Consider the following 72,089-nt stretch of genomic DNA (forward strand, 5'->3'; position numbering starts at 1 on the left):
TGATGAAACGTAAAATTTGAAATGTATGATGTAAGTTATTTATAATATGGAATGAGCAATGAATTAAGTTGAAAAGTATATGAATAAGAATAAGGATTATTAGGTTGTGATATGACATGTGATGTGTTGTAAACATGATTATTTCTAAGGAAAGAATACTCTCTTGATATATTTATGTTGTGTATTGAATTTGAAAATTTGTATGAGATATTTTGGTTCTACTTATATTGGGCTCACATAAAGGAAAATGTCAGGTGCGGCTTTGCGCTTAAACGCATTTGTAAAAAACGCGGTGACATTTTTGAAATTAAATTGTTTTACAAATGCGGTTCTAGAGTAAGACCGCATTTGTAAATCAATTCAAATGATTTACAAATGCGGCCTTTACTATGACCGCATTTGTAAATCAATTCAGAATGATTTACAAATGCGGTCTTTACTATGACCGCATTTGTAATTAATTCACATTGATTTACAAATGCGGTCATATTAAAAACCGCATTTGTAAATCATTTGAATTGATTTACAAATGCGGTCTTACTCTAGAACCGCATTTGTAAAACAATTTTACCCTAAAAAATTGAAGCGCGCCACTAGTTTCACTTTCACTTTCCTCTTCTCAGCTCTTCGTTTCAACGTTTTGCGCTCAATTCAGTTTCTTCTCTCTGCATTTTGTAAGTTTTAGTTTCAGTTTCACTTATTCGTTTTCGTTTTCGTTTTCGCATCATTCATTATTCACTTCGTTGGCATTGTCATTTTCGTTTCCTGATCCTGCTTGTTGACCAAAACGCTGGAGCTTTGCCTCGTCAAACTTGGATCGACTTCTGCACCGTGTTAATCTCCGTCCTTCACCGCGATTCCACCTCAAGAACCTGCAAAAGACGAAACGGCGCCGCTGCGGCCGATCACGCTCCGACGCCCAAGTCAGCGACTTAACCACCAATTACTTAAGAGTAAAACTCAAGAACTCTAAGGAACCGTGACCAGTTCTCTCTCAGTGTACTCAAGACTCGCAAGCGTAAAGAAATAATCTGAACGTGCGTACCTCAGAAGTTCGTTGGGAACTCTTATATACCTGGGCACTTTCTCTCTCCTGGCAGTTACACATCTGGACACGTGGCTCGCATCCAGCTGTACACGTGCCTTCATCTGGAGCATCCTTGACTTGGGCGCTACTTCTGACTCTTCTTTGGCTAAGTTACTTATGCATGATACTACTCAGTGCATAGTTGCCTTGGAGCGTGATCTCTTCTGGATGGCGAGTTCGGGTGCCTTCGTACACACCTTCCCTGTGGTCTCGTCTGCCGCCTTCATGATCTGCACCACCTGTTTCACCGTATACACTCAAGTAAGCTGTCCCCCGACCTCATCCTCTGGCCAGCTGGGAAGTGTCTATCTGCCTTCATCTTCGGCGATGTCCTTGTTTCGGCGATCTCTAATCACTTGGTCGCCTAGGTTCACATCTGGCGACTTCATCTTCACTTGACCGTCGGTTTAGGTATGATGGAGATCGGAGCACGCCAACTTAATAACGGGCGACTACGCGAACCCCCCCGACTTCCTCCCCTTCTGCCAGCCAGGTGCCCCATCCAACACGCCTATATAATAGCTTGACACCACGTCATTACTCCCAACTACCAGGGCGGTACACAAGCCCCCCAGTCTTAAGCGAAGACTTGTCCAGCGAAAAGACTAAAGGAGTCACGTCACTACCGATCTACGTGGCGCTGGCGCAGAATTCCAAACGTTTGTACTTTCTGCTTTCCTGACGCTCCACCAAACACTCCTCCAATCGCTCGACACGTGGCTTCATCAACGGTTACCTTTAATTGTCGTTTGCGCTTCCAAAACCCATTCGAAAAACCCTTAAACCCATTTCACTTCTACTGTTCCATCACCTCTTTGCTTTCTCAAACGCTCTGAGTTTCTTCTGCGAAAACCCACGACGCTCTTCAACCTTCTGGATTCTCAACTTCCTTCATCGTTCTTCCGATCATAGAAAGGTACTCCCTTTACTTCTTCTGCTGAGTTTTCCTGCATTTTAACCGATTCGCATCATCCATTAACTGTCTGGTGCATACGTTGTGGGCTGTTTCTTCTGTTTCTCCCTTCTCGTAACTTAGGGCTTCGTCTCCATTACAACGAACCTTCGTTCGTTCGTTTTTTCATCCTTCTTTCACGATCGAGTCAGCCTCTGCAAACCCTGCTCACCTTTCCCTTTCTTTTTCCTTTGCAGCTTCCGCGATGGCTCGCTCAAAAATCACCCCAAATCCTCCTCCCTCGTCACGAAACCCTTCATCTCAAGCTCACCACCCACCACGAGCACCTGGTGCTTCTTCTTCCCAGGCTGAGAGGCCTGCAACCTCTCGCCCTGACCTGGCTCAGGCTACTCCACCGGTCGCCGGAGGAGCTCCCGTCCCCACTCCAGATTATAAAAAACTATACCCATGGGCCACCCCGACTTTGTTGAAGGAAACTTCCTCAGTAAATTCTGCTGGGACAGTTCTTCGATTGAAGAAAGGGGACGAGCCCCACCTGTCGTTCCACAAGGAGCACGACGACAAGATGATGGTGCTACCTTGCCCCCCCGATGTGCCAGTTTGTGCAGACGACAAAGGGAATAACGGCGAGCTGTTTTGCTTCATATACACCACCTTATTCAAGAAGGTGAAACTTAGGTTTCCCTTCACTCGTTTCGAAAGGGAGCTACTCACCGAGCTTGACATCGCCGCCGCCCAGCTCCATCCCAACAGCTGGGCATTCGTGCGGGCGTTTCAAATCATGTGCGCACATCTGGGACTGCCAGCGTCAGTGGACGTTTTCCTTTTCCTGTTTGAAGCTAAGCATCTAGGAGATCGCCTCTGGGTGAGTCTGAACGGGATTGCTGGGAGGTCGATCTTCTCTATCTTCCAGCAATCCTACAAGGATTGGAAAGGCAAATTTGTCCAAGTGCGCCCAAACGACCAAGACGCCTCGCTGCTCGACGGTTTTCCCTTGTATTGGGTAAACAAGGGAAATAAAGAATCCAAGGGAAGCTTCAGGAGGCCAAGGAGCCCCGACAACATGGGAGCCTTGGACAAAGATCTATGCCTCTTCTGGAAGAGCGTGGCAGACACCAACATCACTTTCCTCACCACTGCGCTCATCTCCTTCGAGTTCTTCGAAGATCAACTCGAGGCTCGCATAGGTTAGTGTTTCAACGTTTAAGTCTTTGCCCTGTGTTGTTCCTCTGTTAACTGCTGTTGGGCGTCTTGTCGGTTGTGCACAAGACTTGGGTTTTATTTTCTGCATCATTTATCTGCTTTCTTGCATACTGACTTATGTGTTTATCTTTCTCTCTGAGCTGACCCATGTACCTTTGCATTATGCAGATCTCATGTTGGGCAAGGGAAAACTGGCTGAGTTGAGGGCGCTCGCCCGAGCCCATGGGTTGGCGTCGGGTTCCCAGACCGTGCCAAATTCAGTGGTGGAGATCGTTGCTGCCCAGGGCAGATCGCCCCCGAAAGGCCCAGCTCCTTCAGAGGCCCAGCCCGCCCAACAACGCAAAAAACTCGTCCTCAGGAAACCAAAGAGGAAAACCCCTCAAGTGGTTCATGAGGACGAAGAAGAAGACGATGAGGCGACTGAGGATGGCCTTATCACCAAGAGGAAGAGGGTGGCGCCTTCTTCACCACCTGTTCCACCTCCTCTTCCAACGTCAACCCCACCTTCCACGCCGACTCCACCTCCGACACTGCTTCCTCCCCCAGCTCCCACCTCGCCAGTCCAAGCAATTCCCTTGGCGGTTGCATTTCCTGTGGTTGAGGCTGTCGAGCCCAACTTTATGGAGAACCCCCCGAGCGCCTCCACGCCCTATGTATCAGCTGGAGGGGGTCCTCCTTCAAACGCCTCAACCGCAGAAGCCGCACCAGGCGGGGATGAAGGTGTTCACAACTTGCCTATCATCATCACCGAATCCCCGTCGTCGCCACCACGCCAAGAAGCTCCCACTCAACAGCCAGCTCAAGAAGGTGGTGGCGAGAACCAACAACAGGCTCCCCTGGTGCCTCCACGAGCAAACCTCTCCCTTGAGGTAAAAAGGGTGTGGGAACCCTTCTCAGCGAAACTCAAGATGATGGCGGAGGATTTTCCTTCCATCATATCCAAAGCTGTGGAGAGTTCCAGCAAGAAGCTCTAGGATGACATCTCCGTGCTCCAAGAGGAGAATCGCCTAATCAAGATCGAGGCGGAGAAGTTATCCTGCAATCTCATGCTCGCGGAGATCGATCACTCCCGGGTGGAGGATGCTATGAGCACCGAGCTTCGGGTGGCACGCAAGGAGGCCACCGATCTACGCCATAAGGTGCAGCTCTTAGTTCAAGAGAAGATCGAGCTGGAGAGCAAGCTGGTCCCTTATCGCGTCAAGGTGGCTGACCTGGAGGCGTCGATCAAAGCAGATGCCGCCAAGGTAAAAAACCTTGAGAAGAGGTCAGCAGATCGGGAGGTCTTCTTGGGGAAAGTTGAAAAGGAGAGAGACGACACCATGGCCAAACTCGCCGAGGCCAAAGAGGAAAATGGGAAGATCACCACAAAGCTGGCCCAGGCGCAGGCGGAATCCAAGAAGGTTACTGAAGACCTTCTTCAAGCTCGGGAGGGGGCTGAAGAACTGAAGCAGCAGAACGAGGGGCTCAAGAAGCAGATTGAAGAACTTGAGTTGAGCTCCGCCCAAATTCTCGCTGCTGGGTTCGACGCCGCCTTGGAGCAGTTCGCCTGCCAATATCCTTATCTGGACCTCTCCATGGTGTCTCTCAACAACGAAGTGGTGGACGGGAAGATTGTTCCTTCTGAAGACTAGCTGCTTCCCTCCATCCACGATTCCTATGCTTTCTCCTTTAGATATACTTACTTGTAATAAACTTTCCCTTTTTCTGTACATGTATTCTGAACTGGTGTTACTATGTTATGACATTTCCCGCTCCTTTATATAATCTCTCTTGTCAACTTTAACTTTCTCGCATGAATCTCTTAGACAAATTAATTTAGTAACTCCGCGAGCGCAATTGTATTCTAACCGCTTCGAACCATCAGCTTTCGAACGATAACATTCTAACAACTTGTAACCTCAAGGTAATGAACCTTACCGCGAAATCGCTCTTCAAATAACGAGCTTCAACCCAACTAATGGCTTAAGACACAGCCCACCTGATCTGCCTTATCAAAACGGGCCTTAGCTTTCTCGCCATTGCTTGAATTTCTCCTAGTCGCCAAAGACTCTTGGCGATACCAGCTTCCTCTTGCCTTCACAACTTGGCCATTGTTCCTTTATCTGGGGGTAGAGGCGCCTCTCGGATCCTTCTCCACCTCCCCGAGCTTCAGAACAAAGAACCGGGTGGCTGGGCGTTCTCTTCGAACCTACCTTAGCCACCCTCCGAACTTTTTCCACCCTTTACACCATACCTGAACTCGTTCGAGACGAGAAGGATTTTATCTTGCCTGAACTCGCTCATCGGCGAGAAGGTCTTTAACTCGTGCCTCTACATTGTCCCATGGGTTACATCTTCTCTCCCCCAGAAACACTGAGGACTTTTTGCTGGTGCCTCTACATTGCTCCAGAGGCTACATCTTCTCTCCTCTGGGAGCACTGAGGACTTTTTACTGGTGCCTCTACATTGTCCCAGAGGCTACATCTTCTCTCCTCTGGAAGCACTGAGGACTTTTTACTCTTCCTCGCCTGCACTCGCTCGACGGCGAGGAGGTCTTTATCTCGCCTCAGGACGCGCGAGGGCGTTGAGGTCTTTTAACTGGTGCCTCCGATCGCCGAAAGACGATGAAGACTTTAACTTTAACTGATGCCGCCAATCGCCGAAAGACGATGGGAACTTAGAAACTTTTTAGAAAGCATGCAACATAACTTCAACTTGCCTTAAATCACATATAAGTGACAAGGTCTTTCTTCAAAACTTTCGGAAAACAACAAGCATGCAATCTAAAACACTTTAAACTTTGAAAACTCTTCTTTATTGGGCGGCCTCATTAAAAACCCTCCTTAGGGAAAAAAGAGTGCCCCCTCCAAACTGTTTTAACAGAAACATTGTAAAGCTCTTCGTGTTTGTTTTTACTTACAAAGTTCTTAACTGTAATATAACTTGAGGTGCGTGGCGTTCCAAGTGCGAGGAATCGCCCCTCCTTCCAATGTTTCTAAGCGGTAGGCGCCGTTCCCGAGCGCCTCGGTTATTCTGAACGGTCCCGTCCACTTAGGCGACAGCTTATTCTCCATCTCGTACTGGTGGGCCTTCCTCATCACCAGGTCGCCTTCTCTGAACTGTCTTGGCATCACCTTCGAGTTATATCTTCGTTCAATCCTTCTTTTCACCGTCTCAGCTTTCAATCTCGCCTCCTCCCTGACCTCATCCAGCAAATCCAGATTCAGCCTTCTTTCCTCATTCGAGTCTTCCGCTACAAAGTTCTGGAATCTCGGCGAGCTCTCTTGGATTTCCACTGGAATCATTGCGTCACATCCATAGACCAGGCTGAACGGGGTCTCATGGGTTCCTGACTGCTCGGTGGTGTGGTACGCCCAGACTATACGGGGTACCTCCTCAGCCCAACTTCCTTTGGCTTTCTCTAGCCTTCTCTTCAAACCTCTTAGCAACACCCGATTGGCTGACTCTACTTGGCCATTCGTCTGAGGGTGCTCGACGGATGCAAATACTTGTTGAATTCCCACCCCTTCGCACAGCTTCTTCAACAGGTGACTTGCAAACTGAGTCCCATTGTCCGACACCAGGCGCTTGGGCACACCAAACCGGCACACAATGTTCTTCCACACGAAACCCTCGATCTTGTGTGCGGTGATCTGGGCCACTGGTTCTGCTTCGATCCACTTGGTGAAATATTCAATCGCCACCACCAAGTACTTCATCTGCCTGATCGCCAGCGGGAATGGTCTCAGGATGTCGATTCCCCATGTATGAAACGGCCAAGGGCTGTAAATCGACTTCAACTCCTCGGGAGGCGCCTTGTGCCAATCGGCGTGCTGCTGGCATTGCTTGCAGCACTGCGCATACTTCTTGCAGTCTTCTCTCATTGTTGGCCAGTAGTAACCTGCACGGAGAGTCCTTGCGGCCAGAGCTCGATCCCCGACGTGGCTTCCGCATATCCCTTCATGGAGCTCTGCCATAATTCTTGTACATTTCTCGCCATGCACACATTCCAGGAGTGGGTGAGTGAACCCAAACCTATACAGCTCGCCATCAATCATTGTGAACTTGCTAGAATTCTTCTTTATCTTCCTAGCCTCTGTCGGATCCAGCGGGAGAAGGCCATCCGCCAGGCATCGCTTGTACTGCGTCACCCAGGTGTCTGGCTCATGGGTCGTGCAGACTTGCGTCATGTTCACTTTTCCTCCCCGACATGCTCTTATTCTTGGCGACCTCAAGGTCTCTTGAGTCAAGGATCTGTGACTCCTCGCCGCTTTCTCCGTCGACTTGCTTATCTGAAGAACCAGGTGATCTGCCACAAATGCTCTAGGCGTCTTCAGAGTTTCTTGAATCACCGTCCTCTGCCTACCCCCCTTGCCCGAACTGGCGAGCTTAGCTAGCAAGTCAGCTCGGGCATTCTGCTCCCTGGGCACATGCACCACTTCAAAGGAGACAAAGGAACTCTTCAATTCCTGCACATACTCCAGGTAAGCCGCCATTTGTGGATCTTTAGCCTGGAACTCGCCTGTTACTTGTCCCGTGACTAACAGCGAGTCACTCTTAGCCATCAGCACCCTGGCTCCCATCTCCTTAGCCAGCAAGATACCGGCAATCAGCGCCTCATATTCTGCTTGATTGTTGTTGGCCTTGAAGGCAAACCTCAAAGATTGTTCAATCAGCACGCCGTTGGGTCCCTCCAAGATGACTCCAGCACCGCTACCCTGCTGGTTCGACGATCTGACCACTGAAAGCACCTAACGGAAGTCATTCCCTTCAACTCGTGTCGCTCCAGACGAGAGCTCGACCACGAAGTCTGCGAAGATCTGCCCCTTGATCGGACCCCGGGGCTCATACTTGATGTCGAACTCTGACAGCTCCACCGCCCACTTCACCATCCTCCCAGCAACGTCGGGCTTCTTCAAGACCTTCTGAATGGGCAAGTCGGTCATTACCAGTATCGTGAAGCTATGGAAATAGTGGCGTAACCTCCTTGCCGAAAAGACTACTGCCAGAGCAGCCTTCTCCAGGGCCTGATATCTTACTTCAGGGCCTTGCAGCACCTTACTAACAAAATAAATGGGCTTTTGAGCCTGATCTTGGTCCTGGGCGAGCACCGCACTAACCGCCCTCTCAGTTACAGCAAAATACAACCTGAGAGGGGTCCCCACCAGCGGTTTGCACAAAACCAGCGGTCTCGCCAGATACTCCTTAAGCTTGACGAAGGCTTCTTCGCACTCCTTCGTCCAGGAAAACTTGTTATTCCGCCTTAAACACTGGAAATATGGATGGCCCTTCTCTCCGCTAGCCGACACGAAGCGAGACAGGGCGGTCATCCGATCTGTAAGCTGTTGTACTTCCTTCACGGTGGTCGGGCTCCTCATCGCCAAGATGGCGGCACACTTATCAGGATTGACTTCTATTCCTCTCTCAGTCAAGAGGAAACCCAAGAACTTCCCAGCCTCCACGCCAAAGATGCACTTCTTTGGATTCAGTTTTAACCTGAACTTGGCGATCGTGGTGAACAACTCCTCCAAGTCCTCCACGTGCTTGCTCTTCTCCGGCGAGGTCACGACCATGTCATCTACGTAGGCTTGCACATTCCTTCCCAACATTGGTGCAAGTACCCGATCCATCAACCTCTGGTACGTGGCCCCCGCGTTCTTCAGCCCAAATGGCATCACCTTGTAGCAGTAGCACGATCTCTCGGTCATGAAGGCAGTCTTCTCTTCATCCATGGGATGCATCTTGATCTGGTTATAACCCGAGAAGGCATCCAGGAAACTCAACAACTTACACCCTGCAGCGCTGTCCACCAGGGCGTCTATGCTTGGCAAAGGATACGAATCCTTTGGGCAAGCCTTGTTCAGATCAGTGAAGTCGACGCACATGCGCCACTTCCCATTGCTCTTCTTCACCAGCACGACATTGGCCAGCCACTCAGGGTACTGCACCTCCCTAATATGGCCTGCAGCGAGGAGCTTCTGGGTTTCGTCTCTAATCGCTTGCCTCCTCTCTTCGTTGAACTTCCTTCTCCTCTTCCGTACCGGTCTGACCTGATTGTCCATCGCCAAATGATGGCACAAGAAGTCGGGATCGATCCCGGGCATGTCCGAAGCGGACCATGCAAACGCATCCAGATGCCGCTCTATCACCTTGGTGATCTGGTCCTGGAGCTCAACTTCCAGAGATCTTCGCAGCTTGAAGATCTTTCCTCCGATTTCCCTCTCGAGCCACTACTCAACGGGTTTTGGTCTGGTTTCTCTGGCGATCACCGCCCTGGCGATTCCCAGCTCCCTCGCTTCCTCAGGGCGATTCCTCGCCTCTTCTTCCTCTAGACTGGCGTTCCCCTCCCCCAGCTCAGCATCCACCATCACCACGTCACTTCCAGCGGTCTCTTCTAGTACCGTCGGCCTGGGCTTCACACCAGGAGGCAGGGTGGTTGTCACGTAACTCACCGACCTCTTGTTCTTTAGGCTATTCTCATAGCACTTCTTCGCCTCTTTCTGGTCGGATTTGATGGTGATCACCACCCCCTCCATAGACGGCAGCTTCACCTTCATGTGCCGGGTCGACGGTATAGCGCCTATTCTGTTGAGCGTGGGTCTTCCCAGCAGAATGTTGTATGCTGAAGGAGCATTCACGACAAGGTACTTGATTTTCTCTGTTCTTGAACCCGCCTCGTCTGTAAACGTAGTCCTCAACTCGATGTACCCCCTGACCTCCACCTGGTCACCAGCGAAACCATACAAACACCCTCCATAGGGCCTCAGCTGGTCAAGGGGTAGCTCTAATTGCGTGAAAGTCGGCTAGAACATCACGTCTGCCGAGCTTCCTTGGTCCACCAGAACCCTGTGGACTTTCCTTTCTGCTATGATCAGCGAGATGACTATGGGGTCGTTGTCATAAGGCACAACGTCCCGAAGATCTTGCTTTGTGAACGTAATGTCCACATCCGGCGAGTGGTCCTCAAACATATCCACCGTCATCACAGACCTCGCATACTTCTTCCTCTGTGACGCGGTGCATCCACCACCCGAGAAGCCTCCTGCAATGGTGTGGATTTCTCCGTGGGTAGGCATCTCGTGCTGCTGAGCCTCACCACCTGCTGGATGGGAGCTCGAGGCGCCCCCTGCCCTTCTATCCAGCAAATAATCATTCAGGAACCCGCTCTTGACCAGGTCGTCGAGCTGGTATCCTAAGGCCAAACATGAGTCGATAGTGTGGCCAAAACCCTGGTGGAACTCACACCAGGCGTCTGGCTTTGGTCCCAACACCTTATCGCCCACCTTCTCGGGCGCCTTCAGCCTAGCTGATATATTGGGAATGGCGATCAAGTCCGCCAATCCCATGACAAACTTGTGCTTTGGCGGGCGATTGTACTCCCGGCGTGCTGGTTGAGAGCGGCCTGGGCCCCTGCCTTTGTTCTTCCTTGGATCGTAAGGATGGCGAGTCCTTTGATCCCTCTTGGCCGCCGCTGTCTCCAGCACCCTCTGTGGCTGGATCCTGGTCTGGGCACGTGGCCTAGCGGGAGCCACGCTTCCCCTCTTCTCGGCGACCTCACTTTCATCGGCGATGTGGGCCACCGCAAGTCGCCTAACCTCAGCAAATGTGACGGGATGAGCCCTGATCAACGCCTCGCAGAAGGGTCCCGGCAGCACGCCCTTCTTGAACGCGTAGACCAACATCTCTTCGTCTTTGGCTGGCGAGCGAACCATCTGCGCCCCTAAACGATTCAAGTAGTCCCTGAGGGACTCTCCCTGATACTGCCTTATGTCGAACAAATCATAAGACACCCTGGGCGGTGCCTTGTTCACTATGTACTGCTCGACGAAGATCTTCGAAAACTGTTGGAAATTGGTTATGTGACCTGTAGGCAGGCTCACAAACCATTCCAACGTCGTTCCCTGGAGTGTGCTCACAAACATCTTGCAGTACACGGCGTCTGATCCTCCTGACAGCATCATCTGCGTATGGAACGTGGTGAGATGTGCCTCAGGATCCTCCACGCCGGTAAAAACAGCTTTCACAGGCACCACACTCGTAGGGATAGGCGTGTTTGTAATCGCCTGAGCGAAAAGCATGGGAAAAACGCGGCGGCGTGGACGGCGCGACCTCTTCAGCGACTGGGCGCCCTCGCTGCTCCTGAAGAGCTTGGCGCAGTTCTTCAGTCACTCTGCTAAGCTCATCATTCCTGGCCCGAGAGGCGACCAGGTCCTCGTGCATTCTTGCCTGCTCTATGCGCGAGGCTTCCACATTCGCCTGCAGCGAACGCATGATTTCCACCATCTGTGCCATAGTCATGGCGCCTTCAACAGCAACGGGCGCAACTGGACTTGAACGGTTGTTTCTCATTTTTCTCATGAAAACTTGACAAATCACAGAGAGCGATGAACAACACCTTCTTCAGCGACGATCGATTCAGCGATCAATCGGTCAGAACTTCGCGAAACTTCGAAGAACCTCAAGAACACAGCAAACCCTCACAGAAACTCGCAACTCTACCAGAAACCAACGCTTCTTCCACAAGAATTCAAACGAGCAACAGAACTCAGATCTTACCGATTAAAAATTGCGCAAGCAGCAAAAAACCTCACCTCACCGAACGAAAACCCAAACGAACGGTGGAAAACGCGAAATTACCGAACAAAACCTAGATGAACAGCGGACAATGGTTGCACCAGCACACAACCACACAGAAACTGCAGAAACCTCCAAGAACTCACGCTGTGGATGAGAACAGGTTTTACACGGCCCCACGGTGGGCGCCTGATGATCCTGTCTGTTGACCAAAACGCTGGAGCTTTGCCTCGTCAAACTTGGATCGACTTCTGCACCGTGTTAACCTCCGTCCTTCACCGCGATTCCACCTCAAGAACCTGCAAAAGACGAAACGGCGCCACTGCGGCCGATCACGCTCCGACGCCCAAGTCAGCGACTGAACCACCAATTACTTAAGAGTAAAACTCAAGAACTCTAAGGAACCGTGACCAGTTCTCTCTCAGTGTACTCAAGACTCGCAAGCGTAAAGAAATAATCTGAACGTGCGTACCTCAGAAGTTCGTTGGGAACTCTTATATACCTGGGCACTTTCTCTCTCCTGGCAGTTACACATCTGGACACGTGGCTAGCATCCAGCTGTACACGTGCCTTCATCTGGAGCATCCTTGACTTGGGCGCTACTTCTGACTCTTCTTTGGCTAAGTTACTTATGCATGATACTACTCAGTGCATAGTTGCCTTGGAGCGTGATCTCTTCTGGATGGCGAGTTTGGGTGCCTTCGTACACACCTTCCCTGTGGTCTCGCCGGCCGCCTTCATGATCTGCACCACCTGTTTCACCGTATACACTCAAGTAAGTTGTCCCCCGACCTCATCCTCTGGCCAGCTGGGAAGTGTCTATCTGCCTTCATCTTCGGCGATGTCCTTGTTTCGGCGATCTCTAATCACTTGGTCGCCTAGGTTCACATCTGGCGACTTCATCTTCACTTGGCCGCCGGTTTAGGTATGATGGAGATCGGAGCACGCCAACTTAATAACGGGCGACTACGCGAACCCCCCCGACTTCCTCCCCTTCTGCCAGCTAGGTGCCCCATCCAACACGCCTATATAATAGCTTGACGCCACGTCATTACTCCCGACTACCAGGGCAGTACATATATGTTTAAGAATTATAAAAATGATTTAACATATCATGTTATTACCTCTTTCCAACCAGTTTTAACACCTAGTCTTATAATGGTAATCATCCATTGCATAATGTTGTACCGACCCGTCCCCGGGCGTTGACCGTAGTCAAAGTCAAACATATGGTGGGACCCACCAAGGAGGAAAGTCTGCGTTGACCGGTTCAGGTGTCGATGGTGTTAAAACTGGTTGGAAAGAGGTAATAACATGATATGTTAAATCATTTTTATAATTCAGTTTCTTCTCTCTGCATTTTGTAAGTTTTAGTTTCAGTTTCACTAATTCGTTTTCGTTTTCGTTTTCGTTTTCGTTTTCGTTTTCGCATCATTCATTATTCACTTCGTTGGCATTGTCATTTTCGTTTCCTAACTTCGTTTGTGGCATTTAGGTTACTGTTCCATTGGTGTTCGCTGGTGTTTTCCTGCTCCGCCACCGCCACAGCTTCCGCCGCCGCCTTCGCCTTTGTCTTGTGTCTCTGCCACTCCGATCACCATCAAGCTTGTTCACGACGGAAAGGTTGGTGTTGTATTTAATATTTATTTAATATTTTGAATTTTTATTTTTCTGTATTATAATATATATTTAATTAATAACTAATACAACTTGGAATTTATAACTAATAACTAATAATTTATATATTTGTGTGTATTTTAAATTTTTTTTATTATAATTTATATATAATTTAATAAATTAGTTATAGACACAATTAATTTATAAATTATTATATATAAATTTGTATTATATAATTTGTATTTTCTTAAATTTATATTATATATTTAGTTAGTAGTTAATTACATTTTAATAAAAGTTTTATGTTATGTTAGTTATTGTTACTTTTAGAATAGAATTATCGTGTTTGGATTGAGTCCGGGGGTGTTCGACCCTCAGCAAATGTGTGAGATAGAATAGAATACTAATTATTAGAAAATCCTAACTATTCCAGAATATATAATGGATCGAGGTTGGATTAATGTTGTTCGTATAAGTGATGAGTACGAAAGGGGAGTAGAGGAATTTATACAATTTGTGCAGCGTAACGCGATTATTAGTGGTCATGATGTAGCAAATATCAGGTGTCCGCGCGTTAACTGTTTGAATGGAAGGATACTGGATGTGAATATCATGAGGGAACACCTGCTATGTGATGGGTTTCTTCGATCTTATACAACTTGGACATGGCATGGTGAATTACTAAATTTACCACGTGTTTCCGTAACTGAAGAATATGTGGGTTCTACCATGGATGAAGCAGTACACGATGATGGAGATGATGATCGATTGGAGGACATGATTTGTGATGTGGAAGCTGAGTGTTTTGCAAAAGCGCATGGATATGGAAGTATGTCAAAAGATGCAGAGACTCCTTTGTATCCTGGATCAACTAACTTCACACGGTTATCGGCGGTGTTAAGATTGATGAATTTGAAGGTAATAAACGGATGGACTGATAAAAGCTTCACGGAATTGCTCCAGCTGTTGAAGGATATGCTTCCAGAGGGAAATAGTCTACCTAATCGTAATTACAAGGCCAAAAAGATTCTTTGTCCAATGGGTATGGAGTACAAAAAGATACATGCATGTCCTAATGATTGTATATTATACCAGAAAGATTTTGAATTGTTGAAAAGTTGTCCAAGGTGTGGGTTATCACGTTATAAGTTGAAACAAAAAGATGATGATTCTATTGATGACATGGAAAAGCATGGACCCCCAATGAATCCGTTTGGTAATATGAGTACAAATCACAGTTCATGGCCTGTATTACTAGTTATTTACAACTTACCTCCTGGATTGTGCATGAAGCGAAAATACATGATGTTGTCTATGATGATATCCGGTCCGAAACAACCAGGGAATGATATTGATGTTTATCTAAGTCCCCTAATTGAAGATTTGAAGTTAATGTGGGACCAGGGTGTTGAAGTATTTGACGGATTTGCTAATGAAACTTTCAAGCTTCATGCCATGTTATTTTGCACCATCAATGACTTTCCGGCATATGGTAACTTATCAGGTTATAGTGTTAAGGGTCACAAAGCGTGTCCAATATGCGAAGAAGATACTGCTTCTCAACAATTGAAACATGGAAGGAAAACAGTATATCTTCGGCATCGGAGGTTTCTTAGAAGTCATCATCCTTACCGGAGGTCGAAAAAAGCCTTTAATGGACACCAAGAGGGTAGTGGTCCACCAACTCCATTAACCGGTGTTGAGGTTTATGAAAAGGTAAATAACATAGACCACACCTTCGGTAAGTCAAAAAAAAGTCATCTGCGACAAATATTTGGAAGAAGAAATCAATCTTCTTTGATCTTCCGTACTGGTCGAGGTTAGAAGTCAGACATTGTATAGATGTAATGCATGTTGAGAAGAATGTGTGTAATAGCTTAATTGGTACACTTCTTAACATTAACGGGAAGACGAAGGATGGTCTAAATGCTCGTTTAGATTTGATTGAGATGAACATACGCGACGAGTTGGCACCCATAGAAATGGGTAAGCGTACATATTTGACCCCAGCCTGTTACACAATGTCAAAAGATGAAAAAATTAGTTTTTGTCAATGTCTAAAAGGTGTGAAAGTGCCACAAGGACATTCCTCAAATGTGAAGAGCCTAGTGTCAATGCAAGATTTGAAGTTAATTGGGTTGAAGTCTCATGATTGTCACATCTTGATGCAACAGTTGTTGCCAGTAGCTATCCGTGGGATCTTACCAAAAAATTTTAGACATACCATAACCCGTTTGTGCTCATTCTTCTCTTCCATCTGTTGTAAAGTCATTGATCCCTCAAAACTAGATGAACTTCAAAATGAAATTGTTGTTATCTTGTGTGAATTGGAGATGTTTTTTCCTCCGTCTTTTTTTGACATCATGGTTCATCTAGTTGTGCATCTGGTAAGAGAGGTTAGATTGTGTGGACCAGTATACTTAAGATGGATGTATCCTGTTGAGCGGTATATGAAAATTTTGAAAGGTTATGTGAAAAATCATTATCGTCCAGAGGCTTCAATGATTGAAAGGTACATAGCTGAAGAAAGTATTGAATTTTGTTCAAAGTACATGACAAAAGCAAATCCAATAGGTGTTCCTGCTAATTCATGGCACCACAGGCGTTCTACAAGTAAATGTTTACGTGGTGTGAATATTGTAAGCAAATCTCGATCAGAAGTCTTGCAAGCACATTTGTACATATTGAATAACACGGATGAAGTTGTACCATACATAGAAGCTCATAAAGCCATTGTAAAGGCAAATAACCCAAGACAAGCAGAGAAATGGGTCTTGATGGAACATAATAGAACTTTAATGCATTGGTTTAAAGACGAGGTGTTCAAGGATTCAACGGCATCAGAGACCTTGACCTGGTTGGCTACTGGATTGAAGTTTGATGTCATCTCATGTACAGCATACGAAGTGAATAATTGTATATTTTACACGAAGTCCATGGATGAAAAGAGTACAATTCAAAATTCTGGTGTTACTCTTGAAGCCGAGTCAATGCAGTTTTCGACTTCGAAAGATACAAATCCAGTACTTGGATCAATGGCATACTATGGGTTTATAGAAGAGATATGGGAGATTGACTACACTAAGTTTTCCGTTCCAGTTTTCAAGTGTAAATGGGTTGACAATAAAAGTGGGGTTAAAATTGATGATTCAGGATTCACACTAGTGGACTTTTGAAAGATAGGGTATCGAGATGAGCCATTTATAATGGTTCAACAAGCATCTCAAGTTTTCTACGTGAAAGATCCTATGTTAGAACATTGGTATGTCGTTTTACACGGCAAAAAAAAAGGGGAGACCATAGATGATATTGAAAATGGTGACCCTTGTTCATTCACACCAAAGATAATTAATAAAGATGATGTACATATAACCCGTAAAGACCACAGTGAAGGAATTTACATATGAACTTTCAACCTCCATGCAACCTGTAAATAAGCATTTTTTATTTACATTTTTATGTATTATTTTTATAAGATTTTAATTCGATGCAGATTAACTAATGTTTGTTACCTAATTTTTTTAACAGAGACATGGATGACGATCAGACCCCACTCAAACCTCGATCCGGACGAGGCAGCAGAGGACCTACTAGATTGAAGCGTCTCGCATTGAGACGTTCTGCTGGTGAGAAGACACGTGTTGACATTGACGTCAACACTGGAGTGGCTTTTGGTCCTAAGGCAGATGAGTTTATGAGCTATCTTGGAGTTGTTTCTCCTGAGAGGCTCTCCATTCTGATTAATTCATGGGATGAGGTGTCAGAGGTCGACCGTAACATGATCTGGGAGGATGTTCTGGTAAGCTTTACATTTTGATATAATGCTTTTTAATATTCATTGATTAATTTTAATTTGCTGATGTTATTTTGCAGGCAAACTTTGAAATTTCTGATGTGGAACCGCTTCGATCAAAGATTATATCCAATATCGGACTCAAATTTCGTACCTTTAAGTCAAGACTGACTTCGAGATACATTTTTGGCGACCTTAAAGACAAAAATCCATGTTTAAAGTACCAACATATTGATGAAAAGACATGGCGTCTTTTTAGAGAAAGCTGTGAAAATGAGGCTTGGATGGTAAGTGAAGTAACTTTTTTGTTTATATAACATTAATAAGTTTATCTTATTTACTTCAGTTTGTTTATTTCAATTATGACAGGATCGTCGGAAGAAAGCTCAAGAGATAGCTTTGAAGAATCTTACCCCGCACGTTATGTCTCGTTCGGGGTATCGAAAACTTGAGCAAACACTGATGGTGGAAAAAGAGAAATCTCAACAGGGGACGTTGTCTGAGAATGTGGAAACAGGGGTCACTTCTCCTCCATCACCACCTTTTCGCCATGTAAAATGGAAGAGGGCCCGAATTAAAAAGTCGGGTGCACCAAGTTCTGAGCAATCTGGGGTTATCATCGAAAAAATTGTAAGTTATTTTTGTTATTTTCATTTATTTTAAAGCATTAATTATATTAATGATTGAAAATATGATTTTTGTGTACTCTTGCAGGATTCCTTGGAATCCGACGGTAAATTTGTTGCTGAAGGTCGTCACGATATCCTGGTTGAAGCAATTGGACGACCTGAGCACTCTGGTCGTGTTCGTGCAGCTGGACAAGGGGTCGGAATTAAACTATATTTTGGAGTTTCAGAATGACAGTCATCCTCCTCCTCCAAAGAGAACGAAACTCAAATGAAGACTAAGATACGTGAAGAATTAATGGAGGAGATGAGAAAGGAGACTGATTTGATGTGGCTAGAGATGAAAAAGGAGAATGATCGAATGCGACAAGAGTTTCTATCGCAACAACTTTGTGCTGAGCCAATTGAACCCCTTGTTAGTCCCACTCCCAAGAGCACAAAGGGGAGTTGTGCGGCTCCTCCAACATCAGGGGATGATATCAATGGGCAGACGGAGGATTGTGAGCTACTGGTAGTGGGCGGAAAACTTCCTCGGGTGGTGGCACTTGGAAAAGTCTATAAAAACGCCACCACCTTACATAACGTTCCTCTCTCCCCTGATGTGACGAAGGTAACAGTTGAAAAAGTACGATTTCCTGATGCTCGTGTTCTACCACCTTCAGATGAGGTAACCACTGTGGCCGATGCATTTCAGACATTCGTTGCCTGGCCCAGAGAGCTCATTCGATCTATGCCCGAACCTCATGTAATAATTTCATTTCATTATATTATTTTTTATTTATATTTATATATTACATATAATTTAATACAAATGTTGTTTATCTTGTAGAAACCTTTTCAGCCACCAAGTCCGGAAAAGAAGCATGAGGTTCCAGTTGACGATCCTATAGCTTCCCTACGTCTCATTGTTAGTCAGATTGGCAATGAACCTTTTCCAGTTCCGTGGGATAATACATTTTTTCAAATAAACACTGAACTGCCACTGATGATTTACAACACATATTTATCAGAATTTATATCTGGGAAACAGGAGCTCAATATAAGTATAATTCAATTTTTTATGATGTAAGTATCTTTACCTATTATTCAATTTACTTTATGTTAAATTATTATTGATTATGCTTTAACTAAAAACTTGTAGGTTTTTGCATAGAGTCTGTATCACTGAGGGGAAGGAAAATATGTATGGATTCTTAGATCCTGCATATACTAATCCCGTTGGACCAAACTCATATGAGACTCAAGCATACATCACTAACACCCTGGAAAAAGAGGGAAAACAAATTTATTTATGCCCTTATATTAATGAGTAAGTTTAATTATATGTCATCAATTATTATTATTTCATGTTTTAAATATTTACTAACTCTTTTCATTGATGATATAGGCATCATTGGCAGTTACTTGTCTTATCAATGGTTGATAAGACTGCTGTGTGGTTCTGTTCCCTACACAAGAAGATTCCCACAAAATTTAAGGATATCATTGATACGTAAGTACATTATAAACTGAACTTTGTATATGTTACTAATTAACCATCTACTAACGAGGTTTTTTGTATTAACCAGTTCATGGCGTGGATATAACATCCTAAAAGGTCGATCAAGTTCAAATAATTTGAACTGGATAAGAATTAAGGTTTGTAATTTTTTTCTTTCTCTATTATCATTGTTTATCAATATACTAACATATTACTTTTTATTGAATTATAGTGTAATAAACAACCAGGAAGCTATGAGTGTGGCTATTACATTATGCAATGGATGATTACCATTATAAGACTAGGTGTTAAAACTGGTTGGAAAGAGGTACTATATATGTTAAATCATTTTTATAATTCTTGAACATATATATATATATCTAAAAACTAATTTATGTCAACTTTGCAATGCAGTTATTCACAGAAGAAACACCAATGAATGAGGAAGGCATTTCATATGTTAGAGATTCTTGGTCCACATATTTCATAAATTTTTATAACTCTAGCATAGGTAAATAATAGTGGTTTTATTATATGTAATTTGATTACTTGTAAATGTACATTTTGATGATTTCAATTGATTACTATATTTCTGTATTTGTCTGGCTGGGTTTGATCATTATGCAGGTTATTAAATTATATGGTTTATGCACAATACAAACTGCACTTTAAAAAAAAAACACTATTTACAAATGCGGTCATTTACCAAGACCGCATTTGTAAATGTGATTTATGAATGCGGTTCTTACCAAGACCGCATTCGTAAATCCTAAACCCCTAACCCTCATCCCTCATTCAGAATAATATACAAAAGCGGTTATTTTAAGTAACCGCATTTGTAAATCTAATTTATAAATGCGGTCCTATGACCGCATTTGTAAATGCCCGATTTACGAATGCGTGCTGATCAAATGCGGTTCTATGACCGCATTTGTAAATGTAAAATAGCCGCATTTGTTTTACATTTCTGCACTAGTGTTATTTATAATATGAAATGAGCAATGAATTAAGTTGAAAAGTATATGAATAAGAATAAGGATTATTAGGTTGTGATATGACATATGATGTGTTGTAAACATGATTATTTCTAAGGAAAGAATACTCTTTTGATATATTTATGTTGTGTATTGAATTTGAAAATTTGTATGAGATATTTTGGCTCTACTTATATTGGGCTCACATAAAGGAAAATGTCAGGTGATAAGAATTAAATGATATTCTTATACCTGATATGCAATATGAAAGAAACTGTGTCAGATATGTCATATGAATTCATCATGTAACATGAATAGATGTGTTCTTATTATGTAACTTTGTTGTTGTGACAGTTAATGAAAATAGTTTAACAAATATAAATATTTGAATCTAATTCAATGCATGTATCTTCCAAAAGTTATAAAAAGTGAACGTTAAACCTTGTAAAACATGCTTTATAATGTTGAGTTAAACATAAAATTCACTTCATAATATGGTATCAGAGCCATTTATAAAGTTGAGCTAGACTTAAAGTCAATTTCTTAATATGGTATCAAAGCCATTTAGAGTCTATCCTAGTGAGAGTTTGTTAGGTTTATTAGGTCACCCACTATCGGACCACCCATAATATATAGTTACACGCACGAGTTGGAGGATCTCAGCGTGAGGGGATGGGTTGGAGATCCTACATCGACTAGAGATAAGGACATTTTATAGTATATAAGTGGGTGCAAACCTTATCTTATAAATCAGTTTTATAATGTTAAGTTAGGTTTAAAGTCCATTTCTTAATATGGTATCAAAGTCATTTAAAGTCTATTCTAGCGAGAATTTGTTGGGCTTATCAGACCACTCGTTATCGAGCCCCTATCAGACCATCTGTAAATATATAGTCACACGTACAAATTAGAGGATCTTGGTGTGTGAGGGTGTTGGAGATCTCAAATCAACTAAGGACATTTCATAATATTTAAGTAAGTGCAAACTACACTTTATAAGTCGATTTTACAAGGTTGAGTGATGTTTAAATTCAGCTTCTTATTCAAAGTAAAGTCAAATGTTTATGTTTATGTTGATGATGTTATAATGATTGATAATAGAGATCTAGCCAGCAGACTAAGAGTTAGACAATTGACTCAAATATATAATTAATGAATAAATTGACTCTAATATATGTTTAATGAATAAATTGAATATGCATGACAAGATATGAATAAAATCTGAATGTAATTTATCAAGATATATATATATATATGATTTTGATATATGCATGTAAAATTGGAAAACACTAGCTTACCATTTATGTTATTGTTTGCCTTCTCATCTTGTTATAACAATCATGTTCTTATATAAGAACAAATATTATGACATGTAAAAGGTTTTATATATTTTAAAATAATAGATAGACACAAAAACTAATATTAAATATCTTATTTAATTAATTATACTTTTAGGATAAGATAAATATTTTAAATTTAGTCAAAATTTATTAAGTTAATTAAACATATTCAGTTTAAAATCAACATTATAGAGTGTTAATATATCTTTAAATATAATAAACTCCAAAATTCAAAATCAGATTATATATATCTTTTCTCGAATATTTTTTTTGATATTTTTCTTAAATAAATATTAATAATGGTTCTATTATTTTGATTTTTTTCCGATTTATAACAAAGAGTATAGGGTGTTTATATAACATTTTAATTCAATATTTTATTAAAATATTACTCAAACCAATAAGAAAAGTGTGGAGTATGATTTGGTTTAATTGAAATTATTTTCATAAATAGAATAGAATCAAACCAGAATTTTGTAATTTGAGTTAATTCAATTTATGTGTTTTAAAACAGTTTCCTATAAATTATTTGTTTAATAACGCTTTAACTTAAACATTACCAAATAATTAATGCCAAACAAATCATTACATATATTATTTGATGTATGTAAAGTTACAATTATAAATTTACAGTAAAATAAAAGTTATTTGGAAAAGTCAATTTATTTATATTATATTAGTTAATAAATCTAGAAACTTAAGGGTGTGTTTGAATTTGGAAGAACATTTGAAGAAGTGAATTTGTAGTGATTTAAGAGGAAAGTGTAAAAAAAAAGTTGTTTGGATTAAGGTATGTTAGTGTGAATTTGTGAGAAAAATTTATTGAAGTTTGTGAATGATATGATAATTATAAAGAAATTTTTTATTTTTTTTAAAATGTGTAAAATTTACAAATTTACCCATATTTTTAAAAATATTTGAATAATAAAATATGAGATGTTTTTTTATAAATTTAAATTAAAATTTTATTCAAAATACTGTTAAATAATCATTTTTAAACAAATTACAAATTACTTAACATATGAAAAATTATCATAAAAGTAAATTTTCAGTTATAAAGTTAGGAGTGTAATAAATTTAAAAAACTTTCATTTCAACTTTAAATAATTTTTATGTAAAAAACATAGTTTTATTTTTATTTTTACTATAAATACATATACAAAATATTAAATCAAATCAAATAAAAAATTATTATTATTGTGATATATAAAATGCTATTTATTTGTGTATAAAAAAGTTAAGGGTAATTTTAACTTTTTGATAATATTATATAACTTTTGACAGATTTGTTTGCTTTTCTTCTCTTCACACAGGGAAGTAATTTTGTTGCTCATCAACAATTCATTACTTTTCTATCTTAACAATTGAATGGATACAAACATGAAGAATTCTTTTTTTCTATCCGAGTGAACACGAATCAAAGAAACTATAAATCATCAACATAACACTAGATCTCGTCAGAACAATAATTTTAATTGACAATATTAACTTCTACATCCACAATAAATTAAATTGCAGTTAAATTCAAACAACTTACTAAATATAATAACTAAATATAATGTACTTTGCTGCTTTTTATGTGTGAATAAGTTTTCAGCCTCAAACCATTAATGGAATGTAACTATGTAGTTTGAAAACAAAAATCAAACACAATTTGACAAAAATATAATTTTTTGTGATTTTTTTTTTGTTTTCTCTAATATAATTAATATATAATGTTTTGTTCTTATACGTTCCATAATCTTACGTATTTAGGAGATAAAGGCAATATATATATATATATATATATATATATATATATATTCTTAATATTTAAAATCTTTTACAAAAATAAAATTGTAACAAAATTTCGAGTTTTATACATTAATTTGAACAACTTGAGAGGTGGGAATATGTGCAATATTATGTTGTATTCCATTAAAAAAACAAAAAAAAGTGTGATCTATGAATTTAGGGTACATTACTAAACAATTGCACTAGTGTGAAAGAAGAAGAAGAACAAATAGAAACTTATTAAAAGGTAGAGATTCTAAGGTTCTAAAGTTTTATGTTTCTTTTTCGCATTATGCTTTTGTGCATTATGTTAACTTCTGAACGATGACTTCACCATGAGATGTGACTGGTTCTTGCTATTTTTCACAGCTCAATCAATGCTTTAACTTTCCTTTACGTCTCATCTTGTAGCATCCATGTGCCGACAAGCTACAGCCACAGTAAAGAGTTCTTCTTCATTGACCAATCTCGCACAATTTTTCAGTCCAAGAAGAGCCATTCCTCCATGCAGAAATCACTATCTTTATTTAATATTTACTTTAACTTAGAAGAAAAAACACTTTTTCTCCCAGTGGGGGACAGACACATGGACATAATCAACATGGCATTTTCTAATTGTCTCCACCAAATCCAAATCACCATTATTGTTTGCTTTGATCACCATTCCCATCTTAACCAGATATGATCATCATGCTGCCACTCATATTTCTGCCTTAACATTATCTATAGCAGTAATTTCCACAAATAGAGAACTAAGAAGGGTTCGTTCAATAGATTTTTTTAATGAAATTGCAGTAAAAAAATATAATTAAAGCTCTTATATTTCTTATTAATGAGTTCAGAATCTTCAAATTTTAGAAAACATATAAATTTCATCTCCATAATCTTAATATACATGATAATTTTTTTAAAGATAAAAATTTAAATCCAACTATTTTTAGTCCAATTTATCAATATGAAAAATGTTAACAAACATTAGAGACTAAAATTACATTATTATTGTTATTAATTTTTGAACCGTGAAAAGTATTAGCATAATTATCAATCCATGACTAAATTAAAAATTACAAATATTTAGAGTTTGGTTAATTTATATTTTTGTATTTTATTTTTATGCTTATTATTGGTTCATAAGCTAGCCAATTTAGCAGTAGAACCGAGCAGATAAATAAAACAGTTTTTTTTATGTTTGCAAATTCAGACGACTTGGTTTACCTGCTATTTATATATTTATATATACACAGATACCGTCACTGACACGATACAAATATAGACACGTATAATCTTTAAAATGTAGAACAGGAACACAGATCTATATATTATATAATTATAAATTATATAAATTGATAATAAATATTTATGTACACAAGTATGTTTCATATTTTTTTGGAGCATAAAAAATGTTTTTCATGACTAATTCAAAAGAATTTGTTCCTTATTTTTATAATCATAATAAAAATTTATACAATAAATTGAGTTTTTAAAAAATTATTGTATTTATCCTTTTTAAAATTGTGTTAGAACTGTGTTAGAATTTTCAGAAATCCAACAAATATTTTTTTGAATTAAACACTTCACCGATAAATGTCCTACAAGTGTCGTCACCGATACTGTGTCTGACACGAACATGCCATTTAAAATAAGTGTCTGAACCTCATAGTTTATCTGTGCTTATTTTTTAGTCAAATAATTACTTTTTTGTTTTTTAATAAGAAAATTATATTTACTTTTTAATGAAGTACTTTTTTTTGTAAAATTATAATTTACAAACACTTATTTTAAATTTAACTTCCTAGACAATTAATTTACTAGCCAATAAAGATGGGATTTGACCACAGACAACTTTGGTAAATAGTGTTATTCTCTTACTCTAGTAAAATAATATAACTATTTTTGTGTGCGTTTGGAAATCATAATTATCTTTCACAGTTCCCTTTTTTGAATCATGAAGTTTATAACATGATGAGATTAACCTTTTCCAAATATATTCAGTGGAAGCCAGTTTGATTTGAATCATGAATATCCATAGCATAATGAAGTTAACCTTTTTTACTAATATTTTTTCAGACATATGATTAAAAATGTATTACTTCAAGAAGAATATCTTACTCAAGAAGAATTAACTGTTGTTTAATTATAAATGTTGATTAATTGCGAAAATAAAGCCACAAAGCAGTGAAAAATTTGTGTAACTGAAGAGAACCATTTGTTTTTTCTGTCGCTCTTTTCGTGATCAATTTAGGAGCAAAAAACGTGTTCTATAACTTGTAATTCAAAAACAAGTAATGGGATTGCTTCCTGGACTTAACAACCCACACTAAATAGGGGATTTCTTTGCACCCATGCTTTCTTTCTACATCCAACAAATGTTAAAATTCTAGTTATGCCCTTATAATAATAAGGCTTAACTGGATAGTGTTATTGTCTTTATCAATGGAGGGAAGATTGGTCAACAATTTACAGAATTTACTTCTACATGAAACCTAACATGACTTTTTCTAATGCTAAAAGATTGCTGAAAAACATTTTAAACAATTGTATAATTCATAAGTTATTTGGAAGTATTTTTTTATATTCGAAAGTATATTCTGAATGGCGTCATCTTAATGTTAATCTTCAAAGCGATATCTCTCACACTCTATAATTTTAAAATCATTCATGGATTCTATAATTCTATAACCTGTGAAATTTTTAAATCACATAATCTAGAGTATCTGCAAAATTCAGAAAAATAAAGTAAACATAAAATCTTACACCTTTCTATTCAATGATAACTTAGTTTACAAAATTGATATTGTTCGTACTCATGTTGGAAGGTGTTTTTCTCCTCTTAAGTGCGATTGTCGTCCATTCTAAGATCTCAGATTTTTAATTGGGATGCTAGAAGAATATATGTAAAAGATTCTTCTACGATTAAGTTAATACTCAGTCTTAGATAGTTGAGTGTAATAAATATTTAATAAAATGCATTTCTTGGTATGGTGTCGGTAAACTTATTTATAAGAATGAGTTTAACCCTTACTTACGTTCATGGGTCTGTATTAACACGATTTTCATAATTAACCTTCTGATATTATGTATGATTTTGCTTTTAATCTTCTTTTTGATCTTGCTATAGAGTGCTAGAGTTAGATTTAATCAATGTAGTTATTTGTGATTGAGGAAATCTCAAACACAAATGATACAAATACAAAATTGAGAAAAACAAAATTATCATAACTTATACCTTTTACACCAATGACAACTCAATCGAAATAATTGACGGTGGGCAAATAGGGTAGGATTGACAACGAATCTGCAGAACAAGAGAGAACAACCAAGATAGGAAGAAAGGAGAGAAGAAATACAACTAGAGATTTTCCGGGGTTAATTTTATCTTTACATACCTCCTGGAGTGCTGGAGGAAACCATAGGGGTGCAATAAGAATCCTCTAACAAATAACTTAGTACAAATTGAGCTTTTACAACCTAGGCCCAATTATATAAAAAAAATGTTTGGCAGTTTCTTCCTGCACCCCACAATGTTGTGCAAAGACAAAACCATCCCTATATAAAAACTGTACATTTTTTTTTATAAATTACAAAATTCGGTAAATTTTTGAATTGACGCTTTCGGTAAAATTTTGGATTGGTGCGTCTGATAACCTCCCAGATTGGTGCTTCTAGTAGTACATGAATGACAGTGTTAATCAATAGAAAAATGCAGAACATACATAATTAAAAAAATCATTACAGATCCGCCAATATGTAATTCAAAATATGTATTGTGGATTCAGAAATCTATAATTGAAAAAAATTATTTCAGAGATCCACCACAATCCGTAATAAAAATTAGGCTTCCGGATTCAGCAATCCAGAAATCAACAATTTATGCAAACTTTGTTTCTGGAACACCTCCTCATCCAGAAAGCAACATGATTTACTTCTGGATTGATGAATCCATAGCACATTTCCAGATCCCGATTTCAAATAAAAGGTGAAGGTCAGGATTTACAAAATTGTGGAGTGCAGGAAGAAAAATGTAGGGGTGCAGAAAGAATCTGCCAAAACGTTTTCAACATCTGAATGTGCCACGTAAGCTGACAAAAGCACTTGCTTAAATCAAACATTGCAGCTACCAGCATGAGCGGTCGCCGCCTCCGCCATGCTCAGCAAAATCCCAAACTGAATCTCGCCGATGAAGAAAATGAATAACGCTCACACGATGCGCGTGACTTTCACCGTGGCCACAGTAGCCGTTGCAGCTGCTATGATATCCATTTTCTTCTACGCGCGAAGGCGCAAGAAGCGCGACTCTTCTTCTAGTTCGTGCTATTTGCATTCCGAACGGAAACCACAGAGTGCATTCAAGCGCGTTTTATCGGATAATTCCTACACTCCGTTCAAGCACCTCAGCAACGACGGTATATTCCACACTCCGCACACTCTTTTCTGTGTTTGGTTGCATTTAACCGAAGGGACACGTGAAAGTTCAAGTACTCGAACGTGATGCTTAGTTGTAGTAACCATAAGAAATACGCAATAGCTGTTGTTTCCGCAGTTGTAATGCGTGCGATAATTCGAGGACTTTTCTGTTTGTTTTTGTTCGTGCGATTTTTTGCGCGAGGTTTAGAATTTGAAGAGCTTAGTGGAGTTTGGCGATATTTTCCGGAAATTTTGAGCTATGAAATGAAGTGAGTTTGAGGAAGGTTGAATATGGTGACGAGTTATCGTAAATTCATAATCGAGATTTTTCTATCAAAGTTAGCACATAATACAGAATACATAAAGCTAGAAATTCGTTGTTTTAATTTTCTTTTGGATTCTTCGTCTGCGTTGAGTTGTGTATGAAGGTTGTGAACATGAAATTGAGTTTAGTTGTTTTCTTGCAGAGAATGCTTCGAATTCGCATCCGTTTGAGGCGGAGATTACAGCATTGTTGAAAACTCCTCAGCCTGAAATTGAATTTGGAACTGAGATAGTGGACATGGAAATGAAGGATTCATATGTTTGGGTTCACACCGAGACGCAGTTAAAGGAATTAGTTGATGTGTTGAGCGAAGAGAGGTTTTTTGCTGTGGATACAGAGCAACATAGCTTACGATCTTTTCTAGGCTTTACGGCATTAGTTCAGGTAATTTTGAGCATTTTTAACAACTTGTCTCTGATTGCTTATCCCAGGAATCTGTTTGATAAATTTGTTGATGCATTTGTCTTTTTATCTCATTAATCAGATTTCTACGCGGGAGAAAGATTATTTGGTTGACGCAATTGCCCTGCATGATTTTATGGGCATTCTTCGCCCTGTTTTCGCCAATCCTTCAATTTGTAAAGTATGTAAGTTATCGGTATCATATTCTAAAATAAATAAGATTTAGAAATTTTGGGAGAGGGGTTTACTTTTAAAAAAAATGTAAAATATAGTTGGAATAATTCAGATTGTTTACCCGTTTAATTATACTTTTGATCTTTCAGGTATTGTAATGTGGGATTTTGGTCTCTTATTTGTCATGCCATCATCTAGTGTTCCATCCGAAAAATCTATTTAGTCTTTAATGGAACATATAAAGGGACCAAAATTGCTCATTTGCATTGCAATACCTAGAGGACCTAATTTGACAATTGGAATTTTGGGAGACTAAAATCGTACAATTCTGATATTTAGGAACTAGAAGTACATAAGTAGATAGATAGGTATTGCATTAAAAGCATATTGTCTATGGAAGAATATTTTGTTGAGTTGTTTGTCTGTATTTTTTCCATCCAAGTCTATTTATTACAGTTTTTTTCCCTCAATGGAAAATTTGTGGATAGGTGTTCCATGGTGCTGACAATGATATAGTCTGGCTACAGAGGGACTTCCACATATATGTTGTTAACCTATTTGATACTTCAAAGGTGAGTTGCCTTTACATGTTGCCATTATCATACCATACAGAATCTTGTCCTCATGCATAACAGAACTGGAGAAATTTGCATTTTACAATTGACAGGCGGTAACCTTTTTCTTTAAATCGGTGTGTTGTTCATTTACTGTAGGCATGCGAGGTGCTGTCAAAACCACATAAATCACTTGCTTATTTGCTTGAAACTTACTGTGGTGTGACAACAAATAAATTATTACAGGTTTGACCTACTGTTGTTAATCCTTCATTGAATGAATTTATTAATTAGCCTGGATAACTAATACTTAGTAAAATGCAATACCTAAAGTTTTCATTTGTTCATTTTCCGAGTTCAGCCTACAATGAGTTTGAGCATTATAAAAGAAATTATAAAGTTATGCCATTCTATTAGCTTTTCCCAATGAATGGTAGACTTCTGGAGTCTTATATAGAATGGGAGAATTACTCTTCCATTCAGGGAACTATTTCTCTTTTATAAAGTTTTTATAACATTCTTTGTAATTATTCTTTCACTTGTTTGTTGGGTAAACCTCAATTATAAATTTCTTTTGTACATAGGATTACAGTTGAAACATTTGAAGGAGTTTGACCCGTAGCGGTTGAGATTAAGACTAAAATTTATTGTGATGAAATGGCAAACCGTTACAAATGTATTGGGATAAGATAATAATTGAATATTGCTTGAATGGTGAATTTATACTAACTTTATTGAACAAAAACAGAAAAATTTAGACAGGCATGCTAAAATACAATAGTTGATTGTAGCACGGAACTTTAATTGTGAATTCATTTTCACAATCATGAGGAGGGCAGATGGTGTAATAACGCATCTATTCTGACTTTTTAGTTGTCACAATTTAAATTGAATTTGAGATTGCTCCTGCAAGTTAGAAGAGATTTCTGAATTATACATTTGAACAGCTCCCTTTTCTACTTTTCAGAAGTAGCCATCTGAACAATGAATTATATTGTGCCCACAATTGCATTGGAATTGAATCGTTATGTCCTGTTACATTGGTTATTTATTAATGATGCAGGCAACTAGATATTTAATGAGGTATATCAAAGAATAGAACTTGGTTTCTTATTAAGAAATTGGGTTAAGAAACCCCAATTATGAGGACACTGCAAAACTTTGAGTGTCTGTGCCTCTCAATGCCCAGAGGCCCCAATTCTCTCACAAAAAATTACAAGATGATCTCATTTTCTACCTCTCCTCGAATATATATAGGCCACATGCCCTCTTCAACTATATTACCTAACTAGCCTAATGTACTTAACTACTAATGAGGCTATCGAACAAACCTTTTCGTATTTCATGTATTAAAATGTTTAGGAAAAGACACAATGCTATTGTTCTGTGTTTGGGATGTTTTTAGTTAGTGCTCAGAATTGATTTATTTTATATGCTTAATTGTAGCGTGAAGATTGGCGACAACGCCCTCTCTCAGCAGAAATGGTACATTATGCCCGAACGGATGCACACTTTCTGTTGTATATTGCAAATTGTCTGATCAATGAACTCAAACAACTGGACAGCGGTATTTATTCTTGTCTTATGTTGTGAGGAAAGAGAGAAAAAATAGAAACAAAAGAAAGTTCTGATAAATGCTAACCATTTTATTTAGTAGACAGAAACTTTGAAAGTCTACCTCATCAAGCTCATGTCCTCCTTTTGTATTTTTCCCATGCCTTAAAAATTATGAGTTTGGAAGTATACATATTATTTTATACCTGAGATGTGCTAGATCTGCAACAAATGATTATGGTATGCCTTAGCATCTTCTCATTTTAACCAGATAACTTTGATGAACTAACTGAAGAAATAAGTTTGATATTTGTCACTTCTCATCTCAACAATTTCTTAGGACGCTATGTTAATGTTGTTGGGTCTAAATTCTGAATTCATTATTTGTCAGAAAACTCTTGTTCCAGTGACAAATTCCATTTTGTTCTTGAGGCTAGTCGGCGTTCAAACATGATATGTTTACAACTTTTCACAAAGGAGATTGAAGGATATCCTGGTGAATCTTCTGCATTATCATTATTTTCTCGTCAAGTGAGTAGTCATGGTTGTCCGTCTATATCAAATGAAACTCAGGTTTGCTGGTTCCTGTTCAGATTTTAAGTATTGTAAGTAGTCAAATTGGATATATTGTTCTAATATGATCTTCTGATTATGTCTTTAGATTATTGTGAGGCAACTTTGCGCATGGAGAGATCTGATGGTGAGTTATTATATGAAGGCTCCTTAAATTGAGCTACCATTATAGAATAGTTTTATGATTATTACTGTGCGGTGTGACTATTAGTCTTTCTTAACTTCCTCTAGTTTAAATACTGCAAATTATGGGGATGGAGCATAAATTCAATCTGTGTTCATAGTCATTTGAGAGGTCTTGTCAATTTGTTTTCAAATTATGGTAACACTTTTTATGCGGTCTGGAAAAATAAAACTCAGTAATAATGGACTAAGAAAGATAATACATTGAGTATTGGTTTTCTGGTATGTTGAAAACACTTGACATATTCAGTTATTTATTGGTGGGATAATTTTTCAAGTCTATTGTATATAGCATTAGAAATATTTAGGTTTAAGTTCATTTCTGCCATAATTTATCCCAAAAATAAATCTGCAAAACTAATTTTGTGATGAATTTAACTTATTTTGGAGAAAAAATCACTTCTTTTGCTAACTTTATTTTTTGGGGGAAAACAACTATTATTTTCCCAGAAAAAAATGTTTCCAAGCATGTGCTTAGGTAAATGAAATAAGTTTATAATGAAGATTCTGTAGCTTGCTGTACAAATTTTGATATAGTGCTGAAAATTTTCTATTTGGTGCCAGAAAATTGTATGTTAGTAACATGAGTTTATTATTCTGTTGCATGTCCATACTTCAGGCTCGTATTCATGATGAGAGCTTAAAATATGTACTCTCGGACCAGGCAATTGTTGCTTTGGCAAGTCAGCCTTCAGCTAGTCACTCTGAAATACCCAAGACCATAGCCCAGGCTGACATCAATATGGAAATGGGTGTGAACTCTTTCATCATTTCCCCATCTCCTGTTGTTTGCAGTCACCTGAGTGATATCTATCATATTCTTGCAAACAAGTTGGTTAATGATGATATTTATTCAGTGATTCTTCAGAAGTCTATAGGTCAAAATGGGATTTGTCCACTTTCTATATTTAATTATGCTTTGTTGATAAACAGCAACCTAAGACCTAATTTAGCCCATAAACAACTGGGCCCAAAACATCCTAAACAATTTTCTCGGAAGGCTTCTCGAGATTTGTTTGTTCAAAAGTTCTCTTGCAAATCTCCTGTTTATCACAATTGCCGGATATTTGCTAATGATGGGAGGCTACTTTGTTATTGTGACGAGAAGAAGCTTAAATGGTTTGTGCACTTCATTTTTTTTTTCTAATTTTTAGACTAAAAATTTCTGTTGGTTTCTCTTAGATTAATATTTAGATTTCCAGGTATCTTAGTCGGGATCTTGCAAAACTTGTTGGCCAGGATCCCCCCTCTATAATGCTTCTTTTTGAACCCAAAGGCCGCCCAGAGGATGAAGACAATGACTTCTATATCCAGAGCAAGAAAAATATATGTGTTGGATGTGGTGAAGGAAATCACTATTTACGGTATCGAATAATCCCATCATGTTACAGAGTACATTTCCCTGAGCATTTGAAAAGCCATCGTTCTCATGATATTGTCCTACTTTGTGTGGATTGCCATGAGGTCGCACATGCTGCTGCAGAAAAGTACAAGAGGAAAATAGCTGTTGAATTTGGGATTCCTCTCTACCTTCAGAGGGTAGTTCATCCAAGTCAAAAGACTGAAAAACAAATTGAAGAGAATGGTGTATCTCCATTACAGTTACGAACAGCTGCTATGGCTCTTTTAAGCCATGGACCAAGAATGCCTCTAAGTCGCCGAGAAGAACTAACTGAGGTTTGCTTGTATTTGTGTTGTTATTTTGGTTTCTTTGACACAGCTATTGACTATTGTAGTTGCCCACCTGATGAAATTCTATTCAATAGTTTGAACTAACGTTGTTAGAGATAAGCCAAGTTAAATTGATTTGTTTAAGGAAATTCTTTGGAGATAGGTTAGATGCCTTATAAATATAAAATATGGGTTATAAATTATACTTCTGTAGTGATTATCATTGTTCGTTATTTGTTAATTTGCATGCAGATTATAAAGAGATATTATGGAGGAAGAGACATATCTGACGAAGATCTAGAAAGAGCTTTGCAAGTTGGCATGACGCCTCATGAGAGAAGACGATTTGAGAAGAAGAGAGGGTTTTCTTTTAAACATTCTACAGGGAATACTACACTGCTAGAACAGAATAATCATATTGGTTGCTCACCCACAATGAGCAATGTGGATGACTTAAAAGTTGATGGCTCATATACAGATGAAGTAGATACAGAACTTTTTATGAGAAAAGATGATTTTAGAAACTCCACTTCAGCTTCTGATATTACAGTTAATGGACCTGGCTCTGCAACTTTGAATAAAAATGCGATTACAGTTGAAACTGCAGATTGCAATGAAGGCGTCGACTCTGCTGTAAATGTTGATAACAGCAGTCTGAGCAGAAGGGAAACAAATGAACTTAGTGACTTGTCTTGTTCTCCCAATGATGAAAAATCTATGCATACCGAACATAATTCAAAACTCTCTCTCTTGGGACATGGACCTCATGGGAAACAAGTTGTAGAACATTTACTGAGGGAGTATGGTGAAGATGGTATTCGAGACTTTTGTCAGAGATGGAGACAAGTATTTGTGGACGCTGTAAAACCACGTTTTCTTCCGGTTGGTTGGGATGTAAAACACAGGTATGCTATGGTTATCTGTTCTTCTATCTTTCTAATCACAATTTTTCATCCTTATGCGTCAATTTATGCTCAATGATCATCTATTTCGTATATTAAATATACCTTTTGAGGCATATTGCTATCGAATCAGTGGGTTACGAGAACATAAATAATACTCGCCCTTAAAAAACTGAAAGAATATAAACAAGTCATTTTCAAGTTCGTGCAAAATCCGAAAAAGGAGACTATTTTTAGTTTCATACATCATACCATACGCGAATATATTCATATTCAAAATGGCATTCACATTATTTAGTCAGCTACTTTATTTTTTTTACTTTTAACTTCAATATATCTAGTTAATATCCCAAAATCTTTTAATGTTAGTTTTACTGTTTATTAGGTAGTTATCTGTAGTTTACTTGTAATAATTATGTGTATTGCGACTGAGTTTTCATTCCTTTTGTCGAGGCTTTGATTTTGGACACTCTTTTTGCCAGTGGAAGAAGGGAGTTCGGGGAGTTCAGTGCGTACAAACCTAAGAGAGCGGCTTCTGCAACTGGAGAGTAATAATTACAATAATGTGAATGTTTTGGTATTTCGGTGCCGTCGAAATCTGTTTCATACTCAGCTTCCCCTCGCATAGAAACTACATAGACTCCTTAATTTCATTTTTTGTTGATTTCTCTATTTGAAAATTTCGAGTACTTTCTTTTTGTAACAGAAGTACAAATAACTGTCAATGACATTTTTGCCCATGGTCTAATTATTCAAACATGAATTTACAAAAGCAACAGAACGTTGTTGTGACATGTTTACCAAGGATAAACTGCATTGAAACGCCTTGAGTGATTAAATAAAAATCAGAAGCAAATTCTAAAAGGGGATCGCCCCCTTTTTTATTTGAAAAAAAAAAATCCCATTTTCTACTTTACCAATTATAAAATTAGAGTAGAAAATATACTGATTGAATATCGCGTTACATTTCGTGTCTTTCCTTTTAAAATGGTTTTCATTATATGTAAGAATAACCGATACGTAAAAAAAGATATATAGCGAATGAATCAATGACTATTCATGACTCCATAATTACGTTCTGAATCCAAGCTAAAGAAATGTCACAGTAAAAAAGCATTACATGTAGGCGAATAGTTCATTTCACTAAAAGAGCACTAAAATTCTGCAAATTAATATCTTTCCATATTTATGTTAGTCTGACATCCATATTCGGTTACAAAATTTGTGTATAAGACAAGATTCCACTTAACGAGCAAAATATCGCACAAGATTAAAAGAAGCCATAGTTATAAACGATCGTCCCCTCCATCAAACCCATTAAATATTATGTTGAGAATACATGTTGAACCATCGGGAAAAAACAGCAACTGCTACCACGATACAAGCATTATAGTGACAACAGCTGTGATTTGTGGTCAATGCCGTTGAATATGAAGGTTCCGGACATTGGTACGAATTGCTTTGTTATGAGCTGCGAGAAACATAAATAACGTGAATCCCAAGTCATACAAAATTAAGTTCCGCTGTTAGAACATTCATTTAAGACGATTTTGCAAGAGTATGGCTACCTGAAACTACAAATTTCCATTATCATACGGTGAACAAGAGCCTCGATTAAAATGCATAGGGATGGATTTTTAGTCGAAAAACTAATGTTCCTAAAAAATGAATAACTATTCAACACTTCCGTGTCATTGTTGCATGTTAAGTCCAAACAACAATAAGGTGATTATCCATATGTATTGTTCACTGCTTAAGTTAAAAGAGTATGAGAATGTGTAGAGGAATACTAACCTATATCATACAATCATACTATAGCTATATCTAGCTTCCAGTATAAACCTTTTTCTGACCATCTGTCAGAAAAAAGAACGAGTGGTCCACCCCATTTTCTTAGTTTTTCAGTTGCATTCACCTTTACATACATTATTTAAAGGAAGGTTAGTGAGCAATACCCTCATTCCCAAGTCCTATGTATGGCATGAATCCCCTCGTATCAATCCATTATCGGTGTTACCTGCTCATTACTTATTTAACAACCTTCCACACCTAAAGAAAATTTCATCCACTATAAGTGTTGGCCTTATGCATACCACTACCACATTTTTTGGGGAGTGCAGAGCTTTTATAAAAATTATTACAAATTTCTTATATTGCAATGTTATTGCCCACATCCACAAAAGTAACTGTTGGGCTCCATTTTTATTTTCTTAAAAAACATTTTGGTTTCATACATATGGGAACAGGTAATTGATCAAATAATGAATAGGACATGGAGCAGGAATATGTATATTGCTTTCTTCTGTTACATGGTTTTGTATCTGAATCTGAATTTCATACACAATACCTAGCCAAGATGGACCATGATCATTTGGACGCATTATGATGAATTGTGTTGGAACAAATTAGAATTTTTTTAATAAAACGTCCCGCCCGAGCAGGGATCATTTCAAAAGATGAGAAAATACAACAAAAGGCCAAATTTAGCTGACTTATTTTAAGCACGTAGTATGTATTTAGTGTCTCTTGTGTTAACTTCCATGGCTTGGGTTAATGGCAGCTAAAATGTGACTGGACCAAGACAAGGCTGTAAAATTGTCCACTATAGACTAAGTAAAAACCCAAGAAGATAAAAAGCTTGCAAACAAGACTATTTAGGATGAGCTAGAATTGCAAACCTTGATCACTTCTTGCGACGCAATTCCTCCAACCAAAGCAGCAACAGCATGAAGCTCTGCAGCACCAAAGCGACACATCTCGTTGATAAGGTCCTCAGCCAAAGTGGCACCATTACATCCCAAGTCATTAAGTAAGCTAATTGCCGTGCTCTTTAATCGAGGTATATCCTCATCCATGGCACTTCAAGAGAATCACCATATAAGCAAAAACCAATCTCAAAAATAAGCCCCATTATAAAACAGGAAAATATTGAGAATTTAGACCCTGAACAGTGTGAAGCATCATTACCTGTCAAATTGTCCGGGAAAACTGTTGTAATTGGCAGCAAATCGGTCAGCAGCACGAAGCAAAATATAAATTCCCATGGCAATGCTGCCACCCATAGACACAAAAAGCAGCTTTTCAGCAAAACAAATTTCCACAGATTAATTAATAATATGAAAAACCACCCAGAAACATAATTTATAAAATGAACATAACCTGGAATCCTCATCAGTTAAGTACTTCTGTAAATCAGGTAGGTTTGGAGCATTAAACTCATCTTCAATTAGACGGTACCTGCAAACCTACAACATAAAAATTAAGATCTATACAGAAGACTTTGCAGGCATCTGTAATCATGTAATTTCTCTACATACTAGACAAGGGAAGGAAGAAGCTTTGCGGAAGAAATAAACATTTGCAATCATCTACGTAGAATATACTAAACTTTAATGATTCATTAACAGAAGTAATAATAGAAATAATACTTTACCATTAACAAGAGCGTGGTGAAATTTTCAATCAATCTTTTTGGTCCCAAAAAAATAAAAAAGTAGTGCAATCCTTTGGAATGCTCATTCTACAAAGCTACAAATGAATAATAGCCACATTCTTAGAGTGTCAGGAAATTGGATTATAGAATCACCAAGGTGCCATTGAGTGGAATCTTTGGGCAGTGATGGAATTAAATAGAACCTAACCAATGCTTGATTTATTTTTTGAGACAGCTCAAGAAATTTTAATCAAACTAAAGTAGATTACCACAGCAACCAGATGAAAGTAAATAAGCATCCGTTTGAGAATTCGTTAGAAGCATTGGCTTAATCTAAATTGCACATCAGAAAAAAAAGCACGTGTAGGTTATACATTATTTTATTTCAATTAAAGCTCAGAATATTAACAAATGCCTTCAGAACATTGGTTAAGCCATTAAGGAAGTGGAAAGTTCTCAAAAAAATAAGTGACTAATACACCCTTGGTGCCCTTAAGGCACTCGTTAGCAACACCAGAAGAAAACAGTAGAGTGTCGCAAGTTAAAAGACAGTCAGGTACATCGGATGAGTAAAATCCATAGTAGATAATGAGAATGGCCCAGATTACATTAGTTTCAAAATTATGGGAACTTTTCAATTGTAAGACCCTATACTTTTCTAAGACAAGAATGCCAAGCTCTGTAAATTAATCAGTGCTCATAGAGAAGTTAGACAAGGAACCCACAGAAAAAGTTAACGTACATGAGTTGATTTTAACTTATATATGATATGAGAAATATCATTCATTTTACTTCTTGGATTCATTTAATTTTTCTCTATAGAAAGTGCTTGTTATGAAGTTTATTTAAACTAGCCAATTGTCAGTTATATTTAGATAATCAAAGACCTTTTAAGATGGTGATTCGGTACTAGACAGATAGAAGCAAATCATTATTCAGAAATATGGAGATCATTCACAATCATTATTAGCTATATAAATAAATTTGATCTGTAAGTTACAAGCTTACTTTGAGTTTTCTTGCATTTTTACAGAAGCTTTTAATCGTTGGCCTTGGAATGCTATTTGGGTCTCTACCAATCTTCTTCAATGTACTTCTCACTAGATGTTCTATTGCAAGAAAATCAGCCTCAGCTTTAGCGTGATAGATATTCTGCAATTTCACATATTGCCTGCAGGAACATCAATACATCTCAGGTAAATAAACAAACTATTCAAAAGGAAAGAACCTGTGATATTTGGCTGAGACTATGTGCACGACACCACAGAAATTGATTTATATAGGCTTATTAATTAGAAAAAGTAGAGGATATATTGTTTCCTCTAAATTAGATATTTTGTTGCCCATACACCGCTATACAATAAATGTAAAATATTCTATCATGATTTTCAACACTAATGATCATTATTTTCTAGAGAAAATAAAAATTACTCTGAAAGTATGCAAAGTTTTTGGCTAATTACTCAGTGGAAGAAGTCATATCTGGTATAGATCCTTCAAGAGGTGTCTCCCCGCCACCTTCATTTGTAATGAAATCCTGCAAAAGGGTGAGAAATGTATCATCAAATCACTACAGTACAGGCAATAAAAAAAAACACTCACACAAACAACAGTTGTCTCACAGCAGTAAATTACCACAAACTCATGAGTAACAACTTTCTGTTACTCCTCCAGCTTTCAATTTCACAAGTTCTAACTAATTACCATCCAAAAAACATTATAATTTTAAATATATAAGATTTTTTCCACATCAAGTGAAGCAAAGCCAGTGATGCAATGACAGAAGCACCAACCTTCAGAGCTGCAACCAATACCCAAAAATCTGACGAATTAGAATCCACTTCAGCAGAACTATCATTTAGTATCTGTTGCAACTCCGTACCTATGATAGTAAATAACATTAGAGACTAAATCATATTTTTAATTGGACTGCAGATGTAAATGTTCATACAATAACTAAGTATTCTAGTTTTAGATGAAAAATAATCTTTTAATGGAAAAATTGCAAGCTAGAAAAGCAATTCACATTACACGACCCTTAACTGGTAACAACACATTCTTCATAGCTAGCAATGTATGGATTTGTCATTTTCACAGAGGAAGAATTCTCCATATAACAAGTTTATAGTAACTTCATTGCAAAACTCAACAAATAGATTCTTGGAACCTTAATATAGAGCACTAGACATTTAAAAAATTAAACAGCTTTCTTTAGTTTTATTCTTGCCTACCTCCAAGAATCCTGTCAAATTTAAACCTACAAGCTCTCAGAAAAAATCCATAATTATGTTCCTTATCCAACAAAACAAAAGGATAGAGAGATTCTTGAAATTAAGATTAGAAAAGGAAAAAAGTTAAAATAAGTTAATCTTAAATTATCTACTTACTTATTCCTCGGAGAGCAAATACTTTGAATGATGAATCAATAGCCTCTTTATAATTATCTTCATCTTGTGCAACCATCCCAGCCTTAAGAAGCTCCTACATAGTTCACATCCAAAGCTAATCATATAACAAGAACAACAGTAGATAAAAAAAGACTAAATGATTAAACAACAAACCTTGAACTCCTTCTTTTCTTCTCTGGTCGATGGAAGCCTACCACCATGGCTTTTGGCCCACTCATCAGCCATCTTGACAAGAATGACAACATATGGTATGTGCTTATGGACCACAGGATCTTGAACATTCAAATCAATGTCATCTGCAAATCTGTACATAAGCATTCAATAAAAATTCAAGTGAACCTGGGGAAGGAACAGGTCTATGGTCTCAGCTTTTCAGGAATTACTTAGGTTGACAGGACACTAGTGACATTGACGAAGGAAGGAAAAACCAGATCTTAGTATACAAGCACACAAAATGAGCAGCAAAGTGCACAAGGGTCCAACCTAGTAGAGTCCAGGAAGGGCACATGTAAACAGCCTTCACCCCATTACTGGAGACTCTGGAGAGGCTATTTCCACTATTTGAGCTCATGACCTCCTGGCCATACGGCAGTAACATTACCATTGCACCAAGGGCCAAGGCTTGCCCTCATCTTAGCATAGAAAAAAATTAGCCAAAAGAAAGATAAAACTACTCTATACCTCTTGAGTTCAGGCCAAGGGTTATTTAAACGGAGATCATCCAAGAAATGTTCAGGCTTTGACTCAATCACATCATGTTCCTAATAAAGTCAACAAAAAGTATTATTAAACCAAAGCATGCAATTTGTGTTGATGCTCACAAGCACAAATGCTTTCTAATAAAAGTATTTTGCTTTTGTAGGTCATGCATATGAATAGAAAACAAAATTGGCCTGCAGTTAATCTATTGCAATTCCAGCCACTATTTCCCTTCTCTTTTTAATACCATTTTCCAAATGGCCACATTCAATTATTTTTATGTTCTCTCTGACAAGTCAAATATTAGATCAAAGTTAAATTGGTGATAAAAATTAATATTTCATTTCCTCAGGCATCAGATTATTCCTTGAACTGGTAACATTGTCGAATATACAAGGAATTTAAAATTATACAATTACCTTCACACTAATTCGAAAAAACCCTGTAAGGCCATAGGAGCGAGCAAAGATCAAAATAACATTTGCCTCCCTGCAGATTCGGTCAAGCTTAATCATTGAATATTCCACGAGCTGAAAGTTTATCAAAGTTAAAGGTTATCTTTAATTGAACAATGAAGAGAAATTGTCAATTGATGAATTGATAGCTTTCTTTCAATAAGAAAGATACACAAAAAATCAGAATTATGAACAGAGGCACACAATCATGTTTACATAAAAAAACTCCATCTATTTATCTCATAGGATAGGAGTTGTGTGCATTATAGTAGCATACCTGAGTAGCAACAACCAAAGTAAATTGAGAAAAGAATGATGGATTTGTCTCGATCAATGTTTCAGGAGACTCTTCTACAAACTTAGCTTTAACTGCATCATTCAGCTCTTGAAGAAATGAGCAAACACATTTTGCCTTTGACTTTCCGAGGCTTGCCTCATCCACTACAAGTAAGAGAATAAAATGACAACCAAAAGTTTCAGAAACGCATAACCAGTGTACAATAACAAGTTGCTGTACCCAAAAAATTGTTTCCAAGGTCACCCTCTTCAACTTTAGATCCATCAACTACAGTGATGCTTCCAATCCCACCAAGAACAAGATTCTTAAGTGTTTCAGAACCGGTTGGACCACAGTTAAGTAAGCAAATACTAGATTTCTCCAGGGCTGCTTGTCCTTGGTCACCCCATATTCTGCATTTTCAAATAAACAATGCAATATGAATGAGATCAAGAGATGTCTCCAAGACTGCCCCCAAACAAGTTAATAAAAAACAGAGAGACGAGCAGAAGGGACTGTTTGGTTTGAGAGCATTTCTACTTCCATCTTCAATTACTAAAATGCCACCATATTTTCACTTCATTTCCTGTTTTCAAAAGTTTATACAAGAAAGAATGAAAAACATTTTACTATTTTCTGTTTCTATTATTTCCTATGCAAACTTAAAATAGAAAATGAAACATCCTACCTTTTCTCAAACCAAACAGCCTTAAGATTCTACTTCAGATCTAAATACATAAAACACAAGCACACAGGCAAAATTCACAACAAAGGAAGCACAAGAATGAGAAAAACAGTTCTCTTCCTGCCACTGAAAAAAATCAAAACATTCACTCAACAAAATAACAACGAGTTTCTGCCTTTTGCAGATTAAAAGCAGCTCCATTCCAAGATGCATCTATCCATACACAGCAAACTCCACTCCAGTTCATTAACAGTTCACTACATTTAATCAAATCACCAAATCCCTAACACCGTACCAAACCAAAAACATCGAATGGACCTTCAGCCGTAGCACCGTCACAAGAATCCACACGCCGTAACAAAATCCTCCACTCGTTCAACTAATTAACACTTGAAAATTCTCGTTGAACGAACAAACGCAGACAGCACTCAAAACAATTCTATAGATACACAACAAGCAACAGTGGACTCAATTCAATACACACAACACACACAACGCGCGAATCAATTGACTACATACCACAATAAAAAAAATCCAATACTCATACGAAAAATCAGTTCTCCGCGCCATAGAGTTCGCTAGGTTTTTCAGAGGAACAAGGTTAGGTCAGGGCGAAGTGGAAATTAGGTAAATGAGAAAATGGCGAGAGTACCTGAGTTGACGATCGTACTTAACCTTAGGTTCTGCCATTGTTGAATTCAGACCGCGTTTGTTTTCTCTCTTTTTTTTTTCTCACACTTTTTCAGTTGCTATTCGTTTGGTACTTCCGAGTAGTAGCCTGCGTTGCTTACTGCGAACGCAGTGTATAAGTTTCAGTTCAGTTTGTCGAGTGGAGAAGCGAAACTTGACGCCACGAGTTCAAGAGACGACGTCGTGCGATGTCACGTTCAACAGATATTCGGATTCTGGATCACTTTTTTTTTATGCAAGAAGAGATGAAGAAGGACATGTACGTATCCCATGCTTATTTAATATCATTAATTATTAATATAAGTTTTCACTATATGTTTTTACTTTTTTTTTATCAGTGTATTTATTATAGATTACATTATACTTTAATTAAAACCAATAAGAAAAAAATCTCTTGACTATTCATTAAATACATCGACTATATAACTGATTTTTTTAATAAAATAATAATATTTATGGTTGTAAAGTGAATGTAAAAAAAATAGTATCATCCTATGGTTAAAATCAATAATATCCTTAAGGGAAATTCAACTTTGACATTTTTATTTTTCTCTCACTTCTACTTTATAACTCCATTTAATAATAAAATATTATATTTAACTAGTAAAAATAAATATGAATAAATTTTAAAATATAATAATAATATATATAATTATCAAATGAAAGTGGACAAAAATATGATGTTAAGCTATCATTACCCTAATGTTAATAATTTTTTTAATAGTTAATAATACAGAGGAAAGTGTTATATATTATCTTGAAGGATTTGAATATTAAAAAGTAAGAGAAAATTAAAATTAAATAAAAAATAAAACTAAACAGGAAATTAATTCTATGTTTTTTAAAATATCATTTTATAGAGTATTTGTTGGAGGTGTTAAAAGATTATTATTTCGAAAAGTACTATAAAAAAAATTAGATTCCAGAAGGCATTTTCTGATTGCAATGATTTCAATTCTATAACTATTTTCTGAAAATTAATTTTAAGAAGAAAAAAAATGACACAAACTGTTCTTTACACGATGCCCTCAATTGAGTAATATAAATGAAATAAGAAGTTTTTTTTCAAGTCCTTCTACAAGAAAATCATGAAATAGAAACCAATTTTTAGAGACCAAAATAATTAGTTGCAATAGTAACTAAATTAGAGACCATTTTGGAAACTAAAACAAAAATTGGTTTCTAAATTAGTTTCTATTATTTTCTATTAATGTTAAATAGTTTCTAAATTGGTCTCTAATTAGCAACCAAGGTTTTAGAGACTAAATTTAGAAACTAAATAATTGGTAGATAAAACCTTTGTTGCTAATTAGATATCAATTTAGAAACTATTTAACCATAATAGAAACTAATTTAGAAACCAATTTTTGTTTTAGTTTCTAAAATGGTTTCTAATTTAGTTACTATTGCAACTAATTATTTTGGTTTCTAAAAATTGGTTTCTATTTGATGATTTTAGATAGTGTGTCGTTGACCAAGCATCATTCAGGTTGGTTTGCACAAATTGATTTGAAGGTATTATCATGATTTCGAAGAAGTGTTTATTTATATTAATGTTTGATGTTCTCTTGCTTTTTTTACCAGTGAGTATGGGCAATATATTAGCCTTGTTGATTTGTTGATTGAAAGCATGTGTAATGTTCAATTTGTCAAAAATGGTTAATCAATTTTTTCACAATATGAAAATAATTTTGTAATAGGGATTTTTAAGTTGATGTTTTTTATTTAAGTTTTAAATCACTTTCACACCTGAATTACTTGATTTTTAATTTATTTAGCAAATTTTATTATTAAAAAGCGTTATTCACAATTTATTTTACCTTAAAAGATTCAACGTCGTTAATGGATTACTAACAATTTTTAGTAATTCTTGAAAGATCAATAATTTTTTGACAGTGATGTAATCCTATGTTATTATTAGAGATTCCAAATTCATGTTAATTTCATTTTTTTATGTTTTTTAAATAAATTATGTTGTTTTTAATGATTTTTTGTTTTGTTTTATGGGTAAATCAACACTATTAGGACCAGCTTTCTCACAATCTAATCCAATAATTAGAGAATATATGTGACAAATCAAGTAAAGGCTAAAGTAGTAAACTTCCTCATCTATAATTTATATTATAGGATTTCATAATTTATCAAATTGAAAAGAATAAAAGGATTGAACAATCACTAAAAAATTTATTAATAGTAATTTTTTTTGTAACTTTTATTTCCATAATTATTTATTTTACTTCCATTGTCTTTCTTCTTCTTTTTTCTATGTTTGGATGGATAAAATATAATTGAGTAAAAGAGATGTGTATATGTAATTTGTTAAATTGGTCAATCAGGATAAAAATTAATCACTATAAATTAAATTAAAGTAGGTCCATTTTTCTCAATCCATTCCACCAGCAGTCTAAATGAATTTAGGTATATATTAAATTGAATTAATTTTATTTGTGTACTTAATTTACTTAATTTTGATTTTTTTTTTATCCAATGTAGGATTGGATGGAACTAGATTTTGTATGGGTCCAATCAAACTGGTAGAATTTATTTAAGTTAGGTTTTATTGTATTGAATAACTTTTAACATAAAAGTAATTTTTAAGTTTAAAATAATAAAATAACTTAAAAGAACTTTTAAATCTGAAGTTTTTATTTTCAAGTAATTAAATTTTCTAATTAAACTATGAAACAAATCTATGTGACAATAAAACTTAGTTTTTGAGTTACATTGATCATTCTGGTAGTGTCTCTATTCAAAAAAATATTATTATTTCATTTATGAGTTATATGATACTCTTACTGGAAAACAATAAACCAATAAAAGTACTAAAAAAATTAAACAAAATTAAAAGAATCTAATAATGCCATGTAATATGTAGATTCATGATTTTGTCTCGAAGCACACCATTATTCAAAAATTCTTATTATTAAGGACACAAATGGATGCGGTCTCAAAAGTATCTTGAAAAATTCTTAATCCTTCTACTTATATATAAATTTATCACTCTCATTAAATCCCTAAGGGTTTGTTTGGATTGAGGTGGAGATTTGTGGGGAGGGGAGGAAGTAGATTAGAGAGAATGTGTGAGGCTGTTTGGATTAAGGGATGATAAAGTGGATCTGTGAGAACGGTTTATCGAAGTTTGTGACTGATGTGATAGTTAGGAGATAATTTAGAAATTATTTTAAAGGTGTAAAATATAAATTTACAAATTTATCCTTATCATTAAAAAATATTTTAATAATGAATTATGAATTTTTTTTTTAAAGTTTGAGTTAATTGTTTTTTTGCAATATATAATATTTATAATTATTCTTATTTTTGTAATAAAAAATAATTTTGTGTTAAATTCAAATAAATTTATTAAATATATTAAAATTTATGAAAGTAATATTTATTGTAAGGACCGAGAAAAAATAGTCTTAGAGTAGAAATGGTACAATTAAAATGATACCTGAATATTTTATTATTAAAGTGAAAAGGCTATATAAATAGAAATTTAGTTATTCAGGTTTCATTTTAAAAAAAACCATTATTTCTCTAAAAACTCCTTTTTCCTTTCCTCTGCCTTCTCTCTAAAATTCCGACCTCCTCGCTCATCTGTTTGACGATCGGAGTCCACCATTGGACTCCTGGCAGTGAACTCTACAAGTTTAACCGATCAAAATCATCTTAGATAGAGTAAGTTCATTCTTGGCTCTTTTTCCTTTGGGTTGCCTTTTAATTTAAGTTTGCATGTGAGGTTTTTATCTTCAGAATTAGTCTCTGTTACCTCAGGGTCCTAGTGATGTAGTTAGATTTGTGATCAGGACTCTGTGGTGCAGGTTAGGGTATCCTTAAGCTTTTGGTGGGTTTGGAGCTCTTAGTGAGCATGTGCTAAAGTCCAGGTAAGGGAAGCTAGTTTAAAATCTTCAATAGAACCCTAGGTTAGAATATTTGAATGTGAGTGTGACGGGGTCACCAATTCCAGATTTTGTTGCAAGATTTCTTGTTCTGAGTAGATGGTAGTTTGTTTGAAATTGAAAGTGTTGTGATTGAGAATTGGTTGTTTGATTTAAATGGTTTTGGAATTAGAAATCATATATATGTATAAATGGACATAATAACTCAATGATTCAATGAGAGTGATTGTATCATGCTGAACAGAAACTGTCAATGTAATGTGTAGATTTATAATTTATGAATTAAATGAGATATTGATTTATAATCTAATAGGAATATTAAGTTATGCAGAATTTTTCTGCATATTTCGCTCAAGCTAGCAAGTGCTAGGTCAAGCAAAAAAATTTGGGGTGCTCTCTAGAGGATTTTAGCCCAAGCTAGCGAATTTTAGCTCAAGCTAAAATTATGGGTGCTCTCTGGAGGATTTTAGCTCAAGCTAGCGAATTTTAGCTCAAGCTAAAATTCTGGGTGCTCTCTGGTGTATTTTAGCTCAAGCTAGCGAATTCTAGCTCAAGCTAAAGTAAAATAAAATAAAATAAAAATATTAAACTAATTTTTATTCGCTTTTAAAAGATTGATTTATTTATTTCTATATAGTTTTTCTTATAAAGTATGTAAACTTTTATTTCATGTATAGTTAATTGAAAATCTCTTTAATTAGACATTTATATAATTAGTCAATGAATTGTTGTGTATTTTGGAAATTCTAAACATTGGTATGATTTGATTATTTGATGTTGGATATTATGAGGTTCAAAATATGAATTTTAATCAAGACATAGTATTTTCAGGAAAGAGAATACCGTGTTGAGATTGTTTTTAGGGTGTATTGATTTGTGAGTGTCCTGTGAATGAGACGATCTTGACTCTACTGATATAATGGAATCACATAGATGAAGTTATTCAGTTGGTGAGAGTTGAAGGAGGTCCATTTGGCTGAGTCTGAGGTTTGAAAGAACTGATCAGAGCAGATCAAATGGATTTACCCTGTCATATGAAGATGATGAGGAGATATTGAGATAATTATGCGCATGGCTGTGTGGGTTTCACAACAGTAGTATGACAGGTGCAGGTCTCTGGATGCTAATTTCAATACACGAGTCTTCCGGAAGTAGAGTCAAGTGTCTATGTGTTATGAGTCAGTAGAAGTTTGTCAAGATGAATATTGAAATTGTTGATAGACACTTTATGGTTATGTGAAATGCATGAGAAAGAATGAAGTTATGTGGATGTTTAAAGTCATATTTGTGTTATAAGTTTTAAAAATACCTAGCTTACCCTTTGTTTTGTTTTGTGGTTGTTTTTCTTTGATCTGTGATGATCGTGTATTTTACACGGGAGCAGATGATGTTACATGTGATAAAGTTTCTCGGTGAGAAGATGGATGAGGGAAAATGTTTATATTTTTCTTTTGAAATTGTGTTTTAAATTTTATGTAAATGTTTCAAGTCTTATGAAGAGAGAGATAATTTGAAACATTATAATAATGAAATTTTAGATATATTTGTATTATGTTTATATATTTATTTTAATATTTCATACAGATTATGGTTATAAATATGAGAAAATTTAGGGATGTTACATTTATTGTTATATACATTTGTTATTTTATATAATTATATATGTTTTGTTGATATTATCATTTTATGTTATTTTTATTATTATTTATAATTATATGTTGTTATTAATAGTATAAGTAAATATATTTGAAATTATTAAATAAATTTATGTAATATTTAAATTTGTATATTGTATATTGTATGTATATAATTATATTAATAATTATAATAGTACTAAAATAAATAATACTGTTAATATTTTGAATAATTATATATTTTAAAAATAATGTACAATTTAAACATAGTAGCATGATAAAATTCAGATATTTTCATAAATATTATGAAATATTAACTATTAACATGAAACAAATTATATTTTATTTTTATGTACATTTTTTTCTCTAAGTTTGTATCCAATAATAAAAAGAACAACTTTCGCTTATCATTAATAAACATTAGATTAACATGAAATAATCGGTGATTAAAATAAATAAATGAAGTCATTAAATTAGAATCCTAAATGATGTGTCATGAAAATTTAAAAATATTACAAACACAATAATGTACAATAACACATTAAATTTAACTGACAATCAAAATAAGTTCAACATAAAAAATAATAATAACACAATAAAAATACAATTAATGTTCTTTATTGAGTTTAAGCTGGTGAAGTGTATCTTCGATTCGGTCCAAACGTGTGTGGATAGTATTGATATTTTCCTGCATATTTTGAATTCCCCCCAAATTTGTGTTAACATTGTTGAATCATGGGGGATTTCGGGTTGAGGATGACCGTCTGCAACATGAGGCAGTGGAATGTCTTCGTGTTCTTGTTCATCTTCATCGTCAGGCCTTCCAAGTTGTCACACACCATTGACCTCAAAGATATTCATTTTCTTCATAGTTTTTTTCCCAAAGAAGTTATTCCGCCCTAACGTGATTGATGACTCTCCCATCAAGTTCATGCCATATAACAACATGAGGTGTGTGATTAAACAATCATATGGAAGAGGCATATCATTGTCACGACATTTTATCATATGTTGCATGATATAATGAGGCCAATTAATCATCACATTACTTTTTAGGCACCATAACATGAAAACATCTTCATGAACCAACTGCGAGAAGTTGCTCCCCCGAGGGCACAACATGTGCACCCATGTGTAATGAAGTAGTCTATCATTCATAGTTAAACTACCTACGTTTCTTATATTTTGTTCGTGCACCTCTTCTCTTGTCATGGTTAATAGGGCTTGTTGACGATCAAAATGTATGTCCTCAAGGATGGTACCAGGGGTTAACAAGAGACCATCATATTTCAGATTCGCCACGTTCATCCAATCCTTATGTCTAATTATAATCTTGTGGGTGCCAATCTGAGTAGCAAGGTAACCCTGTGTCGTTAGATGGAGATTTGAATAAAAAACCCTAACCATATCCTCATAATATGGTAGTCTTATACTAAGAAAGTTTTGCAATCCTTGAAAGTTCAAATATTCTTGAAACTGAAAACCAGATGTAGCAAAAAATGGGAAATCTAAGACTTTGGAGGTATGATTGGTCTTCCATGAAAATTTTCCTCAAATGCAACCATCTGACGTTTCGTTTGGAAATACCGGGAATAATCTAAAACACCCCCCCTCCTTTGTAATGGGATCATAGGAACTTCATCATCATTTCAAACCTCTTCGTGGATGAAGATGCCATCGATAAAGAAATTCAAACCTATGATGAAAATGTTACGAAACAATGACAAAATAATAGTATATTAGAAAATATCCTCACACATAAATTTCAAATGAAAAACAGTTCAACAATAATAATTTAAGAAGTACAATGTTTGTCTTTAATTAAAAGTAGATGCAATTAAATTACAAATTGAAGAACATAAAAATATAATTAAACATAATTTATTGATGCCGAGTCACGATGTTAAACAATTTTGCCATTCTTCGCTCTTTCGGCATACCAAATACTCGCATTGCAATAACTGGATTTTCACAGAGAAAGTCATAGCATTGGTCCATGACTGCTTCATCTTGAATATTTAGATCAATTAGCATGGACCAAATATCTGAAGGCGAGTATTGATACGAACTCTTACGACGATCATTTTGTACGTGTTCACCATAATAGTCATTCCGTCGTTTGATTTCCGCAGCAATTTCTTGTGATGAAGTGGCTTGTACACGAGCAATGGCTAATACCTCATCAACGACATCGTTACCACGGTTCATGGAAGCGACACAATTTTGCAGGTTCGTATTCAACACATTGAATTGATTCTCAATTACATCTACCATGGGGCCTTTTCTCTTTGATCCCCTAGATGACGATGTCCCACTGGATGGTTGAGAGGGCGCATATGGAGTATTACTTGGATTGTCTATTGATTGAACATGCGCTACAGGTGAGCATGGAAGTTCGTGGTCTGCAACATTAAACTCTGGCGGCTCAGGTATGTAGTCCATGTTATGATCGCCTAGGTCCACACTTAAATTTTCCGTGTGAACCTATCTAGATGCCAATTGGGTTGTCCTTTGACCACTTCCAGTGGCCCTGTCGTTTGACCACAACTCTTCCATAAGATTGTAGTGCCGAATGGATTTGGCACACCACTTATCAGCAGATGGTTTCGCCTACAAAAAGTCAGGTGTTATTATAATAACAAATTATGGGATATTGTCATCTTTAATTTTTTGGATATTGTCATCTTTAATTACTTTATGTGAATCAAGTTTTCCCAGACTTCGTCCTCGGCCTCAAAACATTTTGTGGCTTGGTTCCAACCAAAACCACTAAGACCACTAAATAGGTCGTGGACCTCCCGCCACCTGTCCTTCAAACATTTTTGTCGGTTCTTTACATTATTTTTCGTAATGGCAGGGAGTCCAACCTCGTGTAACGCAAGTACAATGTTATTATATCCCTGAGTCGTCCAACTGCCATCGATTCTCGACCCTCGTCGTGCCTCGTCCACCATGGCATTAAGCAGGATAAAATCCATATCCGTGGTCCACTTTGTTGTTTGTGTGAACCCAATGGATGAACTTAGCTGAACACTTTTACTACGATCCATCTAAACAAGCATTATGAAAGTTAGGACCAAATAGAGTAAGCATAATATAAAACAACATTTAGTACAATATCAATTATTTACATAATCTTGCCACATTTCATTTGCTATAGTGTCCCTAATCTGTGAACCTAGTCTATGATCATCGTCACGGACTTGAGAAGCTGAAACTTGTATATCTTGTTGCAACAATTCATGATCCACTTCTTCTATTAAAGAGTCATCATTGTCCACTTCGTGAAGAAAGTTATGCAAAATACAACAAGCTAAAATAATATTTGTCATGGTATGCAAATCGTAATGTGGCTCGGTCCCACTAGCTATAATTGGGAAACGTTTTCTCATGACACCAAATGTCCTTTCAATTACATTTCTAAGCGACGAATGACGATGATTAAACAATTCTCTTGAATCCTGTGGTCCTCTTCGAGAATACTCTTTCAAGTGGTATCTAACCCCATGATAAGGTGTTAATATTTGTGGTTTAAACATAAAACCTGCATCGCCAAGATAGTATTTTCCTACAAACATTCCAAGGAAACATCCATTAGTTATGTATATTATCACCTTTGTATCTATTGTTATGAATTCTCAAACACCTTAAACTTGCCTTCTAGAATAACCAAAGAATCCTCTCCTATGAAAGCCTCCTTCAATATCCTCAAATCTGAGGTTGTTCCTTCCCACCCAGCTAGAACATACGGGAATTTCATATCCAAATCACAAGCTGCGAATAAGTTTTGAGTTGGCCAATCTTTTCTTCCTCGAAAACGAGGTGCATCAGCACGTGGGACCTTCACACGTACATGAGTGCCATCAATGGCCCCTAAACAATCCTAATGGTAACCAAAGTTTCAGGTCTAAACAAATACAAATACAAAAGACATTATGAGAATTGTAAAGGAAATTTGTAATAAACAAACCTTAAAGTAAGGGAAAAATCGATTGTTGTGTAAGATTTAGGGTTGGACATCAATACCATCTGCTTGCTTTATGAATTGTCCTTCCAACATCAAAATTGCATTTAATATGTTGTGAAAGTGACGAGAAAATGTTTCTCCAGACTGATGGAAAAAAATGAAACACTTCGATTCTTGACGTTATGTCCAACAATATGAAGAAATTTAGCAACTTGTTCTAATACAAAATAAATGTGAATATATTTTTAAAAATTAAAAAAGTAACAACACATCATAAACTAAACTGTAAATATATTTAGAAAAAAATAAATAAAAACTTACTTGAAGGTGAAGAGCACAAGAAGAAGCACTGGCAAAAAGATGTACTGGAAAGAAGATGCACTGGAAAGAAGAAGAAGAAGCAATGTGATGAAGAGAATGTGGAAAAATAAAATAAATACATAAAAGAATCCAACATTTTTCTCACACAAGGGAGAATCGATTCTCCTTCTACCTTCAAAAACCACAGAATCGATTCTCCCAAATCACTTCTATATAGAGAATCCATTCTACATCTTTTGGAAAAATTTAAAATCGATTTTGCACCATCCAACCATATGGAAAATCGATTCTATTGCATACACAAACATTGGAAAATCGATTCTATAGCATGTAAGAGATAAGAAAATCGATTATACAGCTTTTACAATGATACGAAAATCGATTTTGGAAAAAGATGAAGAGAAACCAGTGCGCCAAAACAGTGAGTTTTACCTTCCTTAAACCAATTCTCTTTCGTTTTCTTGTTCTGGGCACAACACAACAATCAAACCTCATCCCTCATCTCATTTATAGCAAACACAACTTTAGTTTCAGATTCACGGGTCTACCATTTTGGTCAAGATTCTTCTGCAAGTAGCACTGGAGAGTCTAATGAAAAGAAAACTCATTGGCTCAGAACTGCACTACAATAAACTCATTCACATGTGCACAAAGGATAGGAAAGTAAAATGTTATGTCAATGGTCTTTGCCAGCTGTAATCGTCTCAAATCTCCTCACTTTTGTGAGGAGGAGAAAAACTGCCCACTCCGCTCTCCTATCTTTGCCCACGCCTTCAAATAAACCGATCCAAACGTAAATTATACCCGCTCGCCCCTCCCTCCTCATTGTTGGCACCCGGAAACAAACACTGCGTAAATGACCATTCCAAAAACCATGCATGAGTGTTTACTGGGTGCCTCTAAAATCACTACATGAGTAAATAATGAAATATAATAGCAAAAGAAGATGTTACCTCAGCGATATTCCCAACCAACATGAAAAATAAAGGGAAACTTCAACAACCAAAAATAACCCCAAAAGCAAGCTAAAGTGAGAAAGACTAGCCAAAACCCATCCTTTAAAACTAAAATATTAGAAAAGTACCATTTATGTTTTTTGTGAGCCACACTTTGCAAATTACCTATGGCAGTAGGTAAAATTCCACCACAAAACTATAGCAATGACGCCACATTAACGTTATTAACAATATGAATATAAAAATAATCAAATAAGTTATTTAATATTTTCAGCTCATGAACATTATTACAAAATAAGTGATTATTTACACTTTCTTCTACCCAAAAGAAAAACATGAATATAAAGCTACTCACAATGCAAAATTGCAAAAAAAAAAAAAAAAAAATCCAACAGATAAGGTGTCGGAGTTTTGAGAAATGAAAAAATAGTTGACAATATTTGATGAAGATTCATATAAGTATTGTGATCTAACATTCCTTGATAGTTAAATAATTTATTTAATTTTCTCGCATTTCATTTTAGTATACAAAAATTTACTATAAAAAAAATGATTGAGTATCTTTATTTGTTGGACAGTCATATACATGCATTTAAGAGACAACGATTAAAATTAAAAGATTCACAAATACATGATGTAAACCAGATACCAAATGAGAGACGCACCAAAAAGACCTGAGGCACCACAAAATTCACTTTAGTTCCTAAAACAAAAATACATTGCAATCTGGAACGAAAATGCACCAACTGAGAATAATTTGTTCACTAAAACAAATAACACACTAACAGTTAGCCACAAAAATTATCTAGAGCATGAGAAATGGGGAAAGTGAAATCAATTTTGAAAAACTAAAATAGGGCACAAGTAGAGAGAATACACTTTTGAGATGAGGAGATCAGAAGATAAATTATGGATTAAGAGATGAAGAGATTAGAATAGTTGAAAATGATTTACAATGAAAGGTCCGTGCTAACTGAAATGCAAATTGCCTCCGAAATGAAACTCATGTCTTGTGTAAACGTGATTAAGTGTGTGATTTTCCCTAAAATGGAACTGCATGCTATGTACACATGGAGTGTGTAAAAAATTAGGTTTTGCGCTTGTCTAAAAAAAAGTTTAAAATAACAAAAAATTTAATGCAGTTTATTAAAAAACTGTATGCACTTAATAGGGGTTAAAAATACCTAAGAAATGTTTGAGTTATTGGAAGTTATTGTAACCTCCATTAACAAACCCCTAGTAAAATTAAGAATTGTTTTAGTATATCTTAACATTTATATATAGAAGATCTTTTAATGAAGAAAGGTTAATCATTACAACAAGAATGATAGCAAAGCTCTTGTGATCTTTATAAATCCTCAAGTCTTAGTTTGTTAGCAAGAATCCATCGTGTTTGTTAACAACCTAAAAAAGTGCTTTTAATCTTGTATTTGTCTTAGAACAATAACATTTTTTAATTATCAAACTTGTGATTGTTTAGATTACACTATTTGCGTAAATAAAGTGTTTAGTAAGGAGTGATTGCATATACTCAATGTTTAGTTAAGAGTGATTCCAATCCAAATGATACTTTGTGTTTAGCCAGGAATAGCTAGGATCCAAATAATATTTGTCTTGTATATTGCAGTGTTAATCTGCTAGTGGAACTTGATCATTTTGATAAAAAAATTGGACATAGTTTGGGTTTTTAGACGAACCAATCTAAAAACACCAATGACCTACGCCTTTATCTTTTTTATCTACACGTTATTGACGTACAACCAATAAAAAATGAGAGGTTTTGCTAAAACATATTTTGAAAGGTATTTTTAACAGTACATCTATCAACTTGGAGTTGCTTTAAAATCTTGATCAGACGCTACTCTTATGAGAAATTGATTGACAATGCATATGTCAAGTTAAAATTTTGTTTGATCTCTTTTACCATGTGCTGATTTGCGAAAATTTTCAAAAGTCTTAAATACATTCTCCAACCATGCCTTCATATGTATTTTTTTTTTCACATTGTTAGAATAAAAACTCATTCCTTGAAATTAGATGTAGTTCAATAATACACAATCCAAAAGGGATAAATGTATAACAATATTTATTATTTTTATTTTTATATTGGTTCATTTGTTAACAAAGACTACATTGATCAACACGATCAAGTTTATAAAAAAAAACTAACGATGCAAGATACAAGACATGTATTCTTTGAATCTCAATCAATCTTGGTTGAACAATCAAGTATTATTTAGAACTCAACCATTTATGGCTAAAGAATCAAGTATTGTTTGAAATTCAAGCACTCATGATTAAACAATCAAGTATTGTTTAAAACTTAGCCATTTTTGTCTGAACATCTGAGTATTGTTTGGAACACAACCATTCTTGATTAAACAAACAAGTATTGTTGGGAATGCTACCACTCTTGGCAAAAACACTTGGTTAGAAGATGTGATCAAACAATTACAAGATTACTCTCTAAAAGAGGTATAACATCTTAAGATGGATGTAGTATAAAGTTCACTCATCTAGATAGTTAGAAAACAAATCTATGTTTTATCAACGAGTTAGTGTGCAAGCTTAAAGTTTCAACTTTACAAATGTTCATAGGATTGTAAGTTAATTTTCTTTCTTCTTTAAACAAATCTTCTATATATAAAGATGTAGAAAGAAATCATTGTAAATCCTTTTCTTAGAGTTAAAACCTTTAGAGTGTGTTTGTTTCAACCTAAACACTGTATACAATAATGGAAAAGCGTGGATTGGTTTTGTTTGGATCAAGGGGATTGCAACTATTCAAAGGCAAAGAAATGCGGGAGATGAGCATAAATGTATCATCTCTTTGTTGTGAGAAAGGTGAGAAAAGTTATACTAAAGAATTAAAAAGTCTTATTTATCCTTATATACCTATAACTGTAATATCTATATAAATGTAATATATATTTGCATGTGATATTTTTTTTTCCAATTTTTTGTTAAATTAATTATTTATATATATATATAATAAATTATTTATATTGTTAATTTAAATTTATAATAAATTTTAAATACAATAATTTATCTATTATCATTATATATATAATTGATTATATATATTTTTCAACCTAACTGGATTATTAATTATTTTTCAAACAAGTTTTACAATTTGTAATATTAAAATTTTTATTATGATGGAAAGATTAATTTTTATGACCTTTTCTATGTTCAGACAATGTTAAATAATTTGTATTTTTTTTAAAAAAATAATTATTTAATAGTTCTATAAATAATGTATAAATTTTTAATTAATTAAAATCTACATAAAAATACCTTATATATATTTTTTCAATTATTTTTAAAGACAAAGATAAATTTGTAAAATTACATTTTTAATATTTAAAAAAATTAAAAATTATCTCACACTCATCACATCATTTCACAAACTTTAATAAACTTTCTGCACAAATTCATTCTACATCCCTTACTCCAAAAACCTCATTTTCTTCTCACTTTGCCTCACAAATCACTTTAAATCCATTCTCTTAAATCCTCACACATAATCTCCTTAATCAAAACATAGCATTAGAGAAATTCTTCATTCTCAATTGTGTTTGTCTTCATAAGAGTTGCATTTAATGCTCTTCATATAATATTTAGTGAAAACTTTTATGTGAAACAACATTATAATACTCAACATAAGTTATAGCCTTAGTCATATATTTCTTTAACTCTTTTGTGAAAAAAAACTTTTAACTCTTTCGGATGGATATTTTTATCAAACGATACGTAAATACAATCTATCAAAAACTTTTATTGTTTTTATATTGTTAGGTCAAATATTTATATTGTTTTCGTACCTTAGCAAAAACTTTTTCTATGTTGAGAGTGAGATCCATGCATAAGGTTTAGATAGTAAACATGGTATTTATACTTTTTACTAGTAAGGGTGTGATTCTAAACATAGTTAAAAACTACACTGTGGTTGTGGGCTTACACTAGTTGGTTTGGTACTTCAGCTATTATTGGTATGCCTTATCCAGATTTGGAAAATGCCATATTTTAACAAAGGTCATTTGAAGAATGATGCTAACATTAGTTCATGATTTTGTTACTTGGCTTTTTGCTACCTATGGTACTTAAAATGATTTCTGTTAATATTTGTGATACAATGCTAGGACTTGACTCTTTAAAAAAAATTAAAAGTATATAAAATTTAAGGTTTATTTATTTATCTTTAAAAATATGTAGCTCCATATAATTTTTATAAAATAGAATCAAATTGATAAAAATTCTATGAAGGTAAAAATCAACTTTATCATTCTAAACACATTTTTTAACTTTTAAAATAATTTATTTTTCAACGCATTCATAAAAATATTTATCTCTTAATTTTCATTTAGACATTAATCAATCTTCCTCACACTACAGTAGTTGTGGTATATGGTGAAACTATATACAAATATACTTGAAACCATCCATACAACAACAAATATGAAACAAACAATAAACAAATTCATTTTTTCCACCATCAACCCAAAAGAAAGACCAATTGTAATTTTAAATTTAATTATTTAAATTATTTTATCATATAAACCGGTTATTAGTCACAAATATCACATATTTTATGTATTAAACAAGTGACGTCTCGCTGTGGAGACACTTGTACTATTTTATGAATAATTGTTATTCATTGAAATTTAGTGGTAGTACTAATATTTTAATTAATTTTTTATTCATTGAAATTTATAAAGAATTACAATTTTTAACTAAGTATTTGTTAAAATATGTGACGTTCATTCATCCTAATTACTACAATTTAACATAATATTTTCTCTTTAATTTTAACTCTAGTTAAATAAAAAACGATACATTGTGAAGTAGTTGTTGCCTGGTAGTGGTAGCAATTGATAGAAGAAGCTCGTGAACTCAGCCTCAACAAGGGTGCCATTTTAACATCCCAATCAATAGTCACAGTCGTCGACGTCATCATCGATTTCAATTTCACACTTCAAACCATCAGTCTTCTGCAGAAGGCACCGCAAAACCGTTAGCATATTGGTCACGCACTCTCTCTTTCTTTCTCTAACCACCCTTGTCCCGCTTCCGAATGCGTGATCATCAGCATGTGTGAAACAACGCCCTCTTCCTCTGCCTCTTCGCTCCTCAGAGCAACCACGCCCAAACTCATCTCTTCCTCACCTTCTAGAACCTTCGCTTTTCCTCCTTCTTTCACTCCCTACTCTTCCCGCAACTCCCTCCGCTCCTCACTCCCGCAGTGGAGCCACCGCCTCCGTCGCGTCTCTCCGCTCACTCTCCGTCGTCCAATCAGAGCCGTCGCTCCCCCCGTCGAACGCTTCCACCGCGAAATCGCTGCCACGGGTGCTTCACCCCTCCTCTCTCGCAATTCTGAAGCGTTTATTTTATTCACCTCGTATCAGTTCATTTCTTTTTTCGATTTCCGTTTTGAATTTCGCATTTTGTTATCCATTTGATTGCATTCTGTTTAGCTTTCCGACACGAACGTGCGCTTTTAGTCAGTTTATTTTATTTTATTTTACAGTTTGTGAAAATAATATATCTCTGCAGTGTGAATTTTTTTACACTATCGTTTAAATAGCAAATGGTCATACAATCACTGAAAGTTTACATGTGAGAGTGGATGTCTATTAAACTCCTTCTTTTAAATTGAGGATCCCGGATATACACGTCTTCTATCCACGTCTAGAGATAAGACCAATGCATAAATGAGTTTAAGTTTGTAATGTATAGTGCTGATTTTATGTTCCGGTTAATGTTCATTTCAGCCAAAGAAAATCCGTTCAAGGGAAACTTGACTAGTCTCCCCAAGCCGGGTGGTGGGGAGTTTGGAAAGTTCTACAGTCTTCCTTCTCTCAATGATCCCAGAATTGGTAATTTGCTGATATGGCCTGGCCTGGCCTGACTTTGTTCATGCTATGTGTTAAGTATGATGTGGTCTTGATTAAAATACATGATGTTAGTACTTTCGTGTTTGTATTTTCTGAGTCATGTGTGACAGTTGTGTTACTGATGGTATCAACTTTTTGCCTGTAACAGACAGGTTACCATACTCCATCAGAATTCTACTTGAATCTGCCATTCGTAATTGTGACAATTTTCAAGTAAAAAAAGAAGATGTAGAGAAGATTCTTGCCTGGGAAATAAACTCTAATAAGCAAGTTGAGATTCCTTTCAAGCCTGCTCGTGTTCTCTTGCAGGTATCTTGTTAACTTCTGGAACCTGGATACGGTGAAATAGTTATGTTAGGGATGGGAGATACGGAGTTATATGTTTTATTCTTTTGAACATCTTTCCTCACCCCAGGATTTTACTGGAGTGCCAGCTGTTGTTGACCTGGCTTGCATGCGCGATGCTATGAATAAGCTTGGCAGTGATTCAAATAAGATCAATCCTTTGGTACGCATCTTTCTTATCATCTGCATATGTGCTTTTGTTCTGTATAAATTCTTGATCACAGTCACCAAAGAAATTTCAAAATTTAACTCTACATCAGGGAGAGGCATGTACCTTGAACTCATACTTACTTTTGTAATATTACACCTTAAGGTATGTTTAGGAATCTGGTGCTGGGGTGTTAAAAGTATGTCGGTGGAAGGAACTCATCTTTTTGAGGAGACTAGTGGGGGAAACCTTCATTTAAATAAAATGCGATGCAAGTTATTCTAAACTACTTCGTCTTAAAAGCATTTAAACTAGTTTGGCTTATATGTATTATGAATAATTTGGCTTAATGCCAATTGGTTTCAAGATGAAATCTGACACTCAGGTATTTAAAAAAACACTGTATTAGACATATTCTCCTTATGTTTGTGAAGTTATTCTGACTTCTTAGGTATAATTATGGGCAGGTTCCTGTTGATCTTGTCATTGATCATTCAGTTCAAGTGGATGTTACAAGGTCTGAAAATGCAGTGCAGGCCAATATGGAGCTTGAATTCCAGAGAAACAAGGAGAGATTTGCTTTTCTTAAATGGGGGTCAACTGCATTCCGTAATATGCTTGTTGTTCCTCCTGGTTCTGGTATAGTACATCAGGTAAATTTGGAAATATATACGCTAAATGACTTCATTGAATTTAATTGTTCATTTTTAATTAAATTTGGGGACTTTTGGTTTGATGTCTTGAATTCCAGGTCAATCTTGAATATCTTGGAAGGGTTGTATTCAACAATGAGGGCCTACTCTATCCTGACAGTGTGGTTGGGACTGATTCACATACAACTATGATAGACGGGCTTGGTGTTGCTGGATGGGGAGTTGGAGGTATTGAAGCCGAGGCAGCAATGCTTGGTCAGGTACTTTACTCCTGTGATCTTGATATAAACATGTAATGCAATGCATGTCAATTTTAATTCTATTCAAAGCACTGCTGATTAATGAATTATGCTGTTACATTGGACCCTCTTTGTATTTGTTTATTTGCTCAATCTTGAAGTGTGCTGATTGCATTGCTGTGTGCTATGATTCTTAATAGCCTATGAGCATGGTTTTGCCTGGTGTTGTTGGGTTCAAGTTATCTGGAAAACTACGCAACGGTGTTACAGCAACAGACTTAGTTCTAACTGTGACTCAAATTCTCCGAAAACATGGTGTTGTGGGGAAGTTTGTTGAATTTTATGGTAATTAAATTCTGTTTACTACATTGTTTTTCTCATTTTTTTCAACTTACATTGATTTTCCTTACTGATTAACAGTTTTTGTTTTGTTATCTAGGTGATGGTATGGGTGAATTATCCTTGGCTGATAGGGCCACTATTGCTAATATGTCTCCTGAATATGGTGCCACCATGGGCTTCTTCCCTGTGGATCATGTTACATTGCAATATCTCAAGCTAACTGGAAGGAGTGATGAGACTGTAAGTACCATGTATCGGTTCATTTATTATTTCTGATGTGAAAGTTCTTATAGATCTATTGATCTTCTTTTGTCTTGGACACAGGTGGCCATGATAGAGTCTTATCTCAGGGAAAACAAACTGTTTGTTGACTATAATGAGGTAATATTGAGCATCATTACCTTACAAACTTGTCCTTTTTAACAAAATAACGAGTGGATGCATACATGTTGGAGGTGCAGAACACTAATTTATTTTCCATGAATTCAGCCTCAACAAGAGAGAGTGTATTCATCATATCTTGAATTAAACCTTTCCGATGTGGAACCTTGTATTTCAGGACCAAAGAGGTAGGATTCTGTGTCTTTTGTGTGTTGCCCTGTATTGAATTTTAGGTTTTGTTTCATTTTTATCATATTATCAATGATATTTTTTTTATATTATAAATGATATTCTTTGTAGACCTCATGATCGGGTGCCTTTGAAAGAAATGAAGGATGACTGGCATGCTTGTCTTGATAACAATGTTGGGTTTAAGGTTAGTAATACTCTGACAGCAAAGTTTGGTTTTATAAGAAAAAATTTGTAGTCTATATGTTGAATTAGCTGTTGATAGTTAGTTGTAAGAAAAATTGTTGTTTTCTACTACCCATTTTGGTTGTGATAAAATGCTAATTAGGTTCTTAATCTCACATTAAGTATTTTTCTTCTGCAGTGGACAAATTAATAACATTGTTTGGTTGTCCATGGTTGTTTACCTGGATTTTCATAGTTTAAAACAAGTTGATTTTCCTGCACAAAATTAAATATATTTTTTTAAATAACCAAGAACCATTAGACATCAACAATTCTTTATTTTAATGTTTTTTTATTTGTTTAAATTTTAGACATTCAACCTGCAGATTCGGTGTCATTTACAAAAATCTGTACAACATACAAGGGTCATTTTTATAATGTTTCATGGACTTAATGACTGAAGCAGCAATGCTATCCTGTTAGTATAACCAGTTGTAGTACCCATGCGTTGCACGGGGATGTAGAGAATTTATTAATGAGATAAATTAATTGAGTGAATAAATTAGTTTACTGTAAACTTCCTATTTTCTTTCATAAAATTTAACACACATGCATGTAACTAAAATTAATCTCGCATGGAGAAATAGAAAGGATTATATGAATTTACTTTTGTTATTATGTAACTAAATAAATATATAGTAATCAAGTCAAAGAAATTTAATTTTAATTGGAAAAAATATTTAGTAAGAAGCCGAATAAGGAAAAAATATATATTTATACCAAATCTGTTAACATAATGAATTATAAAAAGGATTTTGAAATTATAATGAAATATAAACTTTATTACCGTTCATTTGTTAATTGATATACTGAACCCTAGCCTTATGTAATTGTTATAAATTATTGCATGTTTCTTTATTAGTGCTTATGTAAATTTTTGAAAAATCTCCTCTTTCAAAGTGCAACCTGTTTGAATGAGTTCAAATTGGTGACTTGTAGGTTCCTTCAGAAAATTGTTATTCTCACACTTGCTCTAATAGTGCACATGATATCATCAATCAATCTCTATTGTTTATTATGGTAGACTTTTGTAATTTGCCGTTAGAAAACATGAGCTTTTTAAATGAGAGGACAATTGTACAAATAGAAATGAAAAGTCTTAAAACTAACCGAGATTTCACCCATCCAGCAATAGATAAGAGAAAATCATGCTTATTAGTTTTATGTACCTCATTTGTAGAGAAAGAAACAATAAACAGGAGAAAAGAATTCAAGAAAGGGCTATGTTTTATTTACACATCTATTCAAATTACTAAGTATTTCTATTTATAGAGCAAATAATAAAACAGAATAACAAATACAGTTATAACCGATGGAGCAAACAAATGCAGTTACGACTGATAGAGCAAACAAATGTAATTACAACTGATAGAGTAAACAAATGCATCTAATAGCATAGCATCCCACAAGCTAAAGCATGTATATCTTTCATGTTCAACTTGAATAAGTTGTCACGAAATAACCGAGGATGCAAAGATTTGGTCAACATATTAGCCACTTGATTAGAAGGAGAAACATGAATTAAATGAATGAGGTCTTCTTGAAGTTTAGTCCGAAAGAAATGACAATCAATTTCAATGTGCTTCGTGCGCTCATGAAATGTGGATTCTTTGCTATGCATATAGCAATTTTATTGTCACAATAGGCCACAAAAGATTCAAAAATATTAGTATGCAAATCATCACACATATATTGTAACCATCGTGGTTCACAAACAAGTTGATTATTTCTGGGAAAGAATAAACCAACACTAGGGCATCCTTTCAAATATCGTAATACACGAAGAGCTACTATAATATGAGATTCTTGTGGATTTGAAACAAACTTACTGAGCTTATGAACCGCAAAGCTGATACTAGGCCTAGTGTGAGTAAGGTATAACAAATGCCCAATCAATCTTCTACATCCACATGGATTCAAAAGCAACGAACCTTCACTTTCAAAGAGAGGATAGGATGGTTCCATGGGAGAAGTGGCAAGTTTGCAAGCCAATAAACCACTATCAAAAAGAAGATCTAGACAATATTTCGTTGATTGAGAACAATACCAGAAGGTGAACAACTTATTTCAAATCCTAGGAAATAGCATAGACTACGAAGGTCTTTGATAGTAAATGAGTTATGAAGATAAGTTTTAACATGCTAGATTTCTTTGATGATTATTTCCAACCAACATAATGTCATTAACATATATTAACAAAGCTGTGAAAAAATGATTGTGTGAATAAATGAAGAATGATCAGCTGCACTTTGAACATAAAGTTAGTTTTAAGTTCCATATAAGGATTTTCTAAGTTTACAAACTTGCACTGTATGAGAAAGATTACGGCTAGCTGGAGGAGTCATGTAAATTTTTTCATCAAGATTGCCATGAAGAAAGGCGTTATTCACATCTAGTTGATGAAGAATCCACCCCACCCTTGCTAAAGATAGAATAAACTGAATGATAATAATTTTAACCACTGGAGAGAAAGTCTCAAAATACTCAATAAGTGAGCCTTGTATCTATCAATGGTGCCGTCTGGTTTATGCTTAGCTTTAGAAACCCATTTGCACCCAATATGATGCTTTCCAAGAGGCAAATCCACCAAAGAACAAGTTTCATTAGACTCATGCTTTCCAACATCATATTCTCAAACCCTTGCTTCAAATCCTATCAATACATCTCAAATCAATTCAGCCAAATAAAGTAAGTTTACATTCACTAGGTATTAGACAAAGGGGCTACGGATTATACATGTTGCAAAAAAATATTTTTTTCTCCATTCATAGTATTTCACCTATACTAGTCTCTTTTCCTAATGGAAATCAATTAACTGTTAATTAATCTGGTACAATTCAAATCTCTCCCTTACTCACTTTGACTGATGTTTTATATGCACCTTCATCCAAAGTCAATTTGATCTTTGTTTCAAGATTGACACAAATCACAATTGTTTAACCATTTTTCAACCTTCTGTTTGCTTCATTGTTCAAATGCAACCATGGAGAGTGATTGGTACAACTGAGAGATCACACAACCTTTATCAAATGAGGACTTCCAATATCCATCAAGTGTTAGAAAGCAAAATTGGGATGAGTAGAATTGACACTGAGATTTCATCTGTTCCTAATAAGATCGCCAACATCAATAAGTCTTGTGTAGATACTGATAATTGTAAATTTTGGCATTTTAAAATAGGACATTTGTATCATGATAGGTCAAAATTTTTGACTTCATATTACTCGAATATTTCCATAGGTTCTATTGATCCTTGTGATACATGCCATCTTGCTAAACAAAAGACTACCATTTCCTTCTAACGTTACTAAATTCAATCTCAATTGCCCTTTGTTTTTAGTCAGATGTTGTCAAGCACTCTGTTCATTTAATCAATAGAATTCCTACTCGTATTTTACATGATAAATCATCATATCAAATGGTTTATAATGTAATACCATGTTTCTCTCTTATAAAAAAATTTGGTTGCTTGGTTTTCGCTACTACTAGTGACGTTCAAAGAACAAAGCTTAATTCTAGAACTAGAAAATGTGTTTTTCCCAATATACATGGATTTATCATCTAATAATGCTTTAGTCAAGAGTAAACTAGAACTTGCATTCTTAGCTCAACAGTTTTCCTTCTAGACATAAATTTTAATTAAATGTTTTTTATAAGCAAAAGAATTCATTAATAATGAAAATCCTAACTTGGTTACAAGACCTGCCTAACTTAACTTGGTTACAAGACCTGCCCAACTTAGTACACAATAGAAACTCAAGGCCACAGGCAACTGGTACCACAAAGTAATATGTTAAAACAGGGCTCCATGAACCGTAATTGAACAAAATCCTCCTACAATGCATAATTATCCATTGTGTGCCCACACCCTCCAAACAACTATAAAAAATTAAAAGAAATCTGAAATATAGAATTATGTGGATGTAAAGTCTGTCTTTCTGGCATAGGCCTTTTGTCCTTGTGCTGCCACTGCATACTCTCTAGGCCACATTTGCACAATAACAACACTGGAAATGACTTGTGACACTAGTATTCGGTAGAAAGGCATTGTGCCCACATCCCCGACCAGCTTTTCCACCATAGCCTCAAACTCAGTATCTGTACACATTACACCTAATATGAAGTTGCCGATCAAAGAGAAATGAATTACCGTTAAGAAATTTAATTAGCCTAAACTGCTACCGTAAACCTCCCCTTTAGTTATTACTTGTATATTGATACTGATTGTAACTCTGTACTTCCCGTGACCCTACCTTAAACTTTTTGCATCAGCATCACTTAGATTAAGAAAGCAATGATTAATTATTAGTTTAATAGCTATTTGTTGACTTTGCAAGACAGTTTTATTCTGTGAATCAATGAGTAATTACTGTTGGTTTGACTTTTAAGGTAGCTATTTAAAAGTCAACAAATATACCATATACATGGTAGTTGGTGATTGGATGACATTTTTACATTGTCAATGCTTAGTCAATTTTCTCTTAAATTATTAAATGAATTTTACATAGAGATGATGTAATTATATATAATTCCTATGCATTAATGGAACCGTATTTACTGTAGTTTGCAATAGAATTACAGGATAGGATACTCAATAAGAGATCTCTGATAGAAAAAAAGTAAAAACAATCATAATTCATTAATTACTTATATAAGATTGTAAACTTATATATGAATTTTTTATTAAGAAGAAAACAGGGGAGGATCAATGCCTCTGTTTGGTTTGACATGCCTTCTTATCCTGTGAAGTGTTCTCAAAATCCTCTTAATTCACAACAAAATATTTTCTTTTTGCGATAGTGAAAATAATGGTGGATACATGTAAATTATTGGAGGGGATATTACAGATTACAAGACATTTTTTCTTCATTGTAATTGAATATGCAGAAGTGGAATCATACATGTTTCATTGACCGTTGTCCATTGAGAACCTTACATGAATATGAGATACTGCATTTCCTAAATGCATTATTTCAAAACAGGGGTTTGCTATACCAAAAGAAGCACAAGGAAAAGTCGCAAAGTTTAATTTTCATGGCCAGCCAGCGGAGCTCAAGCATGGCAGTGTTGTGATTGCTGCAATCACAAGCTGTACAAATACATCAAATCCTAGTGTTATGCTTGGGGCTGGTCTTGTTGCAAAAAAGGCTCATGAACTTGGTTTGCAGGTTAGTTAACTGATATAGTTATATAAAAAACTGTTACAATGCTAGTTCTCTTTTTAAGGATGAAGTTCTACCTTCTACTGTCTGTTTCCCTTCACATAATAAATGGACAAAATTGTATGTATTTTATGTGGTCCTTTTCTCAATTTTAATTGTTTCTGTTTTCACTATTTTTCCAGGTCAAGCCTTGGGTTAAAACAAGTCTTGCTCCTGGCTCTGGAGTTGTTACAAAATATCTACACCAAAGGTATTTTGTGCTTCTTATGTGAACGCTTATACTGTAATTTGTATTATAACGTTTACCCTCTGTATAATTTAGTGAAAACATATTCCTTATTTTGCCTCTATTTCTTCTTTTTTGGCAGTGGACTGCAAAAATATCTAAACGAACAAGGTTTTCATATAGTTGGTTTTGGGTGTACTACATGTATTGGCAATTCAGGAGAGCTGAATGAATCCGTTTCTTCTGCCATCTCTGAGAATGGTGATAATTTGTAACAAAATACAATTTCTTGAACTGAAGCTCATATCTCTGCTACTCTCAGTTTTCTCAGATAATTTTTTTTTCCTTGTTTTTAACTTTTAGATTCTCCTAGACATACTCTGCTTTATATTAGCTTTCTTAGATAATGTTTTCCTCTTATACCTTAAGATACTTTTTCTAGTCTACTAGACATACTCTGCTTTATATTTGCCTTGTTAATTTCGACTTTTGTGTGCTCTGATGCAGACATTGTAGCAGCTGCTGTATTGTCTGGGAACCGTAATTTTGAAGGCCGAGTACATCCATTGACAAGGGCTAACTACCTTGCCTCTCCTCCTCTTGTTGTTGCTTATGCACTTGCTGGCACGGTATGTATGTCTAATTCATCCTAATGTATATAATTTGTTTTTTGTCCATTGGTTTTTCTGTAACATTGGCTGATTTTCGTCTTTCTTTATAAAGGGCAATAGTTATTTGATTCATTCTTTGGATGTAAAGAAAATGGACAAATCATCATATTATTGCTGGCTAATCACAAGCATTGTTATTGACTGCTACTTAGACAATATGCATCATTCTCATTTGTATGCCCGAATAAGAGCATATTTGAGCATATTTTCCTCTACATAAAAAAGTACATCGCACTGTATATTTGCGGAATACATTAATGTATTTGGAATCAAGTAGAGTACCAATGCATATATATCCTTTCTATTCTCAATATCCTCATAACAAATTTGGTGGATTTATTTTATTTTAGATACTTGCAAGTTATATCCAGAAGTCTAGCTATAAGGGCCTATTTGGTTTGAAAAAGATTTTCATATTTGTTTTTGCAAATAAATATTAAAAATTCCTCTTTGTCTTATATTTTAAAAAGTTCATACAGCAACATGATAAACAATTAAATCCACTTGTCACGATTCCCTGTACATACTTTTGAAAATAAAAAATGAAAACAGTGAATGTTTTCTCAACCCAAATAGGCCCTTGTATGTTTCTCTTTTTTGTGTTAGCAAAAACGTATGAGTATGAAAATAATTTTTTTCTTGACGGTGATGGTTAATGTCATATCATCATGTGTTGCAATGTTCTATTGACAATGAGTACAAGGTTTATTTAGCTTCATTAGTTAGGATGATGCTTTTTTATGAATTTGATGATGCAATTTAACTAAAGAAAAGTAAAACCTGAAATGTTGATGGAACTTTTCTTCATATACCTTTGGGTCAAATTTCCAGGTTGACATTGATTTTGAGAATGAGCCAATTGGGACAAGCAAGGATGGAAAGAATGTGTACTTACGAGATATCTGGCCATCTACCGAAGAAATTGCTGAGGTAATTGATGCCTAATTTTGATAGATCTAAGCACACTCAACTCAACTGCTGGAATTGTTTATTTTTTTATTTATTTTAAGAGACGAGGAGTTTCAATGAAAACAGTGGATACCTCTCAGACACTAGAAGGCTATACTAGTAAGAAAATTGCAAGAAAATATCCCAATTGCCAGAACTGAGTTCAAGCCTCATTGGTTGAATTTCACATCCAAATTCTCATTCATCCTTTATTTTCCCTCTTTCCCCCTACATCTAACTTAACTAGTTTCTATCCTTCTCTCTCTTCCATTTCAATAACTAACTCTCCTCATTGAGGCACTTCATGTTTCCCTTTATTATATGAAATTTAGTCTAAATATACAATGGTGTATAAGGTAAAATTAACTTCGGGTGATGTTTGTTCCTAGGCTGTCCAATCCAGTGTGTTGCCTGACATGTTTCGAAGTACATACGAGGCTGTTACCAAAGGGAACCCCATGTGGAATCAACTAAAAGTTCCTGCTGACACTCTCTACTCATGGGACCCCAACTCAACATATATCCATGAACCTCCATACTTCAAGAACATGACCATGGATCCTCCAGGACCTCATGGTGTAAAAGATGCTTATTGCCTACTGAATTTTGGTGACAGTATAACCACTGATCATATTTCTCCTGCTGGAAGCATTCACAAGGATAGTCCTGCTGCTAAATACCTTCTTGAGCGCGGGGTGGAACGCAAGGATTTTAATTCTTATGGAAGCCGTCGTGGCAATGATGAAGTGATGGCAAGGGGAACTTTTGCCAACATTCGCCTTGTTAACAAGCTCTTGAATGGGGAAGTTGGCCCAAAGACAATTCACGTTCCAACCGGGGAGAAGCTCTCTGTGTTCGAGGCAGCAATGGTTAGTTATGTCCTACTCATATATGGCATGTTTTTATTTACTGCTTTTGAGCTTTCAAATGTGAAAACATACAGCATTCTATATATATATATATATATATATATATATATATTTTCTGTTGCTAATGTTTTTCTATATTATCAAAATTCTTGTTGAGAATGTCTTTACGACGATCTTTTCAAAATTCGAGATTTCTAATTAATTCCTTTACTTCCGTTATCGAGTCTTGTTTGTTCAAATAGATAATAGAGACTTCTAACTATAACCACTGCATGCAAAGCTTGATAATGTGACTAGATGTGAATATTATCTCTTGACTTGGTTCTTGGTAGCAATGCTCCTTTAATGACACGGTGTCGATGTCATTATTGTAACTCTAAATGCTCTGTCTACCGTGCATCATACACAATTTCCTTTTTTCTTCTCTCTTACTGGGTGCGGAAGGCGCTCCCCCCTTGTCGTTTCCTTCCATTCGTGTGCACGGAAAACTTCCAAACCAAGAAGAGAAGAAGCAAGTCTTCCATGCACAAACCAGAAGAAATGCAGTGAAAGTTGATATAATCATTTATGTTTTTGAACTTTGTGTCATAAATATTTGAATAATATTTACGAAATTGTGTCTTTCATATAAAAGATTATGTAGTAAATTTAGTAATAATATTTACTTATGTATACGTTATATAATAGATTATGTAACATAATATTGGATGTTCTAAATATTTTATTGGTATTTGTACTATTAATCATTATATATAATATAATAATAATAATGAATGAATGATTAAAATAATAAATGAAATAAAATGATTAATAATAAACAAATATTTTACTTTTACCTTATTTTCAATCTTTTTCATCCAATTTAAACAATCTGACTTCCTACTCTTTTTTCTTTCTTTCTTTTTTATCCTTTTTCACTTTCTCACTTTCCATTTTATTATCCAAATAAAACATTAAGAAAAAATGAATTAGTATGCCAAAGAATGTGATAGACCATCAATTTCTAAACCCCTGGAATTGTTTTCTCATGCCAGAGATACATGGCTTCTGGGCAAGACACCATTGTGCTGGCGGGAGCTGAATATGGCAGTGGAAGTTCTAGAGATTGGGCTGCCAAGGGTCCAATGCTACTGGTGAGTTCCTTCATATATTATGGCTTGCCATTAAATTGAATTTTCTATTTTTCTTTCTTTATACAAAAGGTTAATATTCTTGGTGGCTGATAACACCTGCATTTCAATAGGGAGTCAAAGCTGTGATAGCTAAAAGTTTTGAGAGAATTCATCGCAGTAATTTGGTAGGAATGGGTATTATTCCTCTTTGCTTCAAATCCGGTGAGGATGCAGACACATTGGGATTAACTGGTCAAGAACGTTATACAATTGACATCCCAAGTAAAATCAGTGATATTAGGCCTGGCCAAGATGTGACAGTCACAACCGATAATGGAAAATCTTTCACCTGCACAGTACGCTTTGACACTGAGGTAATTTAAGCTTTTCATTGAGTTATTTAATTTTTAACACTTGTTTAGGTTGCATACTATTACTTTCTCCGTTATAACACTTGTATTTTCAGGTCGAAATTGCTTACTTCAACCACGGAGGCATACTTCCATATGTCATAAGAAACCTCATCAAGTAGTGAAGCAATTATCGGTAGAAAACTCCAAGGTCATTGTATCGATGTGCTTTTTAAATTGTAAAATATGAGAATAATTTTCCGGCAGATAGGAAAGATGTCTTTTTTTGGAGGGAGATTTTGACATTTTTTCACGTTTATTAATTTATAGGCCTGTAAACAATGATTAATTTGATTGCAGGACTAATCTGCCCCTGGAAGATGGATACAATTCTGTAAGCCGACGTGAAGTGTGACCCTGCCAATTAGAAGTTACTTATTAACACGTTAGATTAAGGACCACGGCTGAGGTAGAGTACCTGTGAATCTTTATAAGTATATCCTACATCTGTCTTCTCTTTCTATATAATGTTCAAAGTTTAATAGATTCTTTCCAACACCAAGAAGACTTCATTAAGATGGAAGTACATCCCTTTCTTCAACTGCCTTCTCTTGTCTTGTCATGTCTACCTTTCCACCCTCTTTCTTGGAAACTTAATCTTCCTCGAGTTAAACTTTTTGAGTTAATTTTCATTCATTACATTCAATTAGAATTGACTTGATAATAGTTCTATCGTTAAACTGAATCTAACTTAAATACATAAAAGTTAAATAATAAAAATATTATTTATCTAATGATTTTACTATTAAA

The 72,089-nt window shown here is 35.7% G+C and overlaps 3 protein-coding genes across 10 annotated transcripts; 2 read left to right on the forward strand and 1 right to left on the reverse strand.

Moving 5' to 3' along the window:
* The first annotated feature begins 27,457 nt into the window (after window positions 1-27,457).
* Window positions 27,458-34,858, forward strand: LOC137833846 (Polynucleotidyl transferase, ribonuclease H fold protein with HRDC domain-containing protein). Of its 4 annotated transcripts, none has more exons than XM_068641991.2 (12): window positions 27,458-27,762; window positions 28,231-28,472; window positions 28,573-28,671; window positions 29,153-29,236; window positions 29,378-29,464; window positions 30,665-30,785; window positions 31,164-31,345; window positions 31,434-31,472; window positions 32,148-32,647; window positions 32,731-33,205; window positions 33,452-34,104; window positions 34,555-34,858. In XM_068641991.2, the coding sequence occupies exons 1-12, from the start codon at window positions 27,537-27,539 to the stop codon at window positions 34,559-34,561; spliced, it is 2,715 nt and encodes a 904-aa protein (XP_068498092.1). In that variant the 5' UTR covers window positions 27,458-27,536; the 3' UTR covers window positions 34,562-34,858. The 4 variants fall into 4 exon arrangements, with proteins under 4 accessions (XP_068498092.1, XP_068498061.1, XP_090153198.1 ...); XM_068641960.2 differs by having other exon boundaries at window positions 34,584-34,858; XM_090297072.1 differs by having other exon boundaries at window positions 27,484-27,762; window positions 28,573-28,675.
* A 381-nt stretch (window positions 34,859-35,239) lies between these two features.
* LOC137833991 (NEDD8-activating enzyme E1 regulatory subunit AXR1) lies at window positions 35,240-43,071 on the reverse strand. Of its 4 annotated transcripts, none has more exons than XM_068642081.2 (14): window positions 42,711-43,071; window positions 41,614-41,786; window positions 41,374-41,537; window positions 41,061-41,171; window positions 40,624-40,703; window positions 40,096-40,246; window positions 39,922-40,015; window positions 39,328-39,416; window positions 38,998-39,071; window positions 38,543-38,705; window positions 37,261-37,346; window positions 37,069-37,152; window positions 36,780-36,960; window positions 35,240-35,572 (listed from the first exon to the last, which is right to left on the reverse strand). In XM_068642081.2, exons 1-14 carry the CDS (start codon window positions 42,746-42,748, stop codon window positions 35,489-35,491), a joined length of 1,572 nt encoding a protein of 523 aa, XP_068498182.1. In that variant the 5' UTR covers window positions 42,749-43,071; the 3' UTR covers window positions 35,240-35,488. The 4 variants fall into 4 exon arrangements, with proteins under 4 accessions (XP_068498182.1, XP_090153199.1, XP_090153200.1 ...); XM_090297073.1 differs by having other exon boundaries at window positions 41,614-41,959; window positions 42,711-43,020; XM_090297074.1 differs by lacking the exon at window positions 42,711-43,071 and adding an exon at window positions 42,578-42,631.
* Window positions 43,072-58,359: 15,288 nt separating this feature from the next.
* Window positions 58,360-71,880, forward strand: LOC137811912 (aconitate hydratase, cytoplasmic). Of its 2 annotated transcripts, none has more exons than XM_068613808.1 (21): window positions 58,360-58,871; window positions 59,297-59,401; window positions 59,568-59,728; window positions 59,835-59,927; window positions 60,380-60,565; window positions 60,664-60,825; window positions 61,005-61,149; window positions 61,244-61,386; window positions 61,471-61,527; window positions 61,636-61,715; window positions 61,828-61,903; window positions 66,924-67,109; window positions 67,286-67,353; window positions 67,472-67,590; window positions 67,837-67,958; window positions 68,832-68,930; window positions 69,338-69,817; window positions 70,852-70,950; window positions 71,061-71,303; window positions 71,396-71,490; window positions 71,640-71,880. In XM_068613808.1, the coding sequence occupies exons 1-20, from the start codon at window positions 58,616-58,618 to the stop codon at window positions 71,459-71,461; spliced, it is 2,946 nt and encodes a 981-aa protein (XP_068469909.1). In that variant the 5' UTR covers window positions 58,360-58,615; the 3' UTR covers window positions 71,462-71,490; window positions 71,640-71,880. The 2 variants fall into 2 exon arrangements, 1 of the variants encoding a protein (XP_068469909.1); XR_016517226.1 differs by having other exon boundaries at window positions 58,373-58,871; window positions 66,829-67,109.
* The last annotated feature ends 209 nt before the right edge of the window (window positions 71,881-72,089 follow it).

Source organism: Phaseolus vulgaris, chromosome 11 (genome assembly GCF_051622355.1).
Source record: "Phaseolus vulgaris cultivar YP4 chromosome 11, ASM5162235v1, whole genome shotgun sequence".
Classification (NCBI taxonomy): domain Eukaryota; kingdom Viridiplantae; phylum Streptophyta; class Magnoliopsida; order Fabales; family Fabaceae; genus Phaseolus; species Phaseolus vulgaris.

What these genes read in the sequence shown, in the direction of transcription:
- LOC137833846 (XM_068641960.2), top strand. Translation starts at nt 27,537, where the DNA reads ATGAAGAAAATGAATAACGCTCACACGATGCGCGTGACTTTCACCGTG. An exon ending in GACGAGAAGAAGCTTAAATG is followed by an intron (nt 32,648 to 32,730) that starts GTTTGTGCACTT and finishes TTAGATTTCCAG; the next exon opens with GTATCTTAGTCGGGATCTTG. An exon ending in GGTTGGGATGTAAAACACAG is followed by an intron (nt 34,105 to 34,583) that starts GTATGCTATGGT and finishes TCTTTTTGCCAG; the next exon opens with TGGAAGAAGGGAGTTCGGGG.
- LOC137833991 (XM_068642081.2), bottom strand. Translation starts at nt 42,748, where the DNA reads ATGGCAGAACCTAAGGTTAAGTACGATCGTCAACTCAG. An exon ending in AAGTACGATCGTCAACTCAG is followed by an intron (nt 41,787 to 42,710) that starts GTACTCTCGCCA and finishes TTGAAAATGCAG; the next exon opens with AATATGGGGTGACCAAGGAC. An exon ending in CCTTGGCCTGAACTCAAGAG is followed by an intron (nt 40,247 to 40,623) that starts GTATAGAGTAGT and finishes GCTTATGTACAG; the next exon opens with ATTTGCAGATGACATTGATT.
- LOC137811912 (XM_068613808.1), top strand. Translation starts at nt 58,616, where the DNA reads ATGTGTGAAACAACGCCCTCTTCCTCTGCCTCTTCGCTCCTCAGAGCA. An exon ending in CTGGAAGGAGTGATGAGACT is followed by an intron (nt 61,387 to 61,470) that starts GTAAGTACCATG and finishes TCTTGGACACAG; the next exon opens with GTGGCCATGATAGAGTCTTA. An exon ending in CCAAGGGTCCAATGCTACTG is followed by an intron (nt 70,951 to 71,060) that starts GTGAGTTCCTTC and finishes GCATTTCAATAG; the next exon opens with GGAGTCAAAGCTGTGATAGC.